Here is a 70,861-nt window from a genome sequence, read left to right on the forward strand (position 1 = left end):
TTTTTGGCGACCAACCCTGCTAGTTGTTTTTTTTTTTTTTTTGGACGCCATTTTGTTTTGACAAAGTAAAGGCATATTTTTTTTTTTATTTTTTTTTTTTTTACTACTCAACATTTTTTTCCAACAATTTGCTAACCGAATTACGCTTATGCTAGAACTTTTATGGAACAAAAGTGCTTAATCATCACGAAGATTAGGTGCGAAATTGGGAGAAAGTGCAGAATCGCCCACTGCTTGCAGCGTTAAGAATTGCACATACACGGTATCATCCATGTATACGTCGATCTATTTTGACTTAAAAAAACATCACAGAATTGCACAAAAATGGCATTGCGTACACTCTTGACTTTATCCATTTACACTGCTAAAGTCCTAGCTAGTAAACTTTATCGCCTTACCAAAATGTCGCCAAACTACCAGTTACCATATTCCAAAGATTAGCCGAAGTTTTAATTTTATTTTTAATTATCGTTAATTTCATTTATCCTGAGTTTGTAAATCTGATTCAAAGCCTAAAATTATACTTTGCGTAAATATATTCTGCTACATCATATTCTAAGAACATTCTGCTATATCCATAAAGGATTTACTAAGGAAAATTTAATGGATTTTAAAAAAGGGTTACTTTACATTCTCTCATACCAAAATTGACTATGTAAGAAACAGCAGAAGAGTCCTTTCATAATAAATAAGTTATATTATTTATGTAAACAAATGAAATTTCTGTGGGAGATTAAACTAAATTATCCTTCAGAAAAAGATTTATCACTCTTTTTAAAGACAGCAGACTACTCTCTTTCTAAGATAACATAGTAAGTTGTTGATCAGAACAATATATAAGAGGTTAAATTTTTAAAAATTTTTGAAATATATAAACTTGAAATTAATGCATACCTGTTTCACCAAATTTTGTTGGTTTAGCACTCGAATGCAAAAAATGCTTCTTAGTTGTGGAATATGCATTGTCTTCAAAATGTGCGGAACAAAGACGACTTCGATATAAAAGAGAAGGTGGCTTCTTTAATATTTCCTTGTCACGTCCAATCAAGTAAATTCTACATGCTTCAAGCCATTGTGCTGATCTATAAAAGTTAAAACAACATGAAATTTACACCTACTTTACACAGGGAACACTAGTTTTAAGCATTCATTTAAAATGTAACTTATTACTGTGCAAAACAAATACATATTTTAGTTTTTCCAGAAATTTGACATGTAGATAACATTTAAGTACTAATTTATGTACAAAAAAATTAATATTTATGCATTTTACTCAAACTAATGTTAAATTTTTAAGCATTCTGCTTATGAAAAAATTCATTTTAGCTGATGCATATATTCAACTAATGCTTCTACGATTTTGTAATATTTACATAAATATTTTATTACTATTGTATATATAATTAGGCTAAACAGATAAGGCAACATTGAATATCACACAAAGTATGTTAATGAATATAACGTTTTCATTTGAAAAGGAATAATTTGTTTAAATAACAGAAAGTTAAAAAAATTTCTTCATCTGTCATACTGTACTTATTTTCATGCATTTTAAATACTTATAACTTAAAATAAAAATTAAATTTTTACCTCTCTGGATTTTTAGGAAACCAAAAGAATTTTCTTTCAGGAAAATACCAAGAATTGGCATTACACACCACACAACGCACATAAGCCTTTGGTGAAGGATCATTTAACCTAAATGAATTATTATTATAAAGATTTAAATCACATCAGTACAGAATATATAAAAATTGAATATAAAAATAAAATATGGATATTTAATAATTAATTTACAGAATACATTTAAGTTGCAAGGTTGAAATAAAATAAAAAAAGAGCCAATGAATATCATGACACCAGAATTATGCAGCTAATTTACTTTAATAATTTTATTTTTAAAACTGGAAAAATTATTAAAAAATTAATTTAAAAAATAATTAAAAATTGGGATAATATTGCAGTTCTTAGTAGCAAAAAAATGATATCTGTGAATAGTTTATTATAAAGATTCTTTGATTATAAATAATGCTCAATGTATAGAATTAGAAAATATCATGAACTAAAAAATTGATACCTGGTTAAACGAAAATAGAAGAAGTTGCAATATACATTACATATAACTGCAGGAAAGATCGGATATGAAGAACTGAAATAATTTTCATTAGCAATCATAGTAAATCATCCATGATTGCTTGATTTTATCCTCGCAATTATATACAAATATACTAATTTTGCGTAAGAAGCTTTGATAGAGATTTTTCGAAATACTTCTGATTTCTTTAACAGTAGGAATTATAATTTTTCAATAAAATGTTCCAATGAAACTTTTAACTTTTTTAATGCCAACTTAATTAATAATCGTTCATTACATGATATTTGATTACCATCCCATGTTATGGAATGGATTTGAACATAACTCTGGTAATTAAAAAATAATTCTACTATAAAAAGGTATAAGAATTAAATATTTTTACGTACCTTTCACACGCAGGATCACTAGAGCGTGATTCATTATTTTTTTCCATTTCCAAATGTTCAAAATTGCTGAAATCCTCGTGCTTAGCGTTCAATATGGCGCGCTACGACGACTTCTACGATGTTGTTGACAAACTCTCTGGCTCTAGCGCGCATGCGTGAATGAATTTCAGAGAACCTGAATTTACGCCTGTAAAGTTGTCAAAAAAGACACATTTTAGACTCAGTTTTTCTCCGTGGCGTTGCTGTGCAGTCGAAGCTTGACTTCTTCTCACTATAGCTTCTTTGACCACACTTTCTGGCGGTTCCCCCTTAGCACGATCATTCTTCCACACCCACTGTTTCAAGTGGACTTTACCAGGCGGCAAAGATCAAAAGGATCTGGTTGGGATTTGAGATTGTAGTGCTGAATCATCAGGCATTCGCGCTCCCAAGTGGGAGATTTAATGGCGGCTGTGTAGTTACGGTGCAACAATTTTTTGTGTTTTTTTTGTGTAAAATGGGCGGATGTACAGCTATTAATTGTTCAAATCATTCACGAAAAGGTCATACATTAGTAAAATTTCCTAAAAATGAAGAAAGAAGAAAAATATGGGTAAATAATTGCCGAAGAGACAATTGGAAACCTGGTCCAGGTGCTGAACTTTGCTTAGTAAGTATAATGTTAATTACGCCTTCATTTAGAGTTTATATCTTCTCTGATGTTTATAATGTGCAAGTAAAGTGAAATTCTTGTGTACAATAACCTGAGTATCTGCTAATTTCTGTAATAATAGCTATAATTAAATTAGTCTAGGGTTAATGTACCCGTCGCCAAACATCGCCAATGTAGATGTTTTGAATGTGGAAAAGAAATTTCTCTTCTAATATAAAGCGCGGATTTTGCTTTCCTGTGCTAATTGTGGAATTTATAGTAATGTAACATGAAAATCATTAGCATATTGAAATTTATTAAAAAATAAATAATAATTTGGAAAGTCAAGATAAAATCTGAATGTTTGCTAAAGATATATGTAACATTATACTATAGTTGCAATATCGTTGGAATGATATGTAATTTTTTTCTTTATTTTATAATCACTATTGTTAAAAAGTTAGATGAGTTGTTTATGCACGGTGCCCACTACTGTTTCTTGGTTAAAATAACTTCCAGAATTTTGACATTGACATCTGAAGTCAATAGAATAAATTGAATAGTGTGAGACAAAATATATATAATCTGACTTCAATAATTGCAAGGATTGTGCAAGTTTATTTATAATCACAGTATTATACAATTTGGCAATGGAGTAAAGATTTAGAAATGAAAGCAGAACATTCAAATTAGTATTTTCTTGTTTCTAATATATAGAAATATAGTCTATTTTCCAGTATAAAAGTTTTACTTAAAAGTATGGGAAAGCAGATTTGTTTCATGCATGATCTTTATAACAGTGGTATGAAATGAATGAATTTTAATCTGTAAACAATTTTTTGTTAATATTGAAATGCGTTTCTTTGGGTTTTTAGGCACTTGTGGATCATGTCAGACAACATGCAATAGAAAAAAGATGTCCGTGTGCATAAATTTTCCCATTGTGTTACTTCATTTTATCTAAATTTCAAGGATAATTCTTTTCATTTTTATATGGCATGTCATCAGTATAAAGGCTAGTGAAAATAAATTGGTATGTGTATCTGTTTTTGAAGTGTAATGCTTAAATAAAAAGATGGTGTCTGTTTCTTCATTTAAACAAAATTTCAAGGATAGTATTTTTCAGTGTTTGTTATTTCTCAATGTAAAGGGTAACAAGGGGGAAAAAAACTGGTATGGTATATCTGTTTTTTAAGCATGATAATTTTATTTATTTCTTTAGTGATGCATATATATAGAGAGAAGGTGTTTGGTCCAACTGAAGTTATAATAAATCTAATTTTACTAGATCTCTCCCTCCCCTCAAGTGTAGAAAATTTTCAAGTGCAGAAAGTTTATTTGCAGAATTAATTCATTTCTGATAAACTTATTATCATTAATTTTTTATATAACATGTTATTAAGTTATACATTTGACTACTGTGTAATAAAATTGTATTTAGAGCAAAAAATTAGCTATAATTTTGCATCTGGTGACTAATATCATATGCTTCTAAGAATATTACTTTAACTTTTTCCATAATTTTTGTATTTCAGGAACATGAAACTGTTATTTTGATATACTTAAATAATAAAAGTGTGTATCTGAATCAATTAATGGATACAAATATTTTACAGTTATTTTTAGAAGATATTTGCCATATCGCTTGTAATAATTCATAAAGTATGTTAAAATATAGGTAAATAATTTGGTGCAGAATTCAAATTTAGGGTTTAAAATATAGTGAATCATAAGACTAAATGATTTTTATTGTCATGATTTGCCTGGGCTTAAGAATGTACTTTTCGCCCGGTGGAAATTGTCATCAAACTGTCCTGAACAGGCTTTTTGTTGATAATAACTTCCAGGCTTATCAGTACCTCCTTTTGAGTGGAGGGTATGCAAATATAGTACCCAATTTAAATTACATTGTGATTGTAATAATATTATGGTATTAAATAAGTGATTATAATTACAATTTAGGTAATTGCATTGTAATTATATTACATTGTATCTGTGAACTCTTAATTTCATTACTTTATGCAATTATGTTGTAAGTGCATAATCTAATTGCAATAATATAATCTATTCGCAATTACAAAATAATTATAAATGCAGTTACATCTTAAATAGAGGCCATTTTAATACTTTTAAATTTTCACAAGATAACTTCCCATTAAGGTTCATTTGGAGGAAACTATGCAAATACTAAAAAAGAAGTTATGCAATTTACATATTTTGTACAGTACTTTCTTGTTATAATGCTGTTCAATATATCTTCAATACTTTTGTAAATTTAACGACATTCTTTGCAATCACTGTGGTGCTTTAAAAAGAAGTTTCTTAGTTATGCTTTCTAATAAGAATGGGTTTAAAATTAAGTATTATGTATAATAACTAGCAGTTAAAAAAACCTGACTGCATGAAAATGCTGTTGCTGTGTAAAATAAAAAATAAGCTTTCTTTTATGCTTTGAAATGAATTACATGTGGTTAAGTCGTCCTTTTACAATTTAAGAATGTGGTTAACACACATTCTTAAATTGGACAGGTTTTATCTAAATTATTAGTATAAAATATATAAACTATGAATTATTTTGTAACATAACTCAAATTACAAAATTCATTCTATATACGTTCAAAGTTATTATCTTTTATGGAATAACTGTTTTTTAATTTAGGTAAAAATTGGATTTTTAGAAGTATTACAAATACAATGCAACACAAAGGTGATCTGATTGAAGAGGAAGGACTTTTTATTACGGTTTCTAGTTCGTATTTATATTACATTTGATAAAAAGCATCCAAAACACAGAATGCTGTACTTTCTTCTTCCATATATGTTATGAAATATTTCACACATTTAAAAGAAAGTGTTTCTTCAGAATCTTGCACAATTATTTCCATATACCTCAGACTTAAATGACAACATATTCTTAAGTTATTTTTTTAGTATGAATTTACAGTATTTTTATGGAAATTTTTGTTAAAATGTCATTAAGATAAATTTATTTGCACACTCTACGCTTTAATTATTTCCCCATTTGACACTATTGAAAGTTTTTATTCATATCTTATTTATTTTAGTCTGCTAACGAAACTGAAACATCTAAAGAATAAGTTATTTTGAATATGTTTACAAAATATACGCGAAATTTTTATTTAAGTTAAAACGTCTATATACTATTCGAGAATTAATAAATTATCCGAAAAGTTTATATGCTGAATGCCGCGCGTCTATAAAATAAATCTTTAAAAAAACAGCAGACATTCAGCCAGCGTGTGCGATAAACGCGCCAAAATTGGCAGCGCGTTCACTCCCTCGCCAAGAGAGAAAAGTTGGTGATTCAGCCTGGTTTAGAGGAGCCTTAGCCCTACCCCTCATCGAATAACATGATAAAAGTTTCGAATTATGAGAAATATAACTGAATGTGCTAAATAATTAAATGAGTAAGAGTTTAAATACATAATTGTTAATAGTTAAATACATATTTTTTTCCTTAAATACCTAATTACTAATCCATACATAATTAACTATTTTTTAACAACTATTTCACAGAAGAATACATGTACACACAAGAGAAACAAAATACATACTTATACTTGTTGAACTGCGGTGCTTAACCACCAGGGTGCCTGGGCGCCATAGCCCTACCCCTCATCGAATAACATGATAAAAGTTTCGAATTATGAGAAATGTAACTGAATGTGCTAAATAATTAAATGAGCAAGAGTTTAAATTCATAATTGCTAATAGTTAAATACATATTTTTTCCTTAAGTACCTAATTACTAATCCATACATAATTAACTATTTTTAAACAACAATTTCACAGAAGAATACATGTACACACAAGAGAAACAAAATACGAAGTGCGACGCCTCAGTGCCACTAGTAAAAACAAAAAGCAATCAGGAGGAAAAAAGAACAATATACAATAAAGAATTTGAGCAACAATTTGCATAACACATATACAAAATTACACATTACTAACATTTAGGATCGCCTTTGGGCGCTTACTGAAATTGGGGTCCCTAGTATCATAACAATAGTTAACAACCACAGGATTGTCCAGAAGTTCCTGTTTATCATAAAATGCCCTAGATAGGCGGCAATAAAAATCACAAAGATCCTCTATTCTTAACTCTTTACGAATTTGGCTATTCCGAATGTACCAGGGGGCATTACATATCATACGCAATACCCCGTTTTGGGCAGCTTGTAACTGCCTTCTCAAACTTTTGCACGAGTATGCCCAGACGGGGCATGCATAACTAAGAATTGGACGCAACATGGTTTTGTAAATGAGCAACTTATTATCAATAGATAGAACACTGTTTCGAGCAATTAAGGGGAAGAGTGAAGCTTTACTAGCTCGAAACTTCCTGAGAATATGTGTAATGTGTGGATTCCATGTAAGAGATTTACTGAGGATCACCCCAAGATAAGGGACCTGCTTGACCCAGGGAATGTCCACACCATACATTTGCAGGTGAGTCGGGAAATTCTTCTTAGTAGTAAACAGTATGGCATGTGTCTTGTCGACATTCACTTTGACTTTCCATTTGGTCAGTAAAGTCTCTAGCGAGTGGATGTGGTGTTGTAGCTGTTGTATTGCTGAACTAACAAATGCACTTTGCGTAAGGATCGCTGTGTCGTCTGCATACATGGCTAGTGTTGTGTTGTGTGTAGTGGGGATGTCGTTCACGTAAATATTGAATAGGGTAGGGCCCAGAAGGGATCCCTGTGGAACACCAGCCCGTATAGGCCGGTTTGTGGATAATGAACCAGAAACATGAACGACAAAGTGTCTACCGGTTAGGTAGGATTTAATTATGTTTGTGATGTAGCCTGGGAGTCCCAGGTTGTGTAATTTGTATATGAGGGCATCCAGCCATACTCTATCGAAGGCTTTGGCGACATCTAAGAAAAGTCCACCAGTGACACGATGTTGTTGCATCCCACTGCTTATTAACTCAACAACTCTGTAGAGTTGATGCGTTGTCGAGTGCTTACGCCTGAACCCAAACTGATAGGGTATGACGATCTTCTGCTCATCCAGGAAGATGTTTAGTCTATGTAGAATAACTGCTTCCACGATTTTGCTACTTGAGCTTAGCAAACTGATTGGTCGGTAACTCTCAGGAGCAGTCGCAGGCTTGTTGGGCTTTAGCAGAGGGACAATCTTGGCAGTTTTCCAACAAGTTGGGAAGTATTGCCATCGTAGTATGATATTCACTAACTTGGTGAAGTAGAGTATTATCTTGACAGGGAAGTGCTTGATCATCTCATTTGTGACACCGTCTACTCCAGGGCTCTTCCTTTTCGCAATTCGCATGATATAGAGACAGACCTCCGATGGCATGGCTGAGATAATGTTGTCTGTGCATGGCTGTGTTGTAAAATTGGAGTGGAAGTCAGCAATAAGCTGTTCAGTGTCTGAGTCTGAAATGTTGTTAATGCAGAACTGAGATTCCAGATGCTGAGCTAAAAGTTCTGCTTTCTCAGTTCCGGTGTAATGGATCCGTTGAGGGCCGTGAAGGGGCGGAATGGCGTTATAGCATTTTTTGTACCTCTTCACTGCTTTCCATAAGGAGTTATCCTCTGCAGAAAGAGATCTGAGGTAGTTAGTCCAGCGATCTTGTGAGAGTTTATTTGTGAGAAACTTGACCGCTTCGCACAGGCGATTGAAGTTCCTTTTATCATCACGGTGTCTGGTGCGTTGATACGCTCGTCTTGCAGCATTTCTCTCTTTAATCAATAATCTGAGCTCTTGAGGCTTGTGTTTCATACCAGGTTTAACTTTAACTTGTGCTTTCGCATAAGCATTTTATATATTTTCAGTGAGGTCCTTGACCAAACTATCAATTTCACTTCCCTTGTGTATCGTTTGAGGTACGTTTTGGTCAATTTCAACAAATGAGTGGCTGTAATTATAATGTATCCTTACAGCAGATTATAAAGTCGGAAAGAAAACTAAAATTAATTAGTTTGCTTAAAATGCAATTTCTGAGAAAGGTTCATTTATTTTACAACATTTTTCTTGTAATGATATTGAAGATTTTAATGATGATCAACTTATTGATAAGGAATTTGGTGATGTTTTGCATCAATCCAACGATGTTAATGTTACAGAAAAAGATACAATGTGTCTAATTTACATTTCTGGATATGTTTGTAGATCTGTATTGAAGCATATAAATCGTAATCTCTCCAGGAAAAAATTAATTCTTGACGAAGAAATGATAGTTGAACATTGGGAAGATTTTGCGTACTTAGCTGCTATTGATCGAGGTGGTTTATTTTGACCAACAGAATTCGTGCTTTTCATTCCTCTGCATTTAAAATATTTTCAATCCTAATATCTGAAATGTATGAGAAATTATATATTTCATCAAAAAATCAACATTCTATATTAATAAGTCTCATCACAGAGAAAGTTGAAAACAGGATTATTTGGAATGATAGTATTTGTGAATGTGGCAAATCATTGCATGATTTGTTGAAAAGTTGTGTCACACGCATTTCCAATATATTGCAGAATATTTACTGTAAGGTTAAAAATAACAATTTAAAGGAAACCAATGACCAAAAAAGAAAAATGGGTAAATTAAGTAAATAATTCTGGAATTTAGGTGAATTTTTTATGTAATTTTAAAGTTAAATAATTAGTATTTGCAAACTGGGCATAACTGAGCCATAGAAACTTGCTGCTGCCTATTAGTGGCTGAGTGGTAAAATAGCTGAAAACTGATAGTTTGGTCTGGAGTTCCAATCTCGGCGAACGGGCTGGCTGATAATTACCTTATACGGGCAAATAGAATTGATAATTACCTTATATAATCAAATAGAATCAAAAGTTAATTAAGTTTGAAAATATTGACAAGTGTGATAGAAGCTGATGAACCAACAAAAAGGAAGATGTTAATTTTAAAAGTGAAATAAAAACTTGGGAAATATGGGATGATAATGCGATAGCAAGAAATCTAATGAATTGGACTGTGACAGCTCCATAAGCGTTAAAATATGTGAATGAACAGAATACAAAGAAATGATGGGAGAAAATAAAAAATGAAATGGCGGCAAGAACAGAAGATATTCATATCAAATGTAGAAAGAATTAGGTCAACTGAAAATGAGTCAAAACGAATCTGTAGATGCTTACATGAATACAGCTGTAATTCTGAAAAGTAAAAGCTTTCAAGTTGGGATGAAATAAGAGATAAAAAATTAATTTACCTCATACTAGAAGGACGTTAAAGTTGATTGTTGTTAAAATTATCAAAAGTAATAAAGAGAAAGATATAGCTTCAATTATACAAGCTTTAAGATAAACAAATTGTAGATCATGATTTAAAAGCAATTTTTACCAAAACTAAAGCAGAAGAAAAGACGAGCGAGAACAATGAAAAAAGGGTTGATCTTTACATTATGGTAACTTGGTGATTTTTTGGCGAAAATTTGGCAACCAACTCTCCTACAGCAACCCTCTGTTTTTTTTCCCCCGCCGCCATTTTGTCTTCACGAAGTAAAGACATGTTTCTTTTCTTTTTATCTACTGAACACTTCTTCCAACAATATACTAGCCGAATTACACTTATGCTAGAAATTTTATCAAACAAAACTGCTTAATCATGACAAATATTCACTGCAAAATTGGGAAAAAGTGCACAATACAATACTCCTTACGCGTTTTTCAAAATAACACATACACATAAACCATGTACACGCCGACTTATTTTTACTTAAAAAAACATCCCAGAATTGCACAAAAATGGCATTGCGCACACTCTTCGCTATATCCATGTACACTGCTTTTTTCTCATAAATTAGAAAAATTTCATGAAAATACATGACAATTTTCTCAATCTTTAAACCCGGTAAAAAGAACATATATGAAATTACCTGATCGCGAAAAAGTATTTACCCTTTCCAAATATGAACATTTCCACATATAAAATAAATAAAATATCCAAAAACTTTTACCTCTAAATCATCTATTATATTATAAACGTCACCAACGAATTCATACCGCAACCGTCCATTAATATCACATGACATATCCCATGATCTCTCATTTCCTTCACGCAAAATAATGCGTAATCGGAACTGAGTACTGCTCACATTATTACCAAAGTCCCAGGTAGTAACCTTTATCGCCTCCAAAATGTCGCCAAACTACCAGTTACCATATTGTAAAGATCAACCGAAAAAAGATTATGTAGTATGATGTATGAAATGATAGAAGAACTAAGTTCAATGGAGGCTCATGAAGTCTGGAAATTAGTTGAAAGATCTATCAATAAGAAAATTACGATGTTTACGAAAACTACAAAATAAGATTTTTGATGTAAAAACTGCATATTTAAATGGATACTTGAATAAACCAATTTATATGAACAACCACCTGGATTTAAATCAGATTCAGACTGTCAAGCATTAATAGATTGGATTAAAAAAACAAAACAAAGTAGTAGTTCAAGGCACATTAATCGAAATCCTTTGAAGTAAGCCAAATCAACTAGCTAAATCATGTTTATTTTTGTAGACCTCAAATCAGGGGCTACAATGATAAGCCTGTTTTGGCATTCATATTTCAAAAATTTGAATGGCAAACTTTTTGTTGATGTGAATTAATGACGTTTAACTTAGTAATTAATATCTTATAACATTGTAATGATATGCTGGATTTTTCATTGCTTAATACTGCATGCATCTTTTACTATTTGTCTATTATTAAATAAATTTACAGTGTATATTTAATCAGATGTTCTTTCATAAGAATTTTTTATAGCATGATATGGTGCTCATTGGGGTAGATTGCATAGTTATGATCTCACTTTGTTTTCAGGGAATTTTATAATATATTTTTGGATATGCTACAAGATTTCTCGGATAATGTTCATGCTTTAAAACATCTTTAAAATAAAACTTTTTTTGTCATATATTTCCCAAAATGTTCACTTGTATGTTTATAATTAAAAAGTACTTTAAGATATTGGATTAAATGTTGAAATGTTTTTATGAGAAAGAAAAAAAAAATGGCTTTTGCTTCAATAGAATTGCCTGTAAAATCATAAATGTAAATCAAAATTTTATTTAAATTAATATGTTTATGAATTTTGTTATGAAATATCACATATCTTTTTAATATTTAAGCAGTATAAATCAATCTAATTAATTTAAGCAATACAAATTAATGTAGTAGTATGTGGTGTATAAAGAGTTTAAATATTTTTAAAAGAAAAAAAAAAAAGAATGTCTTTGAATACTAAGCATCTGTAAACTATATCCATTTTGGTATATAGAATGATATAGATGATATATTGTAATATCAGTGAGTCGTAGAAACTTATTCAAGTTTATGAAGTTTATTTTTGTGGATCTCGCATCAGAGTCTGCAATAATAATGTTCCATTATTAATATTTAAAAAATTCAAATGACACCTTATTGCAGATGTGAAATGATAATTTCAACTGGCTAATCAGTATCTTATACTATCGTAATGACTCGCAGGATTTTTCATTGCTTAATATTGTGTATTTTTAATGAGATGTATTAAGAGTGTATTTTTAATAAGATTTTCTTTCATAAGAATTTTTTGGAGCATGATATGATGGTCATTGGGATTGATTGCATAGTTATGATCTTGCTTTTTTTAAGAGAACTTAAAATATATTTTTGAATATTCTGTGTAATGTTTTTGCTATAAAACATCTTTAGAATGAATCTTTTTTCAATATGTAGACTAAACTTCAGATATACTTTTAATATATTAATGCATTAATAAGATTTATGTATTTCACTTAATGTCCACATGTGTGTTTATTATTAAAAAGCATCTTAGGATCTCTGATTGAATCTTGAAAAATCTTTATGGGAATAAAGAAAAGAAAGAGTTCATTTTGCTTCAATATCATTGCACCAAAAACAATTATAAAGCAATATTATATTAGAATTAATGAATTGATATTAATTTTATTATGAAATACTATATGTGTTTGTTTAGTATTCAAGCAGTATAAATCAGTCTTCATAATTTAAGCAATATAAAATCATCTGAGAGCTTTAACATATTTTTTCTTTTTATTACAAAATGAAAACATCTCATGTTTAGTTCATTACATATGTTATATTTTTATTGATATTATCATACCGTATAATTTTTATAAATAATTTTTGTGTCCATTTTATTTCCGTATAAAAGTTCAGATATGTTTCAGTTTAATTTAAATCAGCTCTGCTAAATTTACAATATCACTCAAATCTTATTTTTATTTTCTGTTTAATAAATCGGTATTTAGTATTTAAATATCATTACGATATAACATAGTACGTTATTATTCCTAAAATTCGAAATATTAGTTGTAAAAATTAATTTGACTTGACTTTTGTGTTGGAAATAAAACACTGCGCACTACATAAATGAAACAGTCGGCTGCGTCTACCGTGGGAACGATCGCCTTCGATTGTGACGTCACAAATCGGTGGAGCAGGCCTGTAGATATCTAGTTGGCCTTGGGTAAACCCGCGTGAACTTTTCTTGTGGTAGAATAATTATCTTGAATCTAAACCTGAAAAGTTCTGTTCTTTAAAAAATCAGCGATTAGATGGATGATGGCAGGTGGGAAATTATAGTTCATCAGCTTGATGATAAGACCGTGATGCCAAACGTTATCGAAGGCTTTCTCTACATCCATAAAAATAGCAGCAACTACTTCCTTTTTATTAAAATTTTCACCTATGAATTCTACGATTCGGGCGATCTGCTGAGTCGTTGAGAATCCCTGGCGAAATCCAAATTGATGGTCTTTGATGATGTTATTTTCATTAATAAAAGTGGTGAGTCGAGACTCGATAAGCCTTTCGAAAAGTTTGGCAATCGCAGGCAGAAGACTGATCGGTCGGACTGATGCACAGCATGAAAACAAGTTACTTGTGAGATTTCCAGCTTTGCCAGGCTTTTTAATGACAGTTAGAATGGCGTGTTTCCAATTTTTTGGGAATGTATTAAGTCTTAAAAAATGCGTTAAAAATATTTGTAATAAGAACGATGCCTTTCCTTGGGGCCTTAGCCAAGAAACGTAAGTTTCGTAACAGAAGAGGAATGTTCATGTCTTTTACCATGGAAGTTAGAGGGATAATATTATGTTAACTACACTTTGGATTTTGTTTACTAATGACTATATTTTATTCTTCAATTTATAAAATATAATTTACAGCTTTCATGTTTAAAAGATTGTAGTACTTTTATAAATGATTAATTTTGAAGTTCTTTTTCATTTCCTCTTAGAAAAATAATCATATTAATATCATTAAAGGTAATAATTAAAGGTGAATATAAAAATTGAAAACTGACATATTTAACAGATTTATTTTACGGCGAATGCGAATGACTTTGCTACGAACTTCTTTTCCTACGAATTTATAATGGTATTAGTACTAATTATGATAGTAGTATTATTAGTTTGAAATTCTGTTTTATACGCAAAGATTAATATTCTTAAATTATTTATTTACACTTACATCTACGTTCCCAGAGCCTTCGGGCTAACGCTCCTTTGGGCTAAATATATTTAAAAACAGTAAATCTTAAAATTTCCGATGGGCAATCTCTCGTGAATCCTTGGTGGGGGCTTAGGCTTGCAATTACTGAGAGTACAGTACAGCTATAAGGCCGATGACGTTTAATAAAAAATAAGCGTGTAATGCACAGCATGAAAACAAAGTTTTTCCTAGTTTATGTATGCACCATTAAAGACAGTCTGTGTTCTTACAAAACACCAGGTGATAATAACGAGAGGATAGCCGTCGAGCTGCCGATAAAAATACGCTGAGAGAAGAGCTCCTAGCCAAGGCCATGTTGCGTCCAATTCTTAGTTATGCATACCTCGTCTGGGCATACTCGTGCAAAAGTTTGAGAAGGCAGTTACAAGCTGCCCAAAACGGGGTATTGCGTATGATATGTAATGCCCCCTGGTACATTCGGAATAGCCGAATTCGTAAAGAGTTAAGAATAGAGGATCTTTGTGATTTTTATTGCCGCCTATCTAGGGCATTTTATGATAAACAGGAAATTCTGGACAATCCTGTGTAACTATTGTTATGATACTAGGGACTCCAATTTCAGTAAACGCCCAAGGGCGATCCTATCTGTTAGTAGTATGTAATTTTGTATATGTGTTATGCAAATTGTTGCTCAGATTCTTTATTGTATATTGTTCTTTTTTCCTCCTGATTGCAGTTTGTTTTTACTAGTGGCACTAAGGCGTCGCACTTTGTATTTTGTTTCTATTACCCGCCGCTTCCTCCGCCCGAGATTGTGAACGTTAGTAAAGAAAATCTCTCTGGTTTACCCGAGGAGATATGCGCGTTTGCAGACAAGGTGTTAGGAAAAGGTTGGAGTCAGCTATTAAACAAGGATTGTTACGATGCGGAGGATTATCAACTCGCGCTTCAGCAAGTTCTGCTTCTGAATGTTGCAGTTCATGTAAATGAGCAGTTAACGGAAGATGATCTCAATACATTATCCAGTGAGGAGGATAAGCAAAAACGTCTGCATATACACCAAAAAAGGAGTGGAATAGCCAAAAGACTGGCTTTGTTATTTCAGGGTAAGTGCGACGTTTTTAGTGCCCAAAATCCTAGTATTGTAAATTTATCTTGTGATAAGTTGAATGTGAATGTTGTTAAGCATGTCCCTAAGATGCAGGTTATATCTACTGTTAATTCTGTTAACTGTAATGATACTATATCAAGTGTAAAAAATGTTAGTGATAAATCTGGTGCAATTGCACAAATTCCTAGCGGAGAAAAAACAAAAATTTTGCTTAAACGGCCTTCGAAAAAAGGAAAAAGAGGCGTGAGCGAAATTCAGGATTCAGAAGGCTTTACACAGCCGCGTAATACGGCTCGGCCTGCTAAATTAGTCAAAGCTAATGCAGAAATTAATGTTAGCAATAAATTTGATAAGCTAGGTGAAAATGCTAATGCAGATAATACTGCCACTAATAATGATATGGAAGTTAGTGAAGAGAATGAGGTTATTGAAATGCAACAACCGAAGGTGAAACCGATAATGGTGAAGCCTCCAATTAAATTTTCGGATTTCTCTAAAAAACTGAGGGCTGAAACTAATTTAGACTTTGCAGCTAAAGTTACTGGTGAGTTTTTAAAAGTTTTTCCGAAAACGGAAAATGATCACCGTCAGATAACAAAATATTTGGATGAAAAAAGTGTAGATCATTATTTAATTACCAGAAAGATGGATAGGCCCATCAAAATAGTTATAAGAGGTTTACCTATCGATTGCCCCTCAGATGACATTTTTGAAGAGCTGGTTAATTTAAAGTATAAACCTCGAAAAGTTACCCAAATGCACAGAACCAAATCTAAGGCTCCTATGCCTTTGTTTCAGGTTCATTTAGAGAATGTACCAGGGGTGCAATCTATTTATGATGTTAAAAAACTGCTATGTTTCTTTGTTGAAATACATCCTTATAAAGTGCGTGGAAATGTTGTGCAGTGTCACAACTGCCAACACTTCCATCACAGTAGTGAAAATTGCAAACTACAACCAAGATGTGTGAAATGTGCAGGTGCACATCGTACTGATAAATGTAATGTTAAAAAATTAGACTCTCCTATTTGTTGTAATTGTCTGCAAGAAGGACACACCGCCAATTATCGCGGATGTCCGAAATTCCCCCGACGCATAGTCGGAAATAAAACTGTGAATAAGAGTGCAAACTCAGAAAATGTAAATAATGGTGTTAAAATGCCTAGTACTTCTAATGCAAATTTGAGTTATTCTGCTGTTGCCTCCGGGCGCAGTTATGCTAGTGTAGCCAAGGGTGACGTTCAAAGATCTGTAAATACTGTTAATAATTTTAATGTTGATATGCATAAACAGACTGTCAGCAGTGGTAATGCTGCTAGTGCTACTGTTGGTTCGGGTATGTTTATGGACTTTCTCAAAATAATCAAAGAGGTGTGTGATGTTTTTAAAGGCACCACAGTTATGAATGTTTTTCAAAAAATCTCGGCAGCCATGCCTGAACTGCGGGCTGCGGAGCATTCAATCGATAAGTTGTTTATATTATTTAATGTTTTTGACAGTGTGTTTTCCAATGTTGAATAATTATGTATAGTGTAAACAATAGGTACGTAAGTATTATTACTTGGAACGCAAATGGTTTGTTCCGTAAGATTAATGAATTGCGGGATTTTGCAAGTGAGCACAGTCCCGACTTATTTTTCCTACAAGAACACAAGCTTGACCCTAAAATACCACTGTGTGTGGCAAATTACTATACCTACAAGTCGCACAGAAGTACTACCGCTCCTCGCCCACGTGGAGGTGGCACTGCACTTCTTGTCAAACGCTGCATTCCCCATTATCACGTGAACATTCCACAGCTCTCAGCCGTAGAGGCCACAGCTATCTGCATCACAACAGACACTAACACTCCATACATTTTTGTCTCCACCTACATTCCTCCCATGAGACCTGTGGCTGTCGTTCAGACAGACCTTGAAATTCTACTCACACTTGGTACACATGTTATTATTGGTGGAGACTTGAACGCAAGACACCGCGCATGGAACTGCTACACTTCTAACAGGCAGACTTCTTACAGGCAGACTGATTTATTCCTTGGCCGCGTCGGCACGGTTTAAATTGGCAGTTCCAAGTACCCCAACACGGTATGCTGCTGGGTCCACCGCAATTATTGATTTTTTCTTGTTGCGGAACACCAGTTCTCCACTGGATATTTCCGTACTGGACGAACTTTCAAGTGATCACAATCCTGTTAGGATTATTCTGGACCTCAGCAGATATACTACATCAGACACCAGGGCCTTTCGTACAGACTGGCAGGTCTTTGCCAAAGCCCTCTCCAACACCCAGTATACTTTACCCACGATACACAAGGGGAGTGAAATTGATAGTTTGGTCAAGGACCTCACTGAAAATATATAAAATGCTTATGCGAAAGCACAAGTTAAAGTTAAACCTGGTATGAAACACAAGCCTCAAGAGCTCAGATTATTGATTAAAGAGAGAAATGCTGCAAGACGAGCGTATCAACGCACCAGACACCGTGATGATAAAAGGAACTTCAATCGCCTGTGCGAAGCGGTCAAGTTTCTCACAAATAAACTCTCACAAGATCGCTGGACTAACTACCTCAGATCTCTTTCTGCAGAGGATAACTCCTTATGGAAAGCAGTGAAGAGGTACAAAAAATGCTATAACGCCATTCCGCCCCTTCACGGCCCTCAACGGATCCATTACACCGGAACTGAGAAAGCAGAACTTTTAGCTCAGCATCTGGAATCTCAGTTCTGCATTAACAACATTTCAGACTCAGACACTGAACAGCTTATTGCTGACTTCCACTCCAATTTTACAACACAGCCATGCACAGACAACATTATCTCAGCCATGCCATCGGAGGTCTGTCTCTATATCATGCGAATTGCGAAAAGGAAGAGCCCTGGAGTAGACGGTGTCACAAATGAGATGATCAAGCACTTCCCTGTCAAGATAATACTCTACTTCACCAAGTTAGTGAATATCATACTACGATGGCAATACTTCCCAACTTGTTGGAAAACTGCCAAGATTGTCCCTCTGCTAAAGCCCAACAAGCCTGCGACTGCTCCTGAGAGTTACCGACCAATCAGTTTGCTAAGCTCAAGTAGCAAAATCGTGGAAGCAGTTATTCTACATAGACTAAACATCTTCCTGGATGAGCAGAAGATCGTCATACCCTATCAGTTTGGGTTCAGGCGTAAGCACTCGACAACGCATCAACTCTACAGAGTTGTTGAGTTAATAAGCAGTGGGATGCAACAACATCGTGTCACTGGTGGACTTTTCTTAGATGTCGCCAAAGCCTTCGATAGAGTATGGCTGGATGCCCTCATATACAAATTACACAACCTGGGACTCCCAGGCTACATCACAAACATAATTAAATCCTACCTAACCGGTAGACACTTTGTCGTTCATGTTTCTGGTTCATTATCCACAAACCGGCCTATACGGGCTGGTGTTCCACAGGGATCCCTTCTGGGCCCTACCCTATTCAATATTTACGTGAACGACATCCCCACTACACACAACACAACACTAGCCATGTATGCAGACGACACAGCGATCCTTACGCAAAGTGCATTTGTTAGTTCAGCAATACAACAGCTACAACACCACATCCACTCGCTAGAGACTTTACTGACCAAATGGAAAGTCAAAGTGAATGTCGACAAGACACATGCCATACTGTTTACTACTAAGAAGAATTTCCCGACTCACCTGCAAATGTATGGTGTGGACATTCCCTGGGTCAAGCAGGTCCCTTATCTTGGGGTGATCCTCAGTAAATCTCTTACATGGAATCCACACATTACACATATTCTCAGGAAGTTTCGAGCTAGTAAAGCTTCACTCTTCCCCTTAATTGCTCGAAACAGTGTTCTATCTATTGATAATAAGTTGCTCATTTACAAAACCATGTTGCGTCCAATTCTTAGTTATGCATGCCCCGTCTGGGCATACTCGTGCAAAAGTTTGAGAAGGCAGTTACAAGCTGCCCAAAACGGGGTATTGCGTATGATATGTAATGCCCCCTGGTACATTCGGAATAGCCAAATTCGTAAAGAGTTAAGAATAGAGGATCTTTGTGATTTTTATTGCCGCCTATCTAGGGCATTTTATGATAAACAGGAACTTCTGGACAATCCTGTGGTTGTTAACTATTGTTATGATACTAGGGACCCCAATTTCAGTAAGCGCCCAAAGGCGATCCTAAATGTTAGTAATGTGTAATTTTGTATATGTGTTATGCAAATTGTTGCTCAAATTCTTTATTGTATATTGTTCTTTTTTCCTCCTGATTGCTTTTTGTTTTTACTAGTGGCACTGAGGCGTCGCACTTCGTATTTTGTTTCTCTTGTGTGTACATGTATTCTTCTGTGAAATTGTTGTTTAAAAATAGTTAATTATGTATGGATTAGTAATTAGGTACTTAAGGAAAAAATATGTATTTAACTATTAGCAATTATGAATTTAAACTCTTGCTCATTTAATTATTTAGCACATTCAGTTACATTTCTCATAATTCGAAACTTTTATCATGTTATTCGATGAGGGGTAGGGCTATGGCGCCCAGGCACCCTGGTGGTTAAGCACCGCAGTTCAACAAGTATAAGTATGTATTTTGTTTCTCTTGTGTGTACATGTATTCTTCTGTGAAATAGTTGTTAAAAAATAGTTAATTATGTATGGATTAGTAATTAGGTATTTAAGGAAAAAAATATGTATTTAACTATTAACAATTATGTATTTAAACTCTTACTCATTTAATTATTTAGCACATTCAGTTATATTTCTCATAATTCGAAACTTTTATCATGTTATTCGATGAGGGGTAGGGCTAAGGCTCCTCTAAACCAGGCTGAATCACCAACTTTTCTCTCTTGGCGAGGGAGTGAACGCGCTGCCAATTTTGGCGCGTTTATCGCACACGCTGGCTGAATGTCTGCTGTTTTTTTAAAGATTTATTTTATAGACGCGCGGCATTCAGCATATAAACTTTTCGGATAATTTATTAATTCTCGAATAGTATATAGACGTTTTAACTTAAATAAAAATTTCGCGTATATTTTGTAAACATATTCAAAATAACTTATTCTTTAGATGTTTCAGTTTCGTTAGCAGACTAAAATAAATAAGATATGAATAAAAACTTTCAATAGTGTCAAATGGGGAAATAATTAAAGCGTAGAGTGTGCAAATAAATTTATCTTAATGACATTTTAACAAAAATTTCCATAAAAATACTGTAAATTCATACTAAAAAAATAACTTAAGAATATGTTGTCATTTAAGTCTGAGGTATATGGAAATAATTGTGCAAGATTCTGAAGAAACACTTTCTTTTAAATGTGTGAAATATTTCATAACATATATGGAAGAAGAAAGTACAGCATTCTGTGTTTTGGATGCTTTTTATCAAATGTAATATAAATACGAACTAGAAACCGTAATAAAAAGTCCTTCCTCTTCAATCAGATCACCTTTGTGTTGCATTGTATTTGTAATACTTCTAAAAATCCAATTTTTACCTAAATTAAAAAACAGTTATTCCATAAAAGATAATAACTTTGAACGTATATAGAATGAATTTTGTAATTTGAGTTATGTTACAAAATAATTCATAGTTTATATATTTTATACTAATAATTTAGATAAAACCTGTCCAATTTAAGAATGTGTGTTAACCACATTCTTAAATTGTAAAAGGACGACTTAACCACATGTAATTCATTTCAAAGCATAAAAGAAAGCTTATTTTTTATTTTACACAGCAACAGCATTTTCATGCAGTCAGGTTTTTTTAACTGCTAGTTATTATACATAATACTTAATTTTAAACCCATTCTTATTAGAAAGCATAACTAAGAAACTTCTTTTTAAAGCACCACAGTGATTGCAAAGAATGTCGTTAAATTTACAAAAGTATTGAAGATATATTGAACAGCATTATAACAAGAAAGTACTGTACAAAATATGTAAATTGCATAACTTCTTTTTTAGTATTTGCATAGTTTCCTCCAAATGAACCTTAATGGGAAGTTATCTTGTGAAAATTTAAAAGTATTAAAATGGCCTCTATTTAAGATGTAACTGCATTTATAATTATTTTGTAATTGCGAATAGATTATATTATTGCAATTAGATTATGCACTTACAACATAATTGCATAAAGTAATGAAATTAAGAGTTCACAGATACAATGTAATATAATTACAATGCAATTACCTAAATTGTAATTATAATCACTTATTTAATACCATAATATTATTACAATCACAATGTAATTTAAATTGGGTACTATATTTGCATACCCTCCACTCAAAAGGAGGTACTGATAAGCCTGGAAGTTATTATCAACAAAAAGCCTGTTCAGGACAGTTTGATGACAATTTCCACCGGGCGAAAAGTACATTCTTAAGCCCAGGCAAATCATGACAATAAAAATCATTTAGTCTTATGATTCACTATATTTTAAACCCTAAATTTGAATTCTGCACCAAATTATTTACCTATATTTTAACATACTTTATGAATTATTACAAGCGATATGGCAAATATCTTCTAAAAATAACTGTAAAATATTTGTATCCATTAATTGATTCAGATACACACTTTTATTATTTAAGTATATCAAAATAACAGTTTCATGTTCCTGAAATACAAAAATTATGGAAAAAGTTAAAGTAATATTCTTAGAAGCATATGATATTAGTCACCAGATGCAAAATTATAGCTAATTTTTTGCTCTAAATACAATTTTATTACACAGTAGTCAAATGTATAACTTAATAACATGTTATATAAAAAATTAATGATAATAAGTTTATCAGAAATGAATTAATTCTGCAAATAAACTTTCTGCACTTGAAAATTTTCTACACTTGAGGGGAGGGAGAGATCTAGTAAAATTAGATTTATTATAACTTCAGTTGGACCAAACACCTTCTCTCTATATATATGCATCACTAAAGAAATAAATAAAATTATCATGCTTAAAAAACAGATATACCATACCAGTTTTTTTCCCCCTTGTTACCCTTTACATTGAGAAATAACAAACACTGAAAAATACTATCCTTGAAATTTTGTTTAAATGAAGAAACAGACACCATCTTTTTATTTAAGCATTACACTTCAAAAACAGATACACATACCAATTTATTTTCACTAGCCTTTATACTGATGACATGCCATATAAAAATGAAAAGAATTATCCTTGAAATTTAGATAAAATGAAGTAACACAATGGGAAAATTTATGCACACGGATATCTTTTTTCTATTGCATGTTGTCTGACATGATCCACAAGTGCCTAAAAACCCAAAGAAACGCATTTCAATATTAACAAAAAATTGTTTACAGATTAAAATTCATTCATTTCATACCACTGTTATAAAGATCATGCATGAAACAAATCTGCTTTCCCATACTTTTAAGTAAAACTTTTATACTGGAAAATAGACTATATTTCTATATATTAGAAACAAGAAAATACTAATTTGAATGTTCTGCTTTCATTTCTAAATCTTTACTCCATTGCCAAATTGTATAATACTGTGATTATAAATAAACTTGCACAATCCTTGCAATTATTGAAGTCAGATTATATATATTTTGTCTCACACTATTCAATTTATTCTATTGACTTCAGATGTCAATGTCAAAATTCTGGAAGTTATTTTAACCAAGAAACAGTAGTGGGCACCGTGCATAAACAACTCATCTAACTTTTTAACAATAGTGATTATAAAATAAAGAAAAAAATTACATATCATTCCAACGATATTGCAACTATAGTATAATGTTACATATATCTTTAGCAAACATTCAGATTTTATCTTGACTTTCCAAATTATTATTTATTTTTTAATAAATTTCAATATGCTAATGATTTTCATGTTACATTACTATAAATTCCACAATTAGCACAGGAAAGCAAAATCCGCGCTTTATATTAGAAGAGAAATTTCTTTTCCACATTCAAAACATCTACATTGGCGATGTTTGGCGACGGGTACATTAACCCTAGACTAATTTAATTATAGCTATTATTACAGAAATTAGCAGATACTCAGGTTATTGTACACAAGAATTTCACTTTACTTGCACATTATAAACATCAGAGAAGATATAAACTCTAAATGAAGGCGTAATTAACATTATACTTACTAAGCAAAGTTCAGCATCTGGACCAGGTTTCCAATTGTCTCTTCGGCAATTATTTACCCATATTTTTCTTCTTTCTTCATTTTTAGGAAATTTTACCAATGTATGACCTTTTCGTGAATGATTTGAACAATTAATAGCTGTACATCCGCCCATTTTACACAAAAAAAAACACAAAAAATTGTTGCACCGTAACTACACAGCCGCCATTAAATCTCCCACTTGGGAGCGCGAATGCCTGATGATTCAGCCTGGTGTATAGGAGCCTTACTGCGATCCCTTCGTGTTGACCAAAACACTGGGGGATTTAAGATCAATGGGTTTGGCGACGATCGAATGTAAATATTTTGTAAGTGCGTCGTAATTATACATTTATATATTTTCTATTTCTACAATATTTCAGAGTCCTAAGTGTACGGAAAGAATACATTTTTAAACAAATTTTATTTTGTTATTAACATTAAAATTACGCATTATTTCTTCTCTACTTATAGAACTTCTGCCTAAAATACTTTCTCAAATATGACATGATTTTTTTTAGCTTCTGATGCATCTTTTAAATGAAAAAAATTTAAGTCAATTTGTAATTAATGCTCTATTTGGTCCATTTCAAATTAGCTCTCCTTTTATTTTAATAGTGAAATACTACGTTAAAAAGGGAATAAAAAAGGATTTTTTAAAATATTATTTAAAACTTGTACTTGCGTTATTACAAAATGTAGGGCAATAATTATTTTAATTATACTTATCAGACTTTTTTATCCTTAATTTCAACAATACATATCCTAAAACTCTTCTTTATTACTTCCTTAAGTACGCATCTCATAGAATTTGCTTTGCAGTACCTTTTAACAGATTGCTTTCCAGTACAAACAATTCATGCTTAAATAGTTTTATAATGTATTTGTCAGCAGAATTACAATTTATGTTTACAATTTAATGTTAAGATTATTATATATTTAGATAATATTTATAATTATTATAAATTTAGATACATTTAATAATTAGATTTCTTCAAAGTAATTTTCACGGGAGTTTTTTTTATTTCAAATACATTTATAAATAATTTAACAAATATTTACGTATCTTGTTAAAGGCAGATACATACTTTTTGCAAATACAAGCATAAATACCCATACATATTTCACACTTTCGGCATGTGCAAATCTTCAATTTCTGTGCATTTACAATCTTTTTTGAGTAAAGTAATCTATAATAATTTAGCATATAGCCAACATTTTTACATAAGGGGAAATATGTATGAATATAATTTGAATGAAAATTACATGCATTATTTTTAATACACACTCAAAGGTCAGTTTTGCGTTGAAATTCCTTCACGATGGCATCTCTCCATTTAGGCAGATAACCCTTGCCTGACTTACTCTATTTAACAAAAACTTAACCTTATATGCCTAATTAGAAATATTTTAACATACAAAATTTTATATTTACAGTCAGCCATCAAGTTTCACACTTTGAAACACGTTTTAGAATACATTTATTATCAAACTCAAATCTTCTAGAAAATATATTTTGGCAGAGCATTCAATACCTTTGCTGTTACTGGTTCTCAATTTCTCAGAGAAATCTTTAATCCAGGAGAGAGTTAATTGAGAATCGAAAATTTTGCCACTTTTTAGTTACGATACTGAGAGCAAATATTGTAATTATGCTCTTGTTAGCCATTCTTTGTCTATGAAATGAGACCTACGTACATTAAAAAGCAAGCATGAACTTCGAATTTCCGAGAAAAGTTCTATTAATGGGTGAAACACTTATTTGTAGACAGGCTATTCATATATCAGCACATGGTAACCTTTACCCGAGTCGGTTACTTGGTCCTTGAACAGGAAATGGGGATATTAAATGATTATCCATAGCACTTGAGAAAGGAGTGTCACTTAAATTAGGCACATGCTGATTTGAAACTGCATTCTTTGTTACGTGCGATTTCGGACAACATGGCACAGCATTGTGAACCAGACGATGTTTCGTAGTAACATTTGTAAAACACCAGTCTTGAAAATGAAACATGCAGAGATATGCTTTTTTATACAACTCAGAAGCGGGAATGCCAATGAGCTTATCATTTTGGGAAGCCTTAACCCATGCTTGGCATCTGAAAAGAAAAGTATAATACTTGGATTATATTCAAACATACAATAATTAAAAATTATTCATAAACATTACTAACTTTTCAAAATTATAGAGTTGTAGCTTATTTCAAACCTTTTGATTGCTAAGGCCTTTTGAAATATCTATAATTTAAGGTTCTTATGTTAATTAACCATTTATTTTTATTATTTGAATTTTTACTGTCAAGTCCACTTTTTTCGTTCCTCACCAGAATGCAAATAAGTTACAGTATTTAAGTAGATATGTTTGAGGCTAAAAGTGTGTGTGTGAGGGAGGATGTGCTTTTAGAGCAGACTCTGTTGTGTGCTTGTTACTTTGATAGTATTGCATTCTAAAACCCGGGCTTGCCATTCTGGTTGTCGTTGGTCTAAGTTAGTGTAGATTTTAATACTGTTTAGTTCTTCAAAACAAGTGTTGGCGTATTTTGAGCAAGAAGAAAGTGCTTTTATGTTCTGAATTTTTAAAATAAAAATATTGTTTAAACTTTTACAGCCATCTGACCTTATAGTCATATCAGACAAAATGAATAGTTGCTTCAAGTCTACTGTAAGCTAGTTTTGCATGAGACCTAAAAGTTTACATTACAACGTTCCACACATACACATACGAAATCAATAAATTTGTTAGCGTCTTAAAATTACAGTACAAATGCATTTCTTTTCTCTCTAGCAAGTACTTTAATTTTTAATACAGTGAAACCTCTTAAGTTGGACACCTTGATGAGTGGGACACTTGTACTGGGAACAGCGCCTGTACATAGATTTAACACTAAGTTTCATAATTTTATGTTGAACACCAATTATAAATTTTCGTCATCATTCAGTATGGCACTGATTCCTCTATGCTTTTAAGAGACTTTTTTACTGTTAAGATCTAAATTTCTTTCTATATATCCACAAACTTTACTTGCAACTATACCACAGGGTTTCAGGGTTGTTAAAAACAATCTATGAATTAAATGAGACCTTTTTTTAACCCAATACATACAATTTTTTATTAAAATGTTTTATTATTTTTTATAAAAAATTTCACTACATAAATTTTAAATAAAGTAAACATTACTAAAATGCCCTAAATGTTGCTGATAAAATGCTAACTGTAAATCACATAATTGTTTTTCCAGTGTAAACCGATAGATTTTTAAGGACACACAATATTTTATGAACTATACCATGCACGACAAAATTATTCTCACGTTTAAATATAAACACATTACAACATTAAATATAAACACACAACAATATATCACATTTCGAATCCCCTTACAAATAGTAAAAGTGAAAAATAATTGAGTACTAACCTTTGTTCGTCTCGAGGAAATGTGTAGAAATGTATTCCATCGGATTTTGACGAAATCTTACTCTTGCAATCCTTAAATCGGCAGTATCGATACGCCATTATAAGAAATTTTTAAAAATGGTTCTGAAAAGAGCCTTTTATAATTAAAAATAACAAATTAATAAGTTATAACTAACACAAGAAATTCACGTTAGCAGCTAACAAGATTTGGGTAAAATCAAACAAATCTGTAGAATATCTGGAATAGAAAACAACCAATGACTGAAAAGAAAAAGAGCATGCGCAATTTTACTGATTGTGTTTCCACATCGCTACCGCTACGAGCGTTGCGGTCGCTTCGAAGCGCGAGTTCTCCCATTAAAGTGTCGACGCTTTACATACATTCAGCTTTGGTGAGCAGTATTTAAACTTCTGTGAAATGTACCTGTTTTAGGTATTTGTCCATATCCGTAGTAATATTATATTATATAGTATCCGTTTTTCCTGTTACTGTTCCATTTGTTTTGCTTTTGACGATTTAATTGATGTTGTAATAGTAAAATGGGTATTATGTCATAAATATTCTTAACCTTCATATTTTTCTAAACCATGTTGTCAGCAAATTGAAAGAAGAGAAGCTCATATATAGAGAAAGAATAATATAGTATTAGAAGAATTTTTACTTTTAGAAATGTAGTTTTCAGTGGATCAGAATCAAAATAACCAAAATTTAAGTGTGTGTAAAAATTTTATTTAAGTGTAAAAGTAAATTTAATTTAAGTGTAAAAGGAGTCTGTTTTAAATACTTAAGTATAATTTAGAGGCGGAAATGTTTTTATACTTTAGAGGGAGGCATTGTGCAGCAAAATTTAGAATCCGCAGATATTGTGTTGAGCTGCAAAATACCTAGCATGCTAGTCTTGAGAACAGTCCTTTCGAAATAATTTTACAAAGATATTTCGCTTGTAGATATTTTTTATTACTCATATCTTTTTTCTGACTTCAATTAAAAAAAAAATTGTAAGTTTTCTTTATTGAAGTCTGTGGGTCACAACATTAAATTAAGGGAAGCTCACAAAAGCTGTCTACTTGAGGATATTTAATGCTTTCTGGAAGACCAAGGTAAGCTGATCCACATTTATACTGCACATGAGGAAAGTTTCATGTAGCACCACTTATTCATTCATCAGAAGTTGAGCTTAGAATGAACCGTCAGTGTTCTACAACCTCTGAACTCAGATAAACATTAGAGGTCCACCTTAGAAATGCAGCATAATTATTACAAAACAATTTTTAAAAATTATATTCAGCAAGATTATAAATTTACAGTTATAAAGACATTAAGTCTTTGATCATATCAAAGGCCTAAATAATGTACTTAGTATAATTTGCTTATTTTACTGTATTTTAGATGTAATCACAGGTTTCTGTAAGTGGTATCGATGAATTTATCAGTTGTGAAAACATGCATTTATATATACAGATGCTTACCAGCGTACAACGAGTTGCATTTGAAATGACCATTCGTGCCATGAATTTCTTTGGAAAATGTTAACTACATATCTCCTACAAATATTCACAAGCTAAGAGATGTTACTACAATCAAAGAAACAGCTGAAAATGAACAAATAAATAACACATTTTAAATATAGTACTTTATAAATTAAAGGCTTTAGTGTAGAATTGGGTGCCCCTTCAATTGGCGACAAATTCTGTTCATTTTAGTGATGAAACCCCATTCTGGTTACCATGATAGTTTTAACTTCCTGGTTTTTTTGTTTCGTGAAAATAGATCAATGTGTACATGGACGAAGTTGAGGCAGTGCACAGTGCCTAGTTTGTGCAATTCTCCGATTCTTTTTTAAGTGAAAATAGATCGATGTGTACATGGACACCGAGTTTGTGCAATTCTTTGGCGTCTTATTTTGGTTTTGTGTGGTGGCAATTTTGGGTGAAAAAAAAGGAAAAAAGGCTGTCTTGAAATTGTGCCTTTCTGGTGCCAATCTTGGCATCAAAAAAGAATCACCAAAAAAACAAGAGGTACACAGTTGTAAATTTTTACCATTAAAAATTATAAATAAATAATTATTACAGTACAGACCTTAGATTGCCATTTTTGTGGTATGTGTGAATGGGGTGAAGATAAGGTTAGTAAATTTTCACATGGGTTGGGGGGTCAGTTAATGTCCGATTCCCCTTTTAAAAACTTGTTTATAAGGGCACATTTATAACGAGGCTGCATGAAAGGTGGAAGGAGTTAGCTTGTTAGATGTGCCAGTAACACTGATTTCTGAAGCATCTCTTGTAAGAAAATAACTTCGTAAAGTTTTCTGAACTGGTTTTCATTTTCTTTCATTAAAAATAAGATGAATCACTGTATGGCATCATGTGCAGCAGCCATTAACTTAAGCATGAGTGTCAGAATTTGGGTCTTGGTTTTTCTTAAAACTGAGGCTCCGAAATCCAACTCTTAATAAATTTCTCTCATTGAGGATAGGTTTGTTCATATCTGTGAAAGTTCATAAGATGGGAAACCTCTGTATTAAAATTAAAACTCTTATACATTATGTTCCATATGTTTATCACCTATTTCTAAAACCCTAGATAAAATTTACCTGAAGTACTTTTTATGTGACGATATGAAAAATACTTCAGTTATGTATAATTTTTATTATAATATTTTAGATAATTTTCTGTTACGCATTTGCCATTAATTTTAGGATGTGTGTGCATAATGAAGAAGTAACTTTTGTGTTCGTGCAATCTGTGAGCTATTATTATAACTAAAAATTATTTACACATAGAAACCTTATTTAGATGACTGTTGTACTCACACACATAAAAAAAAAAGGCAGTTTTATGTCTCCTGTTCTACTAGGCTGATTGACCCCCCTCCCAAGTCCTGCTATGCTGCCTCCATGTGGCGGGGGTGTCATTGGGCGGAACGGGCGAAGTACATCGGGAGCATAGCTCCTGGTAGGGCCGCCCTAGGCGTGAAGGCCGCTCCAACATGCCCAGCTAAAAGCATAGCAGGTGAAGATCCTTCAGGGGATTACAGTCTTGGTGATCGGGTGTCACAATCCTTGAATCCCAGTGATCTCTCTTCTTTTCTGCCCCCTCTCCTCTTAACTGCAACTTTTCTCGTTTTCCTTCTCCCTTGTGGTTTCTTCTTCTGAGGTTCAGGCTCATCATAAGAAACTGGGACAGCCTTGTCCTAGTTCTTCAAGTGGCGAGAAAATTGCCCATGTGTTTGCCGTGCGTGGAGACCCGTGTCACTGGAAAGGAGGGTACTGGTAGTTGAGGGGCGAGGTACTGTCTCCAGCACACTGCTTTGGCCTCTGCTTCAGTTAAATGGGAAGCACCATGTCGCCCTCACGGGTGTCAATCGGCTGGTCACTAGTCCTTGTGTCAGTGGCTTGGGGACAAGCTTTCGGGAGTACCTGCTTTTGGAAAAGCTGACTGTGGGACTACAGTTTGCATATTGGTCCGGCTAGCCTTGGCGTAGGAATCTGCGTCCCCTTGTTGGGCTCCATGGTGGGTGGGATGGGGTGGTCAGACCTGAATCTTTTTCCATTTAAGATTGCTGTGATACCTTCCTGCTCCAACAATGTTCCCGATATTCCGATTGTGACCAAAAGACTAAGAAGTGACATAGAAAGCACTGTATCAGATGTATTAGGACTGTGAATGATTCTTTGGACAATGAGCTGAGAGCGAGATTGGTTCTCTTAAGTCTTTTCACTCTACGAGATCGCTACTGCCGCAGCGCAAGATGGCTGACTCATGTGCTGGTAAGAAGACTGGAAATACTGGATTATCTGCCGAGGACTTTATGATGAAGGTTATGTTCCCGAATTTTATGAAAAAAGATCTTTATTGTCTGGTAAAGGTGCATGGTACAGATAAACCACTTACTGCCACAAATGAACACCAGAAAACTAAAAGAGAGCAGAAAATGGCACAACCCTCAAATAGTTTGCAACCACCACATGTGGAGAAGGTGACCGTCACAAAGAGGCTGAGAACAAATGAAGTTAATGACGATAAACCGGAGGAAGATGCAAAATGGAAATTCCCGAAAAACCCAGCAAAAGTTCCAGAATCTGCTGAGCCGATGGACTTTATGCAAGTTACTCGCTTCGAGATGTTGGATAGTGCGAGCGCAGAAAGTGAAGGAGGAGGAGCGTCTGTAGTAGACATACACCTGCCCATCGTATCTCCTAGTGACACGCCGCATTGGCTGGAAATTTATGAACTATTTGTGCAAAACTCTTCTGAAACTCGCGAGTCTTGTGTGAAGATGAGATCAATTCACGTGTATGTTAAAAACAGAGTGGACTTTAAGAAAATGACTAAACTCCTAAATAATTGTAACATTGCTTTTCATACTTTCCAACCACAGAATGAGAAAAAATTCAGGGTGACTTGGCTGAAGTCATGACAAATGAGCTAGCTGCATAGTTGTTTTTATGATTTTCCCTACATCTAATGTGGATATAAGCCAGGTTCCCTTACAAACTCCTCTATAAAGGCATCCCTGCTCTTAAACTGCTTTGTCATAATCAGTTAATCCAAACCAGATCTCTCAAATATTAGGAGAAAAGTAGATAGAAGAAATATTTAAATTGGGACTACTGAGAACTTCATTGATGATTCTAAATTCAGTATTTCCTTTGCCACAATATAAATGAAACTACCAAAAGTGGATAACAATGAGCCATTGGCAAAATGAATACTCCCATTGTGGATAAAAAGGAATACTGTATAGCTGTTTTATCTCCCATTATTGTGCTCTTGTGGACTCCCAAGGCTGGCTTGTGTAAAAATGAATTTTTAATGAAAATTTAAAATGTTTCATTTTTGTTATAAAAAATATTAATGCAAAATGATGTTGATGCAACAAAGCTAACCATAGCTGTATAGCGGGGTTTTTTTTTTTTTTTTTTTTTTTTACATCTTTAATGCACAGTTTAAATATAAATAGATAACTGAATAATTTTTAAAACCTTAATTCTCTTTTGACTTTTATGTTTTATTATGTTACTCGTTATTACAGTGTCTTTAAAAATTTATATAATACTGAAAATGAGAATCAGTCAAGATAAAAGCAGTTTGGATTTTAGTTCAACTTCCCTGATCCCCTAACCTGTTCTTTGGATTTTGCCAAACCTTAGGTATGGGAAAATAAATAATACATGCAAAAGTATTTTCTGAGAGTATAATATGTAAATAAACCTTTTTCTTTCAGATGATTCCATATATGTTTATTGATCAAATTTTTAGTCATTATTAAAACACAAACAATAAATTTTAAGAAAATTATAAAATAAAGAAAAATGTTAGATAATAAAGAAATCACTTTGAATATTCAGTTCAAAAAATTGAATGCAGTAACAGTGAGTCAGTCAATCACCATTTTGCTTTGAAGTTAAAATGAAGAAACAAATATTGTAACACTAAATAATATCATTATTTAGTGCACCAAGATGACAAACTGAAAAGCAATTCTTCAAAACAACCTTACAAAGATAAGGTAGAACACTTTTGTAACAACAATAGGCAGCTGCAGACTATCTGGCAAAACCTGTTCGTGTAATAGACAGATTCACCAGAGTCACTGTGTAGACATATAACTACATAGAGACTTTGGAGTCAGTATAGCATAAAGATGTGTAATTCATTCCGTCTGTAATCGTATGTTCTTTATGATTGTTTTATGTTATTTCCCTAAATTACAATGGTTATCATAGGAAAAATCATAAAAATGACAATTACTGTAGAATTTTATGAAACTACACAGTATGCACTATATAATAAGATATAAAATAACATGAAAAGAAATTAGCAGTTATGGTGTTATAGAAATTATCGGAAAATGAACAAATGGGGTGTATCAGTTTGGTAACAGGAAAATTACCTCTAGTATGAATATGATCTCCTCTAGAAGCAATACAGCAGTGTGTAATGCGGTCTATCAGTTCCATAGGAAGTGAAAGCCATTGTTCTTGCAAAGCATTTGCAAGTGTGGCAAGAGTCTAAAGAGAAGGATTGAGATCAGCTATATGTCTTTAAAGCATTCCAAATATGCTCAATAGTATTCAGGTCCGGTGATCGAGCTGGCCACTCAATGCGCTGAATTATTTGCTGCTGAAGATAATAATCCACAATGTAAGTCCTGTACTGAGTAGTGTTGTCATCCTGTTGCAGGAAATCATCACATTTTGTTTCAGCGTAAGGTTACACATAAATATCAAGGATGTCATCTCTATAGGTCTGAGCATTCATGATTCCATCTGGGAAGACATGGAGGTTCATGTGTCCACCCAAAGAAATACCATCCCAAACACAGATACTACCTCATATATATGCTTCTCTTTCACCAATGCTTGATGGAGGATAATAGGTTCTAGAGGAGATCATCTCTCGAAATTAAATAATGCCTACTGTGGCTTTTGGCTATACCTGGACTTATCCGTAAAAAGAACAGCCATCCAGTGAACTGTTGACATGCCGAACTCAAGCATTCCCTTATATGATGGGGTTTGAGTTTCACATAAGTGGCTGGTTGCCTCGTGTACAGAACTCCTTCGTGAAGCCTTCTACGCATTGACACTAACCCTCTGGTGGCGGCAGCAAGAGATGATCTGAGTTGAGTTATAGTTCTATTCCTTCATGTGTATAACAACAAATAGCGGTTGTCTTAGTAGTTGGCCGTTTTTGGCTGATCTCCTGGATGACAAATCTGAATTAGAAATTGTTGCCAAGTCTGTAAACCACAGAAGGACTCTGATTTAGCCATCTGGCCATTTCTGTTCGTCTTTGTCATGCCTCTAGTCCCTCAATAGCTCTGCAAAACTGTAGTTCTTAATGCCTGGAGGTTATTGTTACAAATTGGCTGTTCAGATTTCATCTGAATATTGCAGCAAAATTTGCAGGCCTTGCTCTCAAACATGCAATTTTATGCTGTTTGCTGATTACATATTCCGATTGCAGCACCACTAATTTGCGAATAGCAGTTTTACTCAGCAACTCTTTGTATTTGAGAACATACTCAAATTTTATATGGATTGGCTTTAGTAATTTTTGGAAACCAGTGTATTTTAAGTTACTTGTCGAGGCATTATTATCAAATCAAATTCTCTTCCGTGTTACAGATATAAATTATTTGATTTAAAAGATCTCATTGTTTTGTTAATTTTTTTGGATTATTAGCCCAAAGGTCATCAGCCTAGAAGGGCTATTAATTTTGTTTTGCCATTTTGTATTGGAAACTTTAAATGTGGATTCACTTTTCAAACTGTTGCCACCAAATATTACAGCCCTGTATTATATTTAAAGAAATTAAATAATCAAGATTTTACAAAAAGGAATTTATGTTTCTTGCATTGTGATAAAACAACGGTACCTAGAGCCATCAATTTCTGAATGCTGTACGTTTCCGTCCGAATATGAGCACCTCGAAGCCCAAATTTGGAATTTTCTAAATTATCTATTTCATATTTTGTAAAACTTTAATGAATTTTTGATTAAAAAACTAAACAATTTCAAATCGAGCAATGGCAATACAGTGTGGCGGGAAAAACATTTTTTTTTTTTTTTTTTATCTCCAGCGCGAGGGACTCTGTACTAGAAAGTCTAAAGACGTGCTCGTTGTAAAATTATTTTGTGATATTGCTGTTGAACTGAATTTTATGGTTTGAGTACATAGAACATAATATTTAATAAATAAAGGTAACACACAAAACATTAAAAAAAGCCCTTTTGGATTTTATTTATTTATTTTAATGTTAATTTTATTGTTTAAATCATTTTAATTCATAATTTTTACATCGTTTTCCTTTTCCCTCCCAGAAAAACTCTAAGATGTTAAATAAAGCCATCGGCTTCGCAAATGAGCTTCTGCTTTCACTTACAATTTTGGTATGTATTGGTTTTGTGTGTGTTTGATATAATGAAATGTTTTATATTTTAGAATATTAGTTATAGTTAAATTATTTGTAACAAAAAGAAATTATAGATAGTTTAAGATTTGACATTTAGTCATGCTTTATTTCTTTAATTAAATTATTTATTAAGTGAGAGATATTGGTTGCAAGTTGGTTATTTTTTACTGAAGAAAAGGAATGATGACTTGTAATTGCAAAAAAAAAAAAAAAAAAAAAAAAAAAGACAATGTGCATGATGTTCTTTGTACTTGGGTATTCATCCCAAAAATTAATCTATAAATTTATTTAAAAGCAGATAACTGTTTGAATTTAGATACAGTAAATGAATATACATGAAAATAGTGATGTTCTTTGTTAAAACTAAAAAAAAAAAAAAAAAAAAACTTATGTGCATAGCTGCCAGAATTTGGCATATTTATAAAATTTGGTAATTTCTACTACTGAAGTGGTTTACTAATACATGTAAGTGCTTATAATTTTGCTTGAAAAGGCTATTTTTTTTTAAATTATTCTGTCTTCAGACTGCATCTTGGAAGAAATTATTAAAATGAAATGTCTGCTTCTCCTTATTACTTGACTGCATATAAGCTTGCGATTGTCAGTGTTGCCTGCCTCATTCTGTTATCTTATCCTGAAGGCTTGCTGCTGTTAGGAGAGAGGGAATTGTTATGCCTTTTTATGTTTTTAATGAAGTCAGTTATAATGTTCTGAAATGAGTTGATGAAAAGATGTTGCGCAATTTTCCTATGGGGCAAATTATCTCTTTCTTTATGTTCTAAAAGTCTGGATTCATTTCATTAAAAAACTTAGAAATATACCAATATTACTTTCTTCCTTCAATGACATTAATTGAAACCATGGTAAAAATATATTTCAGGTGATTGTTTGGTGCCATTCCTGTTTAAATCCAACACCCTCCCAGTAAAACGGCGTCTGAAGCATTACAGTAAAACATTATTAAAACAAAAAATATATAATCTCAATAAATCGCATTTTAAATCAAACAAGGAAATAACATAAGAATGGAAATACATGTTATCTAATCTACTCAGTTAAAATATATATATATATTGGCTTACCTTATTTAAAAATTTCAGGTTCTTCAGTATGTGTGACATACAAAATTCTTTAACAGCATCCAAGAACTATTTAAAATTATCTAAACTAGAATCTGTATACTGCCGTCACCAAGTAAATTCGCGAAAGTCAAACTTCAAAATATCCTTCATACTGCCGAAGGCATTTCTTTCTGAAACCCTTTTTCATTACGCCCCACATACCTTCCATAGTGTTGATATGAGCTCCGGTTTCCAAATTCTTAAATCTTATTGCATAATTTACCGAGAAGTGAACAAAACCATTTAAATTTTCATTTACACACCAGTCAATCAATGTTTTCTTTCCCATTCATTCCAAAATGTACAAAAACTTCAGGTTAATTGTACCATGAGCAGGCATTTTACGGTGTAAAACATAAAATAAGCAACATACTTTGTAATCTATATCCAACTCATAAATAAGCCCTTATATATAAATATTTTCCCCACAGTCAAAATCAACACCCTCATGCATTACAACCAAACGTGTTATAATAGGGTTTACATAATATTTAACGTAAAATACTCAGGTTACCATACATGAAACAACAACTTAGCAATAATACAAGGAGTACCCTAAAATATAGACTGACCGAAACCATCTAGTTGAAAAGCAGTAGAAGGTAGATGATATGAATGATATGGCTTAATTTTAGTTACAAATATAAATAGACATATCTGGCTGACTTATTTGTGGGCAAAAAACTCTTACAAAGCATTCCAGCAATTATAAGTGTCCTTGATAATAATAAAAAATATTTTCTAATGTTCTAAAAAAATTTCCATGCAACTTTCTTGTATGGCCTGTTAAATTATGCATATTTTTTGCTGTCTTTCGTTTAAAGTTATTTTACTCAATTTTCATTAGAGATATATTTCTCGTTCAATCAATTCAGGTTTCACTACACAACGAGGGAAAAATTCGTCAAAACTCGAAACATCTTCATAAAAAATTGTAAAATGCAGAAAAACATAAAACACCAAAAACAGTTAAAAAATTGTACAATAAAAATTAGTTTGCATGCAAAACAAGCAGTTCGACCCGGTGGGCAAGAAGGCAGATTTTTTGGTGCACAAAACTGAATGTTTATCTTTAGACCCACTTGGCAAAAAGACAGTAATATTGGTGTAGAAACCAACTTGATTCACTATTCTACTAAGAGTTTCAGGTGTAAACAAATGACATCTTTGTTAGGCTTAGTAGCACTTAAGCAACTTTGGCTATCCTTTAGTATAGCCCACCCAGATTTTTCACCAAAAAATATCGCCAGGCATAGCGATAAATGATAGGATGTGGTAACCTATACCATTTGGATAACGCAGCGTAAACAACCGTAAATTTATGGAATTACGTTTATTAAATTTCAACACAAATTACCGAGATATTCATTTACTCAAAGTTAAATGCTCGTGACCCTGTATCCTTACTTTTCCGGCATAGCTTTCTCTTAAAATTTGTCTCACTCTGCATTGCCCAGGAAATACAACAATTTTAATTATGATTCTACTAAAATTAACTATCTAAATGTAAAATTCGTAACAGTGTTATCTTCGATTACTTAACGCTCAGACGTCATGGAGAATATTGTTTTGGAGATAAGATTTTTGGCTACTTTGAAGGTGAGATTTTTTGCATTTTGTTACGGGTTGCTGTAAACCTGCTTTTAGCAATAGTGTTATTAAGTATCAGGAGATCTTGAAGGAAAATTTAAGGTGGGAATTTTCAAATAAGCGTAAAAGTTCGGGAAAGCCATGTATTCCAAACAGATATTTTATGTATGAATTAACAAGAGAGTATGAACTTTTTAGAGGATTTTTGATGGATTGTGGGTTATTGAAGGATAGAGTTTGTTGTGAAAAATGCAAAATACTGTGCTGGTTAGTTACTCAGAAAAAGTCATCCAATGGTAGTATTTCGAGATGTAAAACATGTGGGGCTGAAAAATCAATTAAGCTAAGATATTGGTTTGCCTATAGTAAGCTTAATTTACAGTTAATTAATTCTTAATTACATAATTATTTGTTAAAGGCAAAATATCTAAAGGTTTTTAAAAATTACATCATTTTAATCTCAATCAATGCTTAAAATGTTTTTTCTTTTGAAATTGTGTATAGTAGTCATAAATTTGTTTCTATTATCCATAAATTCTGGTGAAAACAAGATGGTCGCCATTTTTGAAACACGCAGTTTCATCGGAAATCTTAATGGTAACCATTTTTCAAAACACAGTATTTGACACACTTTGGCTCCAAAAAAATTAGACAAATTTTGAAGGTGGGCTATACTGAAGCTGTTCCAGCAACATATAAATTGTTCGCAATTCTACAACTTTTGCATGCAGATTAACTAGCATAAAAACCATAATTGGAACATTAGAACAACATAATTGAACCACTTTTAAAGCTAAAAATGCACAATATACCAACATATATCAGAACAAAGAAAAACAAACTCATTGAGCTGGTTAGAGGGGTGTATATATATATATATATATATAATGAACATATATATTCATGTACTTTGGTGCGACTAATTGGGACTAAAAAGGGAGGTGCACAACTACATGTTATAGCAGTCCCATATACAAAATTTCAATGTTCTGAGGCTGCTGGTTTTTGAATTATTTTACATGCGTACGCATATACAGATGTCACAAAAAAATTCTATTCTAAATACATTTTACAGTCCGTTTTGGTAAAAATCCTTTGTTCTCTCAGTACATACTGATGTCAGGCAAAAATGTCATCAAATGGATTCGAGAGCAGACGAAATAAATATTTTCTTTGAACTGTGATACCTGAAATTTTTTCGACTGCAATACTGCTTTTACTTTGTACTAGGAAGTAAAAATAATGTTCTTTCTTTTAAAGGTGAAGATATTTCAGATGAAATTATTAATTAACACAGTTACACACTAATGTAAAATAAAGATTGTTGCAAGTTTAAAAAAATAAAGAGTTTAGATTTAAATTTAATACTTCATAAAAATATTTAATTTTTAAATTTAACTGTTTGACTCCTACGCGGCACTAAAGCGCTACGTTCATTTGTCTCAAAAACCGCGACAGCGTAGCGAGTTTCAGTGTGTCTTTGTTGCTCCATGGGTGTGAACGTACATAGTCTGACCTCACACGAACTTTGTAACATGAGTGCATTTTAAAATAACTAACTGTGTCGCGGATTCCGAGACAAATGAACACAGCGCTTTTGCGTCGTGTAGCAGTCAAACGGTTAAAGTATAAGGAAATCTTAAAATATAGATATGTATACATATTAAGATGTCATTATAATATGAGAGTGGCATGAAAAGTGAAAAGGGAAAATTCAAAAATCTTATAACTTGGATAAATTATGATTGAAATATTAGTTGACAGATCTGATCGCATAGCTTCTTTTGAAAGAGTTATATCTGGTTTTAGTTTCATTTTTAAAACTGAACCAGTAACTGAGTTGTAGAATCATTAGGTTATTTTAAAGCAGGAGATGTGAAAAATGTGCAGTCCCCTTGCTGGGATTCAAACACTCGGCCTCTTGAATATGCATCAAGCATGCTTCGAATTACACCATGAAGGCATTCTTAAAGGAGGGAGAAAATACCTTATATACTTTCCCATTTGAAGGGCAACTGGGCATTAGGGACCTAACGCCAAATCTTGATGGTGACGCCAAATCATGCACCACCTTTTAGATCGGGTGCCACTGTAGAGCCATTAAGTTTTCTGTTGCTGAAGACACCCAGACTTCTCGAACGTGTCAAGTATGCTTCCAATTACACCATGAAGGCATGCAGAAAGGAGGGAGAAAATACCGTATGGAGTTAACAATTAAATGTGTAAGACTTGTGCTTTAATTAAATGTGTAAGACTTATGATCTAAAGGGTATCAAAATTTACAAAAAAAAAAAGCTTAATATTTATTTGTTTACTGTATTAAACATTTCTTTCAACGCGCGCATGTGTAAAGCATACATTATGCATATCCGAAATTAGAAAATTGCAACCAGAAAACTATTTGATTTGTATTCGTGATATTTATAATGACGAGGAATTTGATTTAAATCATATCAAAGACGAAGTACATCGAGATGAAATACTACATTGAATAAGGAATTATAAGCCGAATAAAATAAAAACATCTGCCCTGAAGATAACGATAGTGTTGACAGATCAACTTCCAGTTCAAAGGATATGCCTTTATCCATTTTTTGGAGCAATTCCACTTTTTGTTTGGACATCAAAACATATTTTCGTTTTCGTAGATCCTTTGGGAGCTCCAGCATCGGAAATTCTATTTGACATAATCGAAAGTTCAAGCTGACTTTTATAAAATTGCTCTTACAGTCTGCAAAAAATAATAAGCCGGATCCAATTCGAAGATTAAGGAACAACGCAATCATCAACATTAACTGAAATAGACAATTAGATAATTTTAGCTTATACCGTCCGTTATACATTAAACACGCAGCAAAAACGTATTCTGCGCTTGTGCGCACGCAAATGCGCAGTCGCAAGCGTCTTACGCACACGCTTAAACGCCTATGCGCATGCGTCAACGCGGTGCATGCGCAGAAAGTTTTTAGCTTTGAGGTCCGGATTATAGATCATTCCGGATTATGGGTGTCCGAATTAACAACTTTTGACTGTATAGGACTTGAGAACTACAGCTGTCTGACATTCGCTTCTGAACAATGTATAAAAACTTAACTACTTTAATATTAAATAATTTGATGTTTGCTTTAACCATTTAGAAGCCACAGTTGGAAAATTTAAATGCTCATTCTTTAACTTTTTCAGAACAAAGTCCCCCATAACGTTTTTGCATTCAGACATAAACAGGTCATCTGAATGCCTGCATCTATTTTCTACTTCCCCCCTATGGCTAATTGGTTTTGTGAGTTGCTAAATGACATGCCAGTCATTCTTTTAAAGCAGCTTTCCTGTCCTTTGTTTAGTGTTAACATTTCGCAATGAATGCTCACAATCCTGTCCTAAAGAAAAACCGCGCATAGTGGGTGAAACTGAACAATATCTCTAAGGGAGAAGTAATAACTTCACTTAAATAGGTTACTGTTAACCCTGTAATGTTCTACTTAACACAGGGGAAGAAAATCCATTGCAACAGAAATTCACATACATGGCCATTTTAGTTGTTTGAGGGTAACAGATTTTGGCCCCTTTCAAGGTGAAAGAGTTAATCCACAAATTTCACAAAAGGCTTTATGTGATGGATTCTTTAGAGAGAAGTATAAAATTTCATTTTCCATATCTTTCAAATGCTTTTAGTCTTAAAAATACATTAGCTTTCCTGTATGTAGTTAACATAAAGAGTTTTTAACCTTATTAAAGGAAATTTACTATTACAGATGAAATATCTGTTCAAAAAGTTACTGTCCATTTTCATATTGTATTTTTGGCTACGCATTTATTTTAATTAGCTTTGTAGCCATCAAAGTACTCTTTTCCATGCTTTCTGCATTGCTTGGAATAATTAAAAAAGTTCTGATATGAATTTTTATAAATTGATGCAATTTTATTTAATTTTTTGGATATTATTAATGCACTATACTTTTGTCATTTCAAAGTAGATTTTTCTGATGGAGAGACAGCACACTGTTTATCAAAAAATTGTAGTAAAGGGGACTTTCATATTTGGTTTGGATTCTCGTACTTTCAGTATTGGATAAGCATTTTTCAGTCCAGAAACATTGTATTATTGTACTTTTATTATAAAATTGTATTCTATTCTTTCTCACAATCATAATAAACCTAGGTCTCGCTGCCAGTAAAGAATTTGTTGTTTATCCTTAACATTACAGTCTGCATGAAGCTCCTCACAGATTGCAATGTAATTTTGAGGCGCTTATCTAAAATAAGGAGAAGTAAGACAAACTTTACAATTATTCCTTGAATTTTCAGTTTTTCATTCAGAATGCTTTTGAAATGCTGCAATTATCAGCAGTTTCTTCAGAGATAATTAATTCATGGTTTGAATGAGTGGTTTCATGAGCTTCAGAAATATGTATTTCATAATTCTGACTATTATCAATCATCCATTGACTGTCGCCTAATCTTTGAAAGTATGTGCTGTTTAATGGGCAGCATGTAGCATAATGCCAATTGCCGTAAATTTGCTTCTTCTTTTTATGAATCTCTGTATACATGTTTTCTGGTTTGATGCAAAATTCATGACTACCTGTAGCCTAAATACTAATCACAATAAAATTATTTTATCATTTCATGTGTTTCTAAGGACTTTTACAAGTTATTTTTACATGTAATATTTATTATTAATAATCATAAAATTCATCAGCCTTGAAAATCATAGGACACACTCAACAAGTACTTAATCACTTAATAAGATCTAATTCAATAACTGGTCACATCATAGAAAAACTGTAGTAAATAGGAAGTGCCTTACCTAACTGCTGTATAGTATCACCTACTGCATACTGATGTGAAGTATACATTATAAGTTTGAGAGATTTTTTTTTTTTTTTTTTTTTTTTTTTTTTTTTTTTTTTTTTGTGTGTGTGTGTGTGTGTGTGTGCAATTTGTCAAATTTTGACATTATAGATCAGAATAATTATAAAACTATTTTGTACTGAAACAAAGCTGGAAATTTTGTATTTGTAATTTATAAACTTGTTAGGCAAACATTTTTCTATTTTCAATAATTTTATGTATGTTTAATGTATCTGTAGGTTACTACTGCTGCATGTAGCTTGAGTAATGAAGCATGTTTTGATCTTGGTTTAAGACGAGCTGACCTTCAGTGCACATGGTGTGAAAAATTAGCTCAGTTTCAATTAGATGATATCTTGAAAGATAGCTGCTTGAGCTGCTGTGGTGTTAAAGCCGTGAAAGAGCCTGTAAAAGTAATTTCCTTTTTTTCATTCTTTAAAGTACATTAAAACTGTTGCTTTAATTATGAATGTTATAGTAATTAATTTAATAAAAGATACTTATAAGAATATATGTATTTTGAAGTACTAAATCAAAAATATATTGCAGTAGTTTGTCTTCTACAGTCAAAAGTCTTTAATCCGGACGTCCATAATCCAGAATGATCTATAATCCGGACTTCAAAAGCTACAAATTTTCTGTGCATGCATAAACGCATAATACATTTACGCATGTGTATAATACCTTTACGCATGCACATTTAATGTGTAACGGATGGTATAAGCTAAGCTAAACTTATCTAATTATCTATTTCAGTTAATGTTGCAGATTGCGTTGTTCCTAAATCTTCTAATTGGATCCAGCTTATTATTTTTTGCAGACTGTTAGAGCAGTTTTATAAAAGTAAGCTTGAACTTTCGATTATGTCAAAAAGAATTTCCGATTCTGGAGCTGCCAAAGGATCTACAAAGCAAAAGCATGTTTCGATGTCCATCAAACAAAAAGTGGAATTGCTGCAAAAAATGGATAATGGCATATCCTTTGTTTCTCTAACCATTCCGAAATCTGTTATCAATTTCACGCTGCTCTGCCTGGGGTGGGGGAACGTCGCAGCGCGAAATGAACTGGGTTGATCTGTCAGCACTATCCTTATCTTCAGAGCAGATGTTTTTATTGTATTGGACTTATAATTCCTTACTAAATGTAGTATTTCATCTCGATGTACTCCATCTTTGATATGATTTAAATCAAATTCCTCGTCATTATAAATATCAGGAATACACATCAAATAGTTTTCTGGTCGCAATTTTCTAATTTCATCTATGCGTAATATATGCTTTACGCATGCGCGCGGTGAAAGAAATGTAATCAGGGTTGCCACGCTCCCTGGAAAACTGGAAAACTCAGGGAATTCGGAAATTGACCAAAAAATTCAGGGAATTTAAGTGTTTTAGTCAAAATCTGGAAAAGTCGGGGAATTTCATACAACGATCCCACCAAAAAAGGCGACTTCTGCACCCGACGTCGGAAGAGATTACTTTTTTGGCGAATTGTGTATCACGTTAGTGTCATTCGGGCAGTTGGCATAGAGCCAATTTTCGCAGCTCCAATTTGATTGTTTTTTTAGAAAGGCAAGCAAGTTTCCAACAACTTTTGGTTTCCAGTAACCTCGAGAATCGCATGTGCAGTGCATGAACTAAAGAAAGTACCTGTTCTCGTATAAAACAAAACTGGGTTTAATCCTAGTATACGGTACCATGAAGGTTAGAATTAAAAAAATTTGTATTGTAAAGAAGGAAAACCTCTCTGCAACAGACGTGGCTCGGTTCCATCATAGCGGGAAACAGCTGTGCATGCGCGATATAATATCTGTCGCCAAAGCTCGAAACTGGTATCGAAGTTCGAAGGTCATGTTATCAAGAGTTCATAAAATGAATATCGTTTAAAATGTCTTTAAACTCTAAAGGAAAAGAAAATATTTTTTGGCACAAGTAAATTAATTCATGGATTAGTTATTTTGACGGGGGGGGGGGAATCTACACATGAGACAGTGCACATGATTTTTTGTGATGACATTGTCACTTTGAACTTTTGTTTTTTCGGAGAATGAGTGTGTCTCCACTCCATCGATTGTTGTTTCGATTCTGGTGTGAAATGATGCACCCAAGTTTCATCACCTGTCACAATTTGGTTTAAAAAGTTTTCTCCCGCATCACTGTATCGCGTGAGAAATGTCAGGGCACTACCAAGTCGCTTTGTTTTGTGAACATCAGTGAGCATTTTTGGAACCCATCGGGAACACAGTTTGCGATAATTCAAGTGGTCAGACACAATTTCGAACAAAACAGTACGTGAAATTTGTGGAAATGCCTCTGAAAGAGTTGTCGTTGTGAAGCGTCTGTTCTCATGAATTGCTTCATCAACTTTCCTTACCAAATTATTGGTGACAACAGAAGGCCAACCACGGCGTGGACATTTGTTCGACCTGCATTAAACATTCTTACCCACTTTCTCACCATTCCATCACTTATCGTGTATTCACCGTAAACTTCTGTCACTTGACGATAAATTTCGGCCGGTTTAACATTCCTCGCGTTCAAAAATTTAATCACTGCACGAATCTCACAGTAAGCGGGAGAACTAATTGTCTTAAACATTTTGAATGTGCACAGTAAACTGAAAACACAACATAGAGCAACCAAAATGGCGACAATTGAAAGTCAGTGAACAAGAAAGACTAGTGCGCATGCGCGGGACGCCTACGACGGCGCTAGAATAAAACGGTACTTAGTTTCCGAATACGCTACGTATATTGATGATCGAGAGATGAAAATGATATATTGTCTCATGGTAATAATTACCCTCAAATAATAAAAAGTAAAGTCTTAAGTAAATAATTACCCTCAAAAAACGTTTGGACATGACCGCACACCCATTTACCTGTTTTCAAGAAAAGCTTTAGAAATTTGAAAAATCCAACTGTTTATTGCAAATTTTTGATAAAGAAATAATGGAAAATTTAGTGAAATCAACAAAAATTTACATTTCATCAATAAGAAATAAATTCTCTAGAGAACGTGATGCACAAGAGACAAACGTAGCTGAATTGAAGGCATTGTTTTTCCTATTATATTACGCTGGAGTGCTGAGAGCAGCATTTCTCAAAGCAAAGATTTGTGGTCAGCTGATGGAAGCGGAATAACTGTTTTTCAAATAACAATGTCTATCAACCGATTCCAATTCCTGTTGAGGTGTATTAGGTTTGTGACATAAATTTATGAGCAGAGCGAAAGATGACAGCTAGACTTGCACAGCTAGAAATGTTTTCGAAATATTTATCAAAAACATACGAAAAATACACTGGTGTGCAAAAATTAAGGACGAGACGGTTTTTTCAATATAACTTTGTACAAAAGCTTTCCAAATCAACACATTTAATACCGTAAGATTCCCAATACGTAAGGACATGAGTAATGTAAGCAACACTTACTAAAAGAGAAATCAGAGGGATAAAAAGGCGCTTTATTGAAAAAGTAGCATGGAGTGCAATGCGACTGAAGGCCGAAACATCCCTGTGATGGGTGTCCAGCAAGGAACATCCAGTCTTTAATAGGGGATATGATCTCCCCTGACTGCTAGGCAGGTTTCACAGCGTCTGCCCATGCTGAGAATAAGGGTGTCAATGAGTTGTTGAGGCATTGCTGCCCATTCGTCTTGCAGCGCCAATCGAAGCTCCGGAATCGTTACTGGTGGTAAGGTACGAGCTGCCAAGCATCTGCCTAGAAAATCCCATACATGCTTGATGGGATTGAGATCCGGAGATCATGCCGGCCAATCCATACGTTCAATATCCTCACTCTCTAAGAGCTGTTCGGCAGCTACTGTGCAATGACATGGTGCATTGTCGTCCATGAAAAGGAACTGCGAACCCATAGCGCCTCTAAAAAGACGCACATATGAAAGAAGAATCTCGTTACAATAACGGGTCCTGTTGACTGAACCTGCGTCAAAGATGTGAAGGTCTGTATGACTACCAAGCATGATGCCTCTCCAAACGAGAACACCGCCACCTCCATACCTGTCCCTTTCAATGATGTTCGAGGGATGATTGCGGGCAGGCGTTAGAGGTACACACCGTACAGGGCGTCGTGCAAACGGACCACCACCGTGCAGTCCTCTGGCCACAGTAAAACACAATATCGGTCGTCCAGTCACCTGTGTCGTGTGTCTAGCGATTTCTCCCGCTGTCTGCCGCCTGTTTCTTCTGCTCTGTAAGGCAATATACCGGTCATCTGCGAGTGTAGTTCCTCATAAACGACCACTACTAAACCCCTGGATAGCTGTTCCTGTAGTTTGAAATTGTCTCCAAAGTCGTGAAACGATGCTGTGAGCAATTCCGAACTCTGCAGCCACACTTGTCACACTGCGGCCTTCCTCCAACTTCCCAGTGATTCGACTTCGGGTAAAAGCATCCAGATGTCGTCCTAACAGATTGATTATTCGCCATTTCTCGCTGAGGCAGCAACTCTGTGTGATTTTAACTGCTATACGGCGTGCAATCTCTTTGCCAGAAATACTGATCTTACACCGACAACATGCTTTATAATACTCAGACACTCCCCCATTACGTCTACCTGCATATCTGCGCATGTGCTACCGTACATCACCTTACTTAATCTCCTGATTGGTCTTTCTGTCCGCTCTGCCTCTTCGTTCAGCTGATATGCTAATTTTTCGACTTCGTCCTTAATTTTTGCACACCAGTGTAATTGTCAGTATGTTAAAAAAATTGGTACTTTCTAATTATGTGCATCGCGCCAAAGTCGCTAACTGTTTGGAGAGAAGCTGGGTATCTTTATGTCTATTCCATGATGTGTCTAGTGCCGCCTTTTTTTTTTTTTTTTTTCTTTTAAGTTGTTCTCTCCCATGTTCACAGCAATCTGGTTTTGCTTTAAAAATAAATCAGAGTTCGCAACCATGGCACTCAAATCCTGAAATCAGGACGGGGAAAATGAAGTACATGATCTATTTAAGCAGTCTTATTATTCTGTACGAGTGAAAAAAGCTACATCTGAAATTTCGAATGCACCAGAAACTGCAGTATGTGGTCCATTGCTGTGCTAAAATGCTGAGGTATCAATAGAAGGGATCATAATCTGCAGTCATATTGGTGAAAATGGAAAGCTATCATGGGAAAATGCTACGCTCATATCCATATTAATACTTTTTGCCAATATTATGGATAGCCATATAAATATTTTTTGCCGATGAAGAGCATGGCCTCACAACATGGCAAAGTATAATTGAAAAGTATCAAAAAGTTTTTAATAAAAAATCACTCTACTGTGATATTGATACACTGAGAGATTTAAGGTATTTATAACGAATAAAGCTCATGTAAGTAAAAAACCTGCTGGACGTATTTCCAACACTGAAGAGTATCCCTCTCTTGCAATAATAAATTAATTCATAAAAAATGGTGTAAAATTTGAAAGCAAGAATAGAATTTTATCGAGAAAATACAAAAACCGAGTTTAAAAAATTGGATAAAGTGTAAATGTTGTAATAAAATATCTGGTACTTGTGTATTTTGCCATTGGGCCATTTTTGACAATACCACCAAGCAGTATAATTTAGCACCAACAATGGATAACTTATTCATAAGATCTTTGCTTTTGCTTTATGTAGACTTGATTCTAAAAAGTTAGTTTTTTTAAAGAATGATTTGAGTTAAATGCTATTTTTATTTCTGCCCCTTACATTTTGAAAAATATATTAAAATTTGGGAGCTACTATCTGCAGAACTGCAAGCAATAGAGTATTTTCAGAGTTACTGGACTCATTATACTAGTGTGCTTTCTGAAAGCAATGAAAGGCTGGACTTAAAAAAAAATGGCATAATAGAAAACACCACAGAACTATTCAACATCATTCAGATGCATAGTGGAATTAATTTATATACCACTGAGTTTATAAAGGGGTCAAAAGAATGGTGCTAATTTTAATGGATTTGTTTGTCAGATAACCTCAGATCTTTCAGCTTATGTTAAGTGTTTTGGGAACATCCTTAGTATTATGTCCCTCATTTTGTAAATGGCAGCAAAATTATCTATAAACAAACTATCTTAAATAGGTGGTGGTCCCTAACAACAATCATTTATAGTTAGCTTGTGATACTACAGTTCTGATATGTTATTACATTTTATTTTTTTCATACGAGCTTTAACAATTCAAAGTAACTCAGAATTTTCTCATCACGAATAAAGCTGTTAACATATCTTTCTTTTCAAAATGTGTTTAAAATCTTTGTTTCATCAAGAAGCGAGAAAGATGATACATCTTTCTTCTCTAAGAAAGACTCATTTTACCTTGCATTCAAATTCTAAATGGTGAAAATGGTCTTTAAATAAATCTGCTTATCAACTGAATTTGGGGATGCAACATGAAAAGTTGCAAGTGAAAGAAAGTATACGTTTTGGCAACTATTTCAGCACTTTTTGAGTACTCTTTCTAACAGTAGTTTATTTATTCTTCAGCAGAACTGATGTACAGTAAGTGGTGAGAGAAGCAACTCAGCCTTTATGAAAATGCTATTATTGACTTAAAACAATTTTATGAGAGAAGTATATTCACTGCATCTAATCCAACAATCAAATATGTGAGTAGAATCCTTGGAAAAAAAATTGTGGACATGAATGAAAATCTCTTCATACAGAAAAAAGCAAAGTCTATGGAGTTCTTGTACTCAATAGACTTTAATTTAATATTTGGCAAGATTTGCCAGGTTGCTGGAAAACTGGTGAATTCTTTCTCATCCAGGTTCTAAACAAAGGCAATGGCAATTGATGGCAAAAATCGCCGACCATGTGCAAGGGAAAGCAGGATTGAGATATTTTACTGTAAAATGTACATTATATTTTGTTGATTCAACAACAGCTGCTCATGCACAAAATGCTGAAACACTGTGACACTTCGCTAAGTGGCAAAATAAAAATAAACTAGGTATGTTTTGCTATCATCATGAGTCTTATCTTCTGGAGTTTATATGATGAATGTCTTTGGGATGAGAAAATGCTTTTAATGCCATATTAAAAGCAATCATGGAAACATGGCAGCCACAAAATATATTGATTGCTAGGGTTATTAGCAATCAATATATTTTGTGGCTGCCATATAAAATTAGTATCAATCAATATACTTTGTGCCTTCCATATAAAATTAGTAACAATCAATATACTTTGTGGCTGCCATGTAAAGTTTCAAATGCTAAGATTATTGGCAAGATAATGTTTATCTCTTAGAAAGAAATAAACATCATCTTACCAATAATCCTAGCATTTGAAAAGTGGAAACCATAGCACTAATGAAATATCATTTCTATTAATTAAATATATAAAAAGTATTTTTAAAATTTGTCACATTCATTTTGAAATAAATTGCATACAAAAATCAAAACAAAGGAAAGCACAGTTGAAAAAAAAAAGGGGGGGGGGCGGGAGGCAGGCAAAATATGCTTAATCCAAAAGTGAAATAATAGAAGTAAAATGCAGTTCAAAACCTAATCTAATTCTGCACTAATAGCAGTAACAAAAGATGGTAATAATGCAAAATAAAAAGTACATTTTAAATTCATGACATATTCATCGATAATATATATAAATGATTAAATATTCAAATTGCAGTATTGAAAATAAAATGCAGTCTCATATACTTTCTCTTAATTATTCTTTTAACTTTGTACTTACTACCTAGCTTATTAATTTTATATATATACATATCTCTTGAGAATGAATTCTGAAGAAAGTGCATTAAATGTAGAAAAGTAACTTATTTGCAATAGAAATTAGAAAATGAGATATCTGAAATTTGTAGATCCCCTAAAATTTGGGAAAATAATCACTAAATTCAGCATTAAGGTTACTTACCCTGTTTAAAAGCTGACTGGAAAACTGAAAGATGGAAGATTAATTTGAAAGTTATCGTTAATTATATTTTCACTTGCACATGTATAGTTATGGAATATAAAAGTTATTGAAAATATTTCTTTTATCTTTCAGAAATATCCACAAGCTCGTCTTGAAGTGTGTGGATGAAAAATAGGTCACTACCCGCAAATCCAAGGTATGTATAAAACAAATTTTGTTGAAAGATTTACTTCAGATTTCAATTCTTTAATAGTTTTTTATCACTGTACACTTTATGATTTTATTTCAGCATATTTATATTTAATAAAGCAGATTTTTTTATGTTGCATTTTAACATTATGCTTTAAATATAAAATTCTGTATGAAGCATTCTAGTGTAGAACCTGCAGTGTATTGTGTACTGTCTATGTAATTAATCTGCTAAATGTTCAGATTTTGTACAGTCTTGGAAGGAAATAAAATGTCCTGTTTGCCCTGTTGTGTGCAGATCTTTATATTATACTGCTTAAGTTTTTCAAATAATAAGTAAAGAGGAATAATATTGTTTTTTATTTTTATCCGAAAAAAAAAAAAAACTATAATACCGTATAAGACAGTAGGCATTTTGAACACACTTACCTACTTGGTATCTTTAAAAGGAGTTACAAATGCATACAAAATACAAATAAATAAATATGTAAAACATTAAAAAATTTTTGCAATAATTTGTTGTCACTTCATGCATACTAGCTTATATGAAGCATATTTTTAAAGTAAGTATAGTTTCGGAAATGGGGGGGGGTAGAATTTTCTTACCATTTTTTTTTAATATGAGATTCTGTACCTCAATCTATTTTTCTACATAATTTCCATCAATATTGAGGCACTTAGCATATCATGCAGCTAGTTTTTGAATCTCTCTTCATCAGAACTGTTTCCTGATTTGACTTTCACTGCAACATGGTCATTTTGACCTCATCGTCATTGCTGCTCATTGTCATCGAGATGCTTCCTCAAGTGCAGGAACAGCTGGTAGTCTATGGATGCTGGCTTAGGACTGTAGAGAGGGTGACCGGGTTGTTACCAGTGAAATGATGTGGTGAGATCTCGAGTTCATTTAGCTGAATGTGGACGAGTAAATGCCATAAAGCAAAATGATCCTCCGCCTTAGCATAGCACGCCATTTGTTTTGGATTGCACAGCACAGCTTGTTAAGGGTCTTGCAGTATATAGTAGAAGTTGTTGTGTAACCACAAGGCAAAAAATCCAAAGCAACACCCCTTTCCTGTCCCCAAACACAGTACACATAATTTTCTGGATTGAAACTTTTGCTTGAACTTCACTCTCTCGGGTGATAACAGATTTCATCCTGGATGATGGATCCACCATTTCATGAAGTGCTGCATCAATTCTGGTGTAGTCTAAGCCGGACAGGTTTTTGTCGCCTATGACAATTTGGCTTAAAAAAAATCATCACCTTCCTTGCTGTATCGCTAAAGGAAAGTTAAAGTACTGCCTAAACATTTGGTTCTGTACACCTTTATCAGCATTTTCAGTACCCAGCATCCACTTAATTTTCTTTAATTTAAGCATTCAATCACAATTTTATACAGAACGCTGCAGGAAGCCCGAGGCAATAGTGACAAATTGCAAAGCTTTTGTTCTGTTTCGCTCGTTCATCAACTTTCTGCATCAAATTTTCAATAATGATAGAAGGTTGCCCATGTTATTCATAATTACGAACATTCGTGCGCCCATCTTCATAAGCTGTACTCCATTTCTGCACCATTCTATTGCTCGTAATGTTTTCTCCAAATGCTTCAATAATCTGACTATGAATTTCACCTGCTTTCACGTCTTTAGTACTGAGAAATCAAATCAATGGTCCTATTTTACAATCAAGGAGAATCTCGGTTGGTGGAACTATTTTAAATGGCCGAAAGTTTCCATAGTGGCACCTTTCGCTTGTCAACAGATGTGGGTAAACAGCATGGACGCTTGCAATGCTGACTGCAGCGCAGTGACACTGAAATTTCAACTAAACTAACTTTACGGATTAGCTAATAAAATGCTTTTTTAAATATAGGTTTTCGTGAGCAGATTCGAACAGCAATGCCATTCAAAGTGTTAATTTACAATAGTCCCATAAGTTTTCTGTTTAATGTGGTTATTTCCCCATTCTTTTCTGAAAGTAATTGTTTATAATAAATCTGTCTGTACTGCATTTTCAGAATTAGATCTCCTTGTATTATTCCTATGTAATACCAGTGATGCGGTTACTCACATAATGCTTCTACCACTAATAATGTTAAAGTTTTTAAACTGAAAACTTTAAAAACCAACTGCTCAAATGAATTTGAGGTAAAAACAATTTATTTTTAACCTAACCATCAAAATATAATTTTTCATTCTTTCTTCACTTTGCAATCCTCTCAGCACTATTTTTGCTACTTTTCTTTCTTCAAATAAATTGAGGATGTTAAAAGAAGAAAAGAAAAAGAAACTGCAAATGTAATTATAAAAAAACCCAACTTAGATGTGCATCTGTCGGTGCCAAGAAATTGTTTTGTGAAAAATTAAAATGTTTTAAATTGCCCACTGTGACTTTTATTATCTTAATGTGCCATCAGTCGGTCATTAAGTTCTGCATTATCAAATCTAAAAATTTCTTCCAACTTCTATTCAAGATTATCAGTATAAATATGCTAATTCATTTGTGTATTATTGTTTAACATGTAAATTAAATTTAAATAAAATTCATGAGTTATTTGATTGTTTTTATAATTTTAAATGTAGTAATGAGAGTGTATGTATAAAGGCTAATCAAAAACCAACCTTAAATAAGCATGAAATAAAGCAGCAAATTAAGAAAGAAATATATTTATTATATACAAAAGTTGAACATATATATTTGAACTATTTTTCATTGCATGTAGAATTCATAATATGCCATCATCTTTTTACTTATATCAAAAAAGATAGCTGTCTAGAAACTCAGCCACTGATAAATGCCTTTTGCTGCCAAATAACTGACTTTAGCTCCATTTTGATGATGATTTTTCAATATGATGTTCAGGAAAAGAGTGAGTCTTCCCACTGAAACTGCTGTAGTAATACTTCTGTGCATGCTGCTGTGTGTGGATATGCTTGTCATGGACCCAAACAATGGTAGAATAAACATATTCTGTCCGCATGTATTTTTTAAAGGTCTGCAATACACCTTCGTAATGGTTCCTCCATAAAGTTTTTCATGACCTCCTTGCAGTCTAAAAAAACTAGCCACAAACTTAGTGCACAGTGTTGATTCTAACTTCCTGAGTTTATTTTACGACTTCACTTGTATACATTATTTCAGGTTTTCTTTTGTGTGCATGTTTGCAGAGTGGATTCCCATTTTGTCACCTAATATAATCATGTTCAAAAAAGCATTGCTATCTATGTGATAGCATAGCAAGAACTGCATTGCCAACACAGTTACCACATTTTGTGATCCTTTATGAAGATTTTGGATACTCATTTCACTAAAACTTGTGGTAACTCAGCTTCATAGTCACATTCTCATAATTTCCTTTGCCCAATTTTGAGAAATTTATAATTCCAGTATTATGAAATAGCATCTACCTCAAATCACTTTCTCTACTTATTCTTTAAAATTATCCATCGCAACAGATAATTTTTCATGACTGAATAATCTTCATTCTGAACTTGTCTGTATACATTTCAATAATACTGTGTTCAATTTTGCTGTAGTATCTACTCAGCTAACCCAATATTTGGTGAGACTGAAGATTATACTAGCTATCATTCTGAACACTGTACATGGGGTAATATGAGGCAACATATAATTGCTTATTCCAGCATATATGCAGCAGTAAACTAAGTACTTTTACCAATCTTATTTTAACTTGTTGCTCTGCTGGGCTGTAGTGATTTCTTGCCCGGTGCTGTTCAACACTTTGGGCTTTTACTGGATGCTTCCTCGTGGTGATATCTATGGGTTGAATCAAAAGTGTGATGTCTTGAGGACCATATTAGCCATGAATGACAGAACCTGGGTCTAAGTCATGAGAGTGAAATACTTTTCCTCTTCACAGAAGAGTTCTTCAGTGACGAATTCAAGTGATTAAATTGTTTTGTATTTGCTAGCATTGGCTGGCTTTGGAGCTACCGTAAACAAATTACTTTTTTATGTTAAAATGTACAATTCAAGATATAGTTTTTTTTTTTTTTTTTAAAAAAAAAGGATTTTTTAGTTGAAGAAATTTTTTGTTTGTTTTTACATTTCTTGTATGCTAAAACTGTCTATTATTTATTTTCCTTTGAAGCATTTGTGAAAAGTGACCAACCAAATAATTTTCCTGGACTTTCTGTGAAATATGTTCGCGGTGCTGATCCTGTCATCAAATTACTTGATGCTGATGGTAATTCACAGGAGGAGTTAAGCATACAAAAATGGGATACTGATACTGTTATCGAATTTTTGAAAGAACATCTTGAATAATCATACAAAATTGAATTAAATTTTTTTAATTGTTTGTGTACTTTATGTGTGATATGTTGCTGTGAATAAAGGTAAAGAAGACAGTATACTTTGTAATGTTGCTTGGATGTACATTATATAATTCTCATCTTGCATTTGATGATAGTTAGTCAAGAAACCATAATATTGGTTTGATTAACTGGATGCTTGATGCTGAGATGACTAAAAATGTAGATTCAAGCAGTATTCAGAAGTGTAGTGCCTTGGACCTTTTTTGCAGAAGCATATCTTATTCTGGCATTCAAATGTATTTATGTCTGCAGTTGCATTATCAATAAAATATTTTTTTATGCTTAAGATTCTATGTTTGTTCTATAATTTCTTTAATGATATGTACTATGTGCATTAAGTTACTTATGTTATGGAACATGAATTTTTACCTGAAAGTAAATTGTTTTGTTAAAAAAAAGAATAAAAGTGGATTATTTCATAATATGACTCTTTATAACAAAACCTTTCTATATTAAACTTTTAATTATTGTTTGATTAAGAATATAAATTCAAATATTAATTTTGTTTTATTATAAATGTCTGATATTTATAAATAGGTAATCAAAAAAAGAAGCATTAATCCTCCTAAATTTTAAATCTCTTAACTATCCATTCCTTTTTATAGTTCTTCACTACCAGCTAAAAACAATGTGTCATCTACATGAAATAATCATGATTTTTCAGACATAAAATTATATGTGTATTTTTCATGAGTTTTTAATTTCTTTTGTTTTTATTGATTAAAATCTGGAATTTGATCTTATAGTTTTAGTGAAATATAGTGGCTCACATTTTTATATTTTTGAAATTTTTCTGCATAGATCTTGCACTAAATATTGAAATATAGTGGTTTAATTTCCCCCCCCCCCCTTATGCATTATTTTTCACTCAGGCAAAGTCTAGTTGCGATTTTTTAGCCAATGTTGTTTCTTGTTATGATTCGTGTTATTTATATTAAATGAAAATACATCACAAGAATTTAAGTGTGCATTAGAAAATTACTACTTGCTGAGCAAAATGTACTAACAGTTCCGTATTTGAAGTGAACACTTCAAATTAAGAACACGACGACTGCAAAGACAACAAAATTAATACACTACAAAATAACAAGTTGAATTATAAATGTAATTAGTAATCATTAAAAAGATAGTGAAAGTAATCGAAATATTAAAAAAACTGTGACTTAAGCATTCAACTATTTTTAATATAGAACAATAGAATTCTTGAAAATGCATTGAGGTCTGGACCACATTGCAAGCTAACACAAAGTATCAGAGATTTATTGTACAAAATGTCAAATAAGATCCAAAAATTTTTTCTATAAAATTTGCAGTGGATTTAGAAGAATAATCTGGATTTGAAGAAAAGTTAATTCTGACACTGTTAGAGTTTATTATTTTGAATGTAGTGGGTGATTAGCAAGCTTTGGTTTATTTAATTACAACAAAGCACTCAAGAGCTAACTGCCTAAGGGAAGGGAGGCCTTCGTGGAAGACTTTCTAAGAGAAAATGGCCCGTATACATGTTACACATGGGCCCACCAGTGGCCGAGCGGTAAAATCGCTGAGCACTGGTAGTTCGCTCCGAGGTTCGAATCCTGCAAACAGGCTGGGCGTTTTCATGGTTTTCCCCATGTGTAACATGTATACGAGTCAGTTTCCCTTAGAAAGTCCTCCACGAAGGCATCCCTTCCCTTAGGCAGATAGCCCTAGTGTGCTTTGCCGTATTCTCAATACACTACCATGTTACACATGGGGAAAACCACCAAAATGCCCATGCAGCCATTCTGTTCACCGGGATTTGAACCTGGAACGATATAATTATGAATATACAAAAAGAATATTCATTTATTCAAATGGAGATTTCAAATTTTTGCTATAATGAAAATTTTTAGTAGTATTAAAACTAAATTCTAATCGAAATCTTAGTGGAAATAGTATTAACACCATAAATAACCAGTAGATGTCAGCATTATAACAAGCTGTCATTTATTATGAAGTACTATTAAGCTCATCCAATTTGTTTCTTTCATATTTTGTAAGAATTTAATGAACATTTTATTAATAAATTCATCCATTTAAAAGCAATATGTTGCCACTTGAAAAAATATAAGACGTGTTAACCCAAAAGGGGCTTGTCTCGAACTGGGATTTTGCAGTGGTTCACTATAAACAACTTTTCAAATTAGTGCTAATTATTATTGCCCTGTATTATTTTTAGAGAAATTTAATAATGAAGAATCTGCATGTAAGTATTTATGTTCCTTGCATTGTAAAAAAAACGATGGTATGTAGAGCCATCAAAATTTGAGTATCATAGTCCTTCACCAGAACATGTGCCCAAATTTTACATTTCATAAATTATTGTAAAACTTTAATGAATTTTTGATTGACAAACTCAATGATTTGAAAGCAAGCAACGACAGCATTGTTCGAAATAAAAGCTTTTTATATATAGTTTACGAGACTGCTGCCGTTCAGATAAATTTAAGATATTTATGGTTCAGTTTTCATTAACAAAGTCAGCTCTATGAAAGCAGTGTGTTGCCGCAGCCTGAAATAAAATACTTTTATCTTCCACATGCCAGCTTGTTACCATTGAACAAAGCCTAAGATAGTTTCGAAATTAATCTGTAAGGTTACTGAGTAATAAACTAAGATTAAGAGAATATTCCGGTATTCCTTTTCAACTCATTGTTTCCAACATAGGTACTGCTTCATATCCTTTGGCCAAATATTTAGTTTCCAGATTTTCTCTTTTACTTGCTAACAATATTCACACTGTAAAAAATTCTGTTGAAGTCATTGATAAACTTAAAAACATTTCTCCACTTCGTTCCATTATGGTTTCGTTTGATGTCAAATCACTGTTTACTAATGTTCCGGTCAAAGGAGCACTAAATTGTCTTGAAACTAGGCTTCGCGAATTTCACTTCACACATGCTGAAATTAATGAGTTGGTTTCGCTTACTAAAGTTTCTCTAAGCCAAACCCACTTTGTTTTCCAAAATGCATATTTTCGTCAAGTTGAAGGATTGGCTATGTTGTAATCCTCTCAGCCGGTACTTGCTGACATTTATATGCACTATTTTGAGATGAAATTATTTGATAAACTATATTTTCGTCTTTGGATTCGGTATGTTGACGACACTTTCGTACTTTTTGACGGTTATAAAGAAGATTTATCCGAGATTCTATCTATTATGAATTCTATTGATCCAGCCATCCAATTCACTCTTGAAATTGAATCCAACAATTCCATCCCCTTCCTTGATATTCTTATAATTCGCAATGAAACTGATTTTAGCACTACTAACCCAAGTAAACCCTTTGCAGTTTGTTTACAACCCCATGCCAAGTCATGCCACCCTGTTAAGCAAAAAATGGCTTTTTTTTACTATTATGTATTCCGCGCGCTTAAAGTTTGTTCCTCGGAATCTTTGCTTACCAATGAACTTAATTATTTGAGAGTAGTTGCGATTGACCGTGGGTTTGTCCCGTGATTATTGATAAAGCTGTTAAAAAATTTTCATATTCCCATCAAAGAAGACTTTCCACTGTTAGAAATAATATTAATGACCTTGTTGTGCTTCCATTTTATCCTTCTGTTAGCTATAAAATTGCACGTATTCTCCAGAAATTCAGTTTTCAAGTCTGTTTCTCCCCTATTAATAAAATTCACCCTTCGATTCTAAAAGATTGCGTTTCTGTCTTGAATTCTTGGGGAATTTATAGTATATCGTGTCAGTGTCGTTTAAGATATATTGGCCAAACAAAAAGAGCGTTGAAGTTTCGTATCAAGGAACATGAATCTTATGTCAGAAAAGGCGAAATCAACAAGTCTTCAATAGCGTATCATAGTTGGACATTTAACCATAATTTTGACTTTGGGTCTGCAAAAATCATCCAAAAGGCTTCTTCCATAGGTGAATTGGATTTTCTTGAGGCTTTTCATATTCACAAAGATTTAGCATGTTTAGTTAATGATTTGAAGTCCAATTCAGTCCTTCCTAATGCCTTTAAAATTCTACTATCTTAATTCAGTTATTTTTGCTAATAGATGGCGTTACCTCTTCGCGTTTGGTACTACCAGAGGGTATAAAAGTCTGTTCAGTGGTTGCTTTCCATTATTGGAAGTTCAGATTTTGAGCGTGAAGGTGCATATGCCCCTCGCTCCCTATTTTTAACTTCGCTAATTTTTCTTGTCCTTTGTGTTATATGTTTGATCAGATAGCCTGGCTCAGTAAAAGTAGGTGGCCAGTGTAACTCTGATTAAAAATCCGTTTATAACCACGTGCAGTGCTGATAAGGACCATGTGTTTCTGAGACTCCTTCCCCTTCATTTTTCTTTCTTTCTCTTGATGAGGAGGGACCTTTAGCTGCGCTCGAAATCGATTGAGTGTTTCAATATTCTTACACTAAATACAAGGTTGTTTTTACGATTTTGATTAAGATTAAGAGATTTGAAAGCAGTAAACACAGTTCTTAATTTTTTTGAGGTACATTTTAATCTGATTGTTTAAATAAACATATATCGAAGCCATGAGATGTCTAATGAGAAATTTCAATATTTTTATAAAATTACAATAATTGGACTCGTTAAAATAATTATATACTTTTCCTTTTTTTTATGATAACTATTTTAGGCAATCGATTAGTTTTTAAAGAAATAGTACAGCGAACATAAAAACCTATGTGACAACTTCTAACACTATCGGAAATTCTAAAGATATTTGTTTTAAAATATTTTTGGAATTTTTGTTTTGTTGAATATGTGGCTTAAGTGTGAAGAACGTGACATTTAGTAGATATAGTTATTGCATGAAAGTTTTGTTAGACACTTTACTAAGAAAATTGAATGTTGTATGATGAACTGAGAAAAGATATAAAAAAAAAAAAACATATGTTGACAGTTAACACTGCATCAGGAATTCTAAAAAAAAAAAAAAAAAAAAAAAAAAAAAAAAAAAGAAAAGAAAAGAAAACTGGATTAACAAGAGCAGACTTGTAGCCTGTGAGCTCAGCAAGAGCATTAAAAACCTTATCAAACCCTTTTTGCAACAGTTGAAATCTGAAGCCTTTCAGAGGTTTTTCCTTTTTCTTTTCTTTCTTTTTTACTTCCTTGTACGAAGTAAAAAGGAAGAGTTGTAAACGCGAAAAGTTTCAGGCAGCATATTTCAGTGAAAATATCCATTTTGACCGCTTTCGAATGCAATTTAACAATGTTTTTGCGTGAAATCTGTATGTAAGGACATAATAAAAGACTGTTTTCCTCCAAAAAAATTATAAAACTGCTTTAAAGTGAATTCTGAAGAGAATTTTTCGTGGCGTCTGTACGTACGTATCTCGCATAACTCGAAAACGAGTAGCCTCAGAAAGTCTTGTATATAGGACTACTATAACATGTAGATGTGCACCTTGTATTTTGGTTGCAATCGGCTGCACCAAACGTATATAAATATATCCACTCTGTTACCCGGCTCGGTGATCTGGGTTTCTTTACTCTTATATGTTTGTAAATTGTACATTTTTTGCTTTAAAAATTATTGAATTATGTTGTTCTTATCTTCCGGTTAAGGTTTTTATGCCTTTAGTAAATCTGCATGCAAAATTTTTAGAATTATCAACAATTTAAAAGTTGTTTAAGTGCCGCTAAGCCTAATAATTTTTTTGATGGTGGCCATTGCTTGTTTACATTTGAAACAGCAGAGTAGTGGATTTGTTGCCAATCTAGAGAAACGTAGCTTCGCAACAACAAAGATAACACCTTCATTTATTATTTCGAATTAAATCATGCTTAATCCTTTCTGGAATTTGTTCGAGGAAATAAGTGTTTCAGATTTACTTAATTTTTAATAATTAGTAATTTTTAATATAGATATTTTGAGTTTTTATGTATTTTTCCTTGTTGTGAAGTGAGAACTGAATTAATTGAATGAGAAATACTCAATCGTCTGTGAAAAACTGTTTCTTTTTTGTTTTGTTTGCTTAATTTCTTTTATACATCATTCTAGCTTTGTCTTTAATTACATGTGGCAACGATTAGATAATTCTTTAAATGTTATAAATTTTGTGCATTCTGAGTTATGATATGAACGAAATATAATGCTGTTAAGTGACCCTAGCGCCAGAGTGTCGCTATGGTAAGCATATAGACTGAATTTTAAAGAATGCATTTATTCTATTGTGGTTTATGCGCTGTTGGCGAGGTAGATTTAATTAAATCCAATAAGTTTAAACGAAATGCAAGAAAAAATGCGTATAATTTAATATTCTGTACAAGGAAGTCATATGGTGTACACATCAGATTTTTTTAATAATAGATTTAGGCTTCTATGCTACACAGCTTGAGTCTGTGTAAAATAACATGATAATTAAGAATAACTTTTTCAGTTCGGTGAGGCAGAAGCCTATTTGTTTATCATGACTAACAATCAAATATTTTAAAGTTACGTGAGAAGTAAAACCAAGGCAGATGGAAACCAAGATTGAGTATTTGGCAGTGTCCTATGCTACAAAAAAACATGAGATAAAAATCCTTGCGGTGGATAGGATTTCATACGCATAGTAATGTTCCAAATTTAATCAGAAAACTTGACAATTTAAAAGAAATATATTGCAATTTCGCAAGGGATAAAATATTTCTCTTGCAAATTTAATCAACAGACTCGATGATTTCAAAGAAATATGTTACTGTTGCCATTGCTAGCTGATAGATTACATGCAATGAATAAAGACAATGATGGTGCGAAATATTTATGAAGTATTTTGATATTTTTTATTTCTTCTATTAATAGAGGGAAAAAATTAGTATATAATTGATACTAACATGATCTTTATGAATGATAAAAGTCAACTTTTTTTATCAACTACAAAAGGAATCTCGGTACAAAGAAAACTGGGTAGGGGGAAAACCTTTTTCAGAAAAAATATAAAATTTTATTCTTTATCAAATATTTTAACCATTTACACTTGACATGAACTTTTAAAAGTTTTCTTCTGAAGGGAGGAAGAAGTTACTAAATTTTTCTATTTTATATGCATGTGTATTGTTCAGAACTTTTTTTTATTTATGGAAGAAAAGATTGTTATATTTTAATAATTTGCAAAATCCATATTTTCATTTCTGATTTCGTTTAAGCTATCACTTTTTAAAACACTATTTGATTCTTTGTAGTTGATTTTTTATTACATAATCGTAATAAAGTATAGTTCATTTTATTTTCCAAACAGTTTAACTTCATGCCATCACTTTATTTTTAAATCTATGAAAAATTAAAACTAAAATGGGAAAGAGAACAATGGAAGGAGGGAAAAGGGACTCTTCTGTCTAAATGCTTTGCAGACCCGCACATTTGGGGTCTGTCCGCCATCACTTTGCAGACCCAGTCACACCGTTGCAGGCTTCTATTTTTCGGGAGTCACTCTGTAATCAAGCGTAAGATTCTTTGCTTCGTAGACTATGGTTGATATAGCTGAGGACTTTACTTCCATTTTGGCTGGATTACAGCATTGTGCCATCGGTGCCAGATGTAAACTGGTCTGTCTTCCATCCGGTGACTTTTGAATCAAAACCAGTATGCGGTGAAGCAAATGCGCAGGGTGCTGATGAAATTCCTTCTGCTTGAAATGCTAGTGAAGTACAAAGCACAAATCTGCTGTTTGAGAATTAGGTTCTCCTGTTATTAATACTCAAAATTTTTATTCTGCAGTGTGCTTTGCATACAAACTTTTTTATTATTATTTTACAGATAAATTTTTCCTTTTACAATTAATCATTTTTGTACTTAACTATTTAATAAATGGTTAGCTATTACCTAATGTTGTTCCATAGATCTAACATTTATTATTATTATTAAAAAAAAAAAAATGGAGAGTAGCCAGAAGCAAAGCGCTTAAGTAACCTTTCATAGTCGTCACCCTCCCAAATACTGACTGCGTCTTGGATTGCTTGGGATTTCAGGTGAAACGGCAAAGAAGGAGATTCTTGCCAAAGAATTTGAATTGGAAGAAGTAAAGATTCAACAAGACAGCAACGCCATTGAGAAAAAGTAAGTCGAAAATGTGTAAGGCATCGACAGAGGCGTAAATCGAAGGCATTGAAATTCATCTATGAATGCAATTCAAAACCACTAGTAACGTCTGAGAATCTGTCAGAGCGCTATATTGATTGATTTTAAAAACGTGAATTCTTTACATAATTAATTTTTATTTCTTTAATTTTAGAAATAATCTAAGTTGCCAGCTTTAATTTTGTTAAAAATCTATTTCATGACTTGAGAAGGTAATAAAAAAATCGCATGTAATGAATAATTGAATTAAAAACTTGAAAATGAATAAGAAATGAGGAATATTTGAAAGTATCGCAGTATGAAATTTTTTGATGCAATGCAAATTATCTGCCTTACTTTTAAGAACCGATGGCTGCCCAAAATTTCTGAAACTAAACTTCATCAAATTCTTCAATTTTTAACATAATAATAAAAGCCACAGAATAGACAATCCTAAAAACCTCCTCCTGAAAATAAGTGAATTCAAAATTTACTTTTACCTTAAAACCTAAATCTTTCACCGAACGAGTAAAAAACAGTAACCCCAATAAAAAAAAATTTTGAATTCTTTTGCTCATTGAGGGAACTTGAAAACAACTTCGAAAGCACTAAATCACCCTAATTAACATTTCTCATTAATAACAACTTGTAATTCTGCCTGCGACTTAGTTTGCATTTTCAAACGCCCCGTCAGCTGTGAGGTAAGAATTCATATATTTGGTACTTATTGTTATCACATCGCTGATTGATGAAAAGTTTCTCTGTTTGAAATTTAAAATTCAATTTACACGCTGAGACCGGTTTGAGGAATTTCGCGTCCCCCACCAAGGATGCGATGTGGGTCACTCATATTATTATTGATCAGTTATTTACAATTCGTCTTGTACTGTCACAACTGTGTTATATAAAATACATGAAAAACCATATATTGTTTCTTTTCCTTCGGATTCTGCATCCTCTAAATTGGTTATTTAAATACTGTTTTTCATAAGGAAAAGTAGGCACTGAGAGCTTCTAAAGAAATTCTGTGCTTAGTCCTAGCTTTTTAATTAACCCTACACATTAAGAAAAATGTCCAATTGTTCTTTTACAGAAGTAAAATAGAATTTCTCTTATTCGGCTAGAATGGGACCATACGGATTCTGGATAAGATTATTTTTCCGGATAGTTAAATATAATATTTCTCGAATGTATCTCCTCATATTATGCAATCTGTAGCGTGAGAAATCCGATGGTTGTGTTTTTCGATTTATTGGCTACGATTAAATAAATAATATTAAAAATTGTACAGATTACTTAAAATTGGAATACTTGTACATGATTGTAAATTCAGTAAACAAAATTAAAGCAACATTTTAAAATCATCGTGTATATTGCCACGTGAAAGTTACGAATTTCTTAGTGTGGTGACAAATAACTTCGAATGTCTGCCTGCTTATAAAATTGTCCCCCGACTTTTAAAAATTAGCAGATTATACAATGAAGCTTCATAGCATCATGTTCTGAAATGACTGACGAAAACAAAATCCCAACACCAAGAAATTCTTGTGTTAGATAAACAAAATTTGATAGGCGTGTTTATACATTTGGAAGATGACGTAGATTCAAATTTTTCGTGCATAAGTGTGGCGCTAGTAGCGCCACTCAGAACTTAGAAATCAGGTTGGCTTATGGCGTGCTGTAAAATTCGTGAGCGTTATTTATCTTTGAAATTTGACGCATTGAGTTGATGTTAGCCAAGAATGGCTTTAAGAAGCCATCATCAGCATCTCACCGAATTTGAACGAGGTCGTATAATAGGGCTACAAGAAGGTGGATTTTCTTTCCGCGATATACAGAAAGACTTGGCCGGAATGTATCCACTATGCATGATTGTTGGGAGCAGTGGCAATTGAAGCTACTGCTTCAAGAAGACCGGGTTCCGGCAGTGTGTATGTAGGAGGTACTGCTTCCGGACGGCTACGTGGAACTGCTGAGAGGGAAGACTGCTGTATTTGGTAGAATACCGCTGTGGCGCATCGTACTGCGTTTGCGGCAAGAATTCGAGCTGCAGTTGATACCACAGTGACACAACGAAATGTTACAAATCAGTTACTTCAAGGACAGCTTGGAGCCAGGCGCCCTGTAGCGTCTGATTGAAAGCGAGTGAAATTAGCCTTAGAGCCAGTGATAGCCGTGTGTTGATCAGAAGGACGCGAGAGGAACCCCTGCAACCAAACAGTCTGCGGCCTAGACACACTGGACCTACACCTGGAGTCATGGACTGGGGAGCAATTTCCTATGACAACGGTACTGTCGTGGTTATTCCAAACACACTGACTGCAAATTTGTACGTCAGTCTGTTAATTCAACCTGTAATGCTGCCATTCATGAACAGCATTCAAGAGGGAGTTTTCAAATAACGGTCAAAGAATATCTATCCTTAGAGATTCTTTGTAACGGTTGCCCTCATAGCTTAAGCTTCCGCATACGAAGCTTCGGAGAAATAAAAATTTCCAATAACATGGAGTTTCCTTTCATAACCGCCCCGTTTTGCTTCCCGTTTCTTTGAAAGTAAAAGAAGCAAAACTTTTCTGCGTTTTACGTCAGGATCGATATCAAATCCAAAATAAACGATACTCGCTTAAGCCGAAAAAATTCAGACGTCCAGCCAAAGAAACTCTATGCATATTCTTTGGTTCAATACAATTTCGAACAATGCGTCGTAACTCGCGAACTGTTTGATTGGCGCCAAAATATTACAGTGACACCTAGTGGCGTAAAATAAAAATAATCTACGGATACGCGGCAGTGTAAACGCTTGTACGGATGCCGTAGGCGTGTCTTCAACTGACGCAACGCGTTCGTACGCAGTAGTGGAAACGGGTCTTTAGTGCCGAGCTGGCCACACCTTACTTCCTACCTCCATGGTGGCATAGCTAGGGTGGGGAAGGGGGAACATCTGTGCCCGGGCGCAGCATCCAGAAGGCGACGAACTGATGTTAAAAAATTTTAGAATGAAATGTTTTCCTTTCTTGGCTTACAGAAAGGGGCGCAAAATCTTCAGTTGTCTCTGGGCGTTGAAAATCTTAGCTACGGTTTTGTTCCAAGTACATGTTCGATTATTTCGTCGTCGTTTTGAGAGTGTAACGGGAACAGAATCATCTACAACCCCCCAAGCTCCTCCTCTTCGTTAATATCAATCTTTTCTAAACGTGCAACTAAATCAAAAATTTCGGGCATGAGTGCTTGTCGTGTTTTAAAAACCAAATGAATCTGCGTTACTCGGCTTGTAGACTATAAAGTGATGATCTTTACATCTTTCCAGGTAGGAGATAAAATAAATATGGTGTCTTATAATGTGAATTATTTTAGAAAATTAAGGATAATTTCTTCAAAGCTGATAAAAAGGGATCAGTAGTTCATGTTTATATTTCTGAGTAAACCCTGGTTGTCTTTGGCTGGATAAAGCTTCTTACATTGGGAGGCAGACAGATAACACAAATGTGTTTCACATTTAATTCTTTAGGTTTTAGTATAGTACATATTTTTCTACCTCGGAAACTTAAATTTCGTATTTAAATTTAGACGTTCAAAATTACCGTTATTTTGGCATTACCGGTTAATTGAGTGTCAGTTATGAGAAGTTTTACCTTACTTGGTATTTTTTGTTAACATAGGTCATTCATAACACATTTCTGACTCATCAGTGAAATCTGATGCACATATATTACATGAGTTTTGTTTGCATAGTGCATATACAAGCTGCTTTGCTATGTGCATATACAAGCTGCTTACAATTTCGATTCAGTTGTTATCACTGTTTAATCAGTTAAAGCAAAGCACGAGGGGACTGTTTGTCTAAGGGAGGGATACCTTCTTAGCGATTTTGGCTCATATTCATGGTACACTTTGGGAAAAGACTGAAAACTCACGCATCCAACCCATTCAGAAGAAATCAAACTAAGTCGAACTGCCCATGTTCAGCGGTCCTGAAGTGCCTGAAGGAATATTGTTTTCGTTTTGGCATTTTGCGTCGAATCACTTTAAACGACGTATCACTTTTCAAATTGTTGTCACCATATGTTAGAGCCCTGCATTATGTTTAAAGAAATTAAATAATGAAGAATCTACATACATGTATGTATGTTTCTCGCTTTGGGATAAAATAACGGTACCTAGAGCTAACCAATTTTGAATGACGTAATCCTACTGCGATTATGGGCATCTGAAAGCCCAAATTTCAAATTTGGAACTTGTATTATTATCGATTTCATATTTTGTAAAACTTTAACGAATTTTTTACTAACAAACTCAACAATTTCAAAACGAGCAATGGCAACACTTCACGGGGAAAAAACATTTTTATCTCCAGCGTGCAAGACAAGAACATTATATTTAATAAATAAAGGTAACAGACAAAACGTTAAAAGAACTCCGCTTAGGGCGTAACTTAAAACCTGAAAGCTTTCAGATTTTTTTTATGTTTTTAATATTTGTTTTTTAAGATGTGACTTCCTTCAATTTTGGCTCATTGAAAGTTGACTATGTTTAGATTGATTCTTTTTTTTTTTCAACGAAAATCTAATGCTGGTATACATAACATATTTCATAGAGCATAGTTTCAAATTAAAATTTAAGAATTTGATATTTTGTGTCATATCCCAGCTTTTAGTAAAAATATATAAAATATAAATTTACATTAATTCTTTTACAAAGAACGGTTTAATTAGCTAGTTTCCTCCCAAACTATTACAGATTATATAAAAAAATATTTTTAATACTGAAATTATTAGTCTTAGGAATTGTCAAAATAATATGATTTAGATTGTTTGCACCAGCTATAAGGATCGGCTCATTCAGTGGGATAGAGTAAATGTTGCCTTCTGCTGACCAGAAAAATTTAGAAGATGCTTTATTTCTTTGTTTTTGGTAAAAACGTTTCAACTTATATTTGTCCTTTCGGCATTGCTTTAAGTTTTATTTACAGCGGAAATACTCGAAAACGAAAAGTAGTCTCCCTGAAGATGCAATCGAAATTTAAAAAGAATTTGTCAATACAAAATTTATGGAAAAGTAATTGTCGAAAAATCTTAATATTCTTGTGTCAAAACCGAAAAAAAAAAAAAAAAAAAAAAAGCTTATAAGAAGAATAAGAAGAAATGTAGAAATAAATTTAAAAGGAAGCTAGAAATTTATAAGGAAAGTATAAGAAAGAACAACAATTTACAGGCAAATCGATTTCAAAAAAGTTCCTTGTCCAAGGAGAAATACATACTTTGCTTTATGCCCGCCCTTGGCATTCGGCAGCGAGCTTCCCAGTATAGGCTGGACGTTAACTGTATGCTGCGAGGTCGGTGTGTTGACAAGATCACTGCAGCTTCACAGATGTTCTCTGACAACTCTTCCATCCTGACAGAGTAGGCATGGGACGTTGTCCGTTAGATAAAAGTGGTGATTGGAGATAGTCGTGTCCCGTGAGCAGCCCGAATTATGCCACGGCGACTACTCTGAGTAGAGTCTTTGGAATTGGACTCTTCGAAAATAAGCTGTCCTATTTCTTTCCTCGACATTCTTCTTTTCTCGAGCTCTTGAGTTTGCTTTTAACTGAGTCTTCAATGATGTGTTTGGCTGATGTTAAGGGGGAGGTTAGTGCGTGCGGTTGCTGGAAGGTTGTTTCCTTCTTAGCTAACTCATCAGATAATTCATTCCAACAGATACCAACATGACTTAAAATCCCCTGTAGGTTGACGATTCATTGCAATGCACCCATGTTCCCGTTCCAGAGTTGCTTAACCTGGATCCACCAATATAAACGTATTCCATGCTGGTATATGACTCATGGACAGAATTAAAGTGTCTGACTATATGATCATAACCATGTTCTATATCAGAGGTGCTAACGTTTTTGTATATAAAATCTACTTTTATCTTAAAAGTGTATCGCGATCGACTTGTCATATGTGTATTCTAAGGGGGATTCTAAGTGTGTAAAATACATGCAATGCTTACACACTGTGTTTCAGTATGTAAGGATTATGTTAATTTTATTAACAGTTAAATTTTAAGTTCCTTTCCAGTCAGATTCTTAACTTCAACTTACTACTTCCAGCCAGAACGTAGTTTTGGAATCTTGCTGAATATTTAATGAGGAGGAGCGGTATTTAAACCACGAAGTTACTTACTGAGTGAGAGAGAATCAGAGTTTCTGATTTACGCGAGTCTGCCTTTTTGGCCACTCTCTCTCTCTCTCAAAGCTGTTATTACGCTCGGCCGTACTCAGGCCCTTGCTAAGCTTCGTAGTCAAATAAGTTAAGGGGCCAACTCGATTTGAACCTTGATAGCTTCGGCTATACTTCTTTAGTTAATCTTAGTTTTAGTTTAATTCTCAGTCTTTTAAGTTCAAGTCCAAGTGCGGGCTTTGCTTGTACACTCCCAGGCGGAGTTTGTTAAATCTTATTGGAATAATAAAGGGTTAGTTACCCTTCTATCTCGTTGTTTCTTGTCAGTTCTTAGATTATCAGTTCTTAGATTCTTCACTTCCAACATTAACTTAGAATTCCAAAGTGAGGAACTCTACAAGTATAAGGTGTATTTCAGCGAGATATGGGTAGATAATTAAAATATATGTTTAAAACTATTTTTTATTTTTTAAATCACTTATTAAGTTTTCGAGATATACGGTCATGAAGAAAATAAATTTCCACACCCAGCTTTAAATAGCAGCATTCCGTACGTTCGGTACCTAAAAAATTCGATTTTCGTACGTTTTTTCAAGATATGTTTTGATTAACTTAAAATGCAATTAATTTTTTTTATCTATTGTCATGTATAAGTTGTTGTACTATTTGTTCGTTAATATGAGAAAGTTGTTACAAAAATGCGCAGTATGGCTGATAATTTGATTTCAGTATTTCTCTTTCGCATTTTTTTGGGTCAAGACAATTTATCATGAGAGAATAACATGACTTACTTTTTGCTAATCTATCAATAGCTCGCTGAGCATAACCTAGTATTGAAATATAGATATACGGTTTATCTACCTACGTAAAAATCAACAACAATAACTATTTAAAGATCCCAGAAACTCATGTCAAAAGAAAACAAAAAGAACATGGATAATTATTAACAATATTTATTAATTCAAAATAGCTACAGATAAAGACAGATTTAGAATTTACTTTGTTGCCTTAACATCAGAGGGAAGACTGAGTTTGTGTGTCCGTAACCAAGGAATCATAATTAGGTGTATATCCTGACAAAGATAATAATAATGAGTCTTCAGTGAGGATAGAAAGTTGTTTAGTCTTCGTTAGTTTCAAGTATGAAAATGCCAATTCGCATAGGTATTGAGATCTGAAACAAGAATAGATATATTCGCTACATTTGTTGATACTGGGATATTTTTTTCGGTTGACATATTTCCAAAAATCTTCTTTAAGTTTTCGGGCTTGTAAGATTAAGTCAATTTGTAAAATTATAATTTCATTTTCTAATCCATTTTTTGATGCATATGTCTCAAATGTTTTAGCCAATGCGTTTCACACTTAAATCGTTTTTAAAGAAAAAAGAAATGAATTCCACAATTTCTTTAATTTTTTCAAAATCCTGGAATCTTATCTTAAAATCTTCAATTACTTTTTCGATTTCCGCGACATATTCGTCTATGTTATA

At 33.2% G+C, this 70,861-nt stretch overlaps 2 protein-coding genes and 1 long non-coding RNA gene across 7 annotated transcripts; 2 read left to right on the plus strand and 1 right to left on the minus strand.

The window, feature by feature from the left end:
- The first annotated feature begins 2,750 nt into the window (after positions 1-2,750).
- On the plus strand, positions 2,751-4,859 carry LOC146996143 (uncharacterized). Its single transcript, XR_015041962.1, has 2 exons — positions 2,751-3,130; positions 3,988-4,859. It is a non-coding gene; the product is annotated as an uncharacterized LOC146996143 (long non-coding RNA).
- A 15,306-nt stretch (positions 4,860-20,165) lies between these two features.
- On the plus strand, positions 20,166-55,464 carry LOC118183817 (selenoprotein F). 4 transcript variants are annotated; one of them, XM_085820035.1, is made up of 5 exons: positions 20,166-20,307; positions 35,130-35,198; positions 43,023-43,196; positions 50,781-50,844; positions 54,953-55,464. In XM_085820035.1, exons 2-5 carry the CDS (start codon positions 35,142-35,144, stop codon positions 55,126-55,128), a joined length of 471 nt encoding a protein of 156 aa, XP_085676161.1. In that variant the 5' UTR covers positions 20,166-20,307; positions 35,130-35,141; the 3' UTR covers positions 55,129-55,464. The 4 variants fall into 4 exon arrangements, with proteins under 4 accessions (XP_085676161.1, XP_085676159.1, XP_085676158.1 ...); XM_085820033.1 differs by lacking the exon at positions 20,166-20,307 and adding an exon at positions 24,187-24,210; XM_085820032.1 differs by lacking the exon at positions 20,166-20,307 and adding an exon at positions 27,607-27,691.
- LOC146996144 (uncharacterized) lies at positions 22,115-27,440 on the minus strand. 2 transcript variants are annotated; one of them, XR_015041963.1, is made up of 3 exons: positions 27,301-27,440; positions 23,865-25,983; positions 22,115-23,007 (listed from the first exon to the last, which is right to left on the minus strand). XR_015041963.1 is itself a non-coding variant. In XM_085820036.1 (2 exons), exons 1-2 carry the CDS (start codon positions 27,396-27,398, stop codon positions 25,683-25,685), a joined length of 399 nt encoding a protein of 132 aa, XP_085676162.1. In that variant the 5' UTR covers positions 27,399-27,440; the 3' UTR covers positions 23,014-25,682. The 2 variants fall into 2 exon arrangements, 1 of the variants encoding a protein (XP_085676162.1); XM_085820036.1 differs by lacking the exon at positions 22,115-23,007 and having other exon boundaries at positions 23,014-25,983.
- Positions 55,465-70,861: the final 15,397 nt, after the last annotated feature.

Source organism: Stegodyphus dumicola, chromosome 7 (assembly GCF_044657685.1).
Source record: "Stegodyphus dumicola isolate Sdum_Otavi_A_Nest chromosome 7, ASM4465768v1".
In the NCBI taxonomy this organism is placed as follows: Eukaryota; Metazoa; Arthropoda; class Arachnida; order Araneae; family Eresidae; genus Stegodyphus; species Stegodyphus dumicola.

Bases quoted from the DNA above. Each gene is read 5' to 3' on its own strand.
- LOC146996144 (XM_085820036.1), bottom strand. From the start codon at position 27,398: ATGGCGTATCGATACTGCCGATTTAAGGATTGCAAGAGTAAGATTTCG. The intron at 25,984-27,300 runs GTTAGTACTCAA...TTTTCTTTTCAG, and splicing joins TTTCCTCGAGACGAACAAAG to ATGCCAAGCATGGGTTAAGG.